Source organism: Phyllostomus discolor, chromosome 2, assembly GCF_004126475.2.
Source record: "Phyllostomus discolor isolate MPI-MPIP mPhyDis1 chromosome 2, mPhyDis1.pri.v3, whole genome shotgun sequence".
Taxonomy (NCBI): Eukaryota; Metazoa; Chordata; class Mammalia; order Chiroptera; family Phyllostomidae; genus Phyllostomus; species Phyllostomus discolor.
The window spans coordinates 166479028-166543739 of NC_040904.2; the positions used below are offsets into that span (position 1 = coordinate 166479028).

General features: G+C 53.6%; 2 protein-coding genes and 2 pseudogenes across 3 annotated transcripts; 1 reads left to right on the forward strand and 3 right to left on the reverse strand.

The window, feature by feature from the left end:
- Positions 1-6124: 6124 nt before the first annotated feature.
- Positions 6125-10226, reverse strand: LOC114512606 (aquaporin-5). Its single transcript, XM_028531530.2, has 4 exons — positions 9260-10226; positions 8052-8216; positions 7576-7659; positions 6125-6823 (listed from the first exon to the last, which is right to left on the reverse strand). Exons 1-4 carry the CDS (start codon positions 10004-10006, stop codon positions 6650-6652), a joined length of 1170 nt encoding a protein of 389 aa, XP_028387331.2. The 5' UTR covers positions 10007-10226; the 3' UTR covers positions 6125-6649.
- Positions 10227-16735: 6509 nt separating this feature from the next.
- On the reverse strand, positions 16736-22448 carry AQP2 (aquaporin 2). 2 transcript variants are annotated; one of them, XM_028532581.2, is made up of 4 exons: positions 21887-22424; positions 18659-18823; positions 18215-18295; positions 16736-17529 (listed from the first exon to the last, which is right to left on the reverse strand). In XM_028532581.2, the coding sequence occupies exons 1-4, from the start codon at positions 22373-22375 to the stop codon at positions 17320-17322; spliced, it is 945 nt and encodes a 314-aa protein (XP_028388382.1). In that variant the 5' UTR covers positions 22376-22424; the 3' UTR covers positions 16736-17319. The 2 variants fall into 2 exon arrangements, with proteins under 2 accessions (XP_028388382.1, XP_035874945.1); XM_036019052.1 differs by lacking the exon at positions 16736-17529 and adding an exon at positions 17874-18103 and having other exon boundaries at positions 18172-18295; positions 21887-22448.
- Positions 22449-43305: 20857 nt separating this feature from the next.
- On the reverse strand, positions 43306-43406 carry LOC114514198 (annotated as a pseudogene).
- Positions 43407-46121: 2715 nt separating this feature from the next.
- On the forward strand, positions 46122-47865 carry LOC114513041 (annotated as a pseudogene).
- The last annotated feature ends 16847 nt before the right edge of the window (positions 47866-64712 follow it).

Consider the following 64712-nt stretch of genomic DNA (forward strand, 5'->3'; position numbering starts at 1 on the left):
GGAAGGAGGGTGTATTCTGCGGCTAACCAGGACACGCGGCAGTGGGGCCTCTGCCGTGCACCCGCTTCTGTCTCTGCTCCCCTCACCCTCTCCTTGGCCTCAGCCCCTCTCCCCTGCACTCTCTGCTCTCCTCCTCAGGGACCAGAACAATTCCTCATGCCTCTCACACAGGGTAGCTGAGCCCTTTTTGTAGTATTGCTGCCCTAGGCTCAGCCCTTTCCCCCCAGCAGCGTATCAAGGTATTTACACAAGCAAAGGAATTCTCCCCCTAAGAAGAATCCACTGAGCTGTTAAAGTAACACAGTCTTCACCTCTTAACCACATCTGGGTGCCGGCACCTCACCCCTGGCCCTATCTGCCTGCCTAGTGGAGGTCCCCTGGTTGTCCTCAGGCCCCTTAAGTGCAACCTTGTCTCCAAACGAGATCTTCCTCTCCCACCCCCCACCCCCCAAACACACTCCTGTTTCCGCCTGCTCAGTTGGAGGCACCTGGGAAGCATCTTTGACCCTTCTCCCCGCTCCTGCCCCCTCCACTAAAGGCATCAAGTCCTGCTGATTTTCAGTCATAAATATTTCTTGACTGCGCTCTCTTCCTGCCACCCCTGCTGCCCTGCAGCCTTTAACCATTCTCTCTCTCTGCTCCCTTGCTCTGTTCCAATCAATTATCCACACTGCAGCCCCAGTGATCTTTCTAAAATGCAAATCTGATCCTGCTGCTTCTCTGCTAAAATCCCTTCAAAGCCTCTGTCCCCTCTGTGAGCTCCGTGCGGCCTCCAAGGCCCTCTGGGGTCCTGCTCCTCCTACCTCACCTCTCCCCACTCCTTCCTTGCCTTGCTCTTTTACCCTGTGGCCTCACCAAACGGCCGTGGTTCTGGAACACTCCAAGCTGGTCTCTCCTTGGAGGATGCTCTCTTCTTCCCCTTGGAGAGAGCCCTTCCCACTTCCTTTGCTTGGGTAACTCCCTAACCCACCCCTAAGTCTCAGCTTCCATATCCTCTCCTCCTTTCCTGGGTGAGGCCCTCCGTGTGCCCGCCTGCCCCGCACACCTGGGCATTTTCGACCCCTGCAGTCATCACAGGGCATTGGCACGGTGCCAGTGTGTCTCCCCAGTGACACGGCGAGCCCCTGAGAGGGCAGGAGACACGTTTTGCTCATCCCTACATGTAGTGTCTTGCACAGAGATTAGTCATAGTAGGTGCTTGGTAAGTAATTGTCAAATGAAAGAGTGAATAACAGTTTCTTGAGCTCCTGGAGGCAGGTGATTTTCATATCTGCTTCCGTTCAGCTGGCTATTCTTAAGGCCTTATACCCCCTCACCCGGGACTGGGCCCTCTGGAATCTTCCACTGAAACGCCCCAGCTCTGAACGCAGGCTCTGCCTCCCACCCAGCCTCCCCCATCTCAGCCGGAGTAAAATCCCTCCCGCATTCCCTTTCTGCTCTCCCGGACATCCTGGCTTCACCCTCCCTTCTCCAGCCAGATGCCCTGGCATCGCACCTCCATGCCCCACCGTCCTGGCTCCCTTTTCTCTGTAAGCACCCGCCACACCTGCCTCTCTCCATTCTCATTCTCCTCACGCCCCTCTGCCTGCCATCTGCGCTGCTGGAGGCACTTGCCAGCTACGACAAGTCCATGGTCCGTGGCCTCAGCAGGGGTCGCAGTTCTTCAGCAATCCTCGCGCCCTCCCCAGGCGGCTGTCTCCCTGTTCTTCCGGGGCCTACTTCCAACCCTCCCCACTCTCTTCAAGTACCCCACTCTCTCTGGCTTTCTTCCAGCTTGCCTCCGGTCCCACCCAGAAAGCCAAGCTAGCAGGCAATACTTCTTCCCACCCTTCCTCCCCAGCCACAAACTCACTGGAGCCACCCAGGCCCTCCCCAGCTTCTCTGCACCCCCGAAGCAGAAGCAGCCCTTCTCCTGTGTACAGTCAGGGCCCCTCCAGGTGCTGTTGGCCATGCCCGGTCTCGTCTGTGGTCTGCCCTTCTCCCTCTCCTGGCTTCTTTACAACATGCCTGGTAATCTCAGAATAGTGGAGAGACCATGAATTTGGAGTGCCTTTCGTCTTTGTCTCTCTTTTCAGACTTTGTTCAAATCCAATTCCTCCATGAAGCCTGCCCTGATTTTCCTTTCCTGCAGAACCAGGGCAAGCTGCATGGAGAAGTTGGGCTTGAGCAAAGCCAGTGGCTACTTCTGGCTTCAGCTTCCTCCCACCTGCACTGTTCCGGTGCAGACTCCTGTGCTTTCCTGGCTTAGAGGATTCTTTCAATAAACACTCAAGGAATGAAGGCATAGCCAGTGTGGGTGACATTCCCCCCTGCCCCGGTGGGTTCTCTGCCTAGGGGCTGTTCCAAGGAACCACAAGGGCATCTCTCTTCTCCTCTCCCCTTGGACAGGGCCGCAGAGGAACGGAGACAGGCACTTACCAGTCCCCGCAGTTTACCTAGTCTCCGTTTCTTTGTCTGTACACCAGGCACCAAACAATAGGAAAGCCTATCTGTTGAGACCTTTGATAAGACAATACAAGTGGAAGCATTGGAACATTGCCGTGTACACTGTACCAGCACTTAAATTCTGTGACTTCAGTTCCCTCCTTATAAAATGGAGATTAAAATTCCCACCTCTCCATATGTCGTTAGGAGTAAAGGTGCTAATACCTAGGAGAGTGTCTCTGAGTCAGAAAATGTCGGTCATTAGAATTGCCACTCGAGTTCCCTCTCCAATGAGACAGCTATGAGGACCCGGTTGGGGTGGGAAGGGTCCAGGACAAGTGGCACCTGTGGCCCCTACTCTGGACGCTGGAGGCCAAGAGCATCAGGTGTGGCGGCCCTTGTTTCCAGCCAGCCTGGAGCAGGGACTCCTGGGGCCCTGCCTGGCCAAGGACGAGGTTCCCCCCTGCCCACACCACCCAGAGGCCAGCCAGGCACTAGCCAGGGCTTGCTCCAGCTCCAGCCAGCACCTTGCCAGGCCCAGTCATCACGCTTGTGCATCACGCTTTGAGGTCACTCATGTTCACAAGACTTTTGTAAAAGCCCTACACCTGGCTGCCTACAGCAGCCTGTCAGGCGGCTGTGGGCTCTTAACCTCCCAGAGGCCTGTCTCTGGGCTCCCCAGGCTGCTGAGGTGGGCGCCTCCGTGGGAAGGTGTGTACGTTTGTACGCATGCGTACGTACTCGCTTGCATGCACAAGGAGCAAAGTGAACTCTAACTGGGGACTGGGGGCTTGGGGGGGTGGAGCAAGAACGAGAAAGGTAAGAGAGACATTAAAAACATGACAGGAAGGGAAGAATTCAAGGTAGCTTCCCTCGAATTATCTAATCAATTTCCACAAACTGTGACAGATAAGCAGTGTGACCTCATCCAAATCCGATAGGGAAGGAACTGAGTCAGGGAGGGGCTGAGCGAGCTGACCCTCCAGCAACCCCTCCTGGCCATCTATCTAGACAGCCTGCCTTCTGTCCATTCTCTGTCTTACTCCCAGCCCTCCCGCATCTCTCTACCCTGTCACCATGTCCACCTTCCTATGGGGTGAAAACTGGCAGCCCCTGGGCAGAGGGGCAGTGAGTGGGAGGAGGATGAAGCCTCCTAGAGGAGATTCAAGGCTCTCCTTCCTGGGTCCCATCTCAAGGTGGAGCAGAGGGCCAGAGTGGTGCCTGGGCACGTGTGCTTGGATGTGACACACACGTACCTCTCCGAGAACACAAGGAACACAGGTCCAGAGCAGTCCTGTGAGAGAGAATGGGGGAGGGTTGACGTGGCTGCCACACGCGCGGAGTGAGCCGCCCATGCCGAGAAGACGCAGCCTCTCGCTGCAACGGAAAGGTCAGTGTGGCTGCGCGGGGCTAGCGTGCGTGCTCCTGTGTGTGCGGGTCTTGGTGAGCCCGGACCCAGCCGCGCCCAGAGGGTCAGCCACCACGGAGCACAGCGCCCTCTGATGGCCACACCGCCGCAACGTGTCCGTCCAAAGCCCTAGTTGGACCCTTGCCCTCTCGGCGGGCCAGGAACTCCCTCGAACTGGGTGCCCACCCACCCCTAATGGTCTATCCTCCACAGGCCCACCTGTCAGAGAAAGGAATGCAAGTTGCTGGGCTGAGGGGAGAGGCCAGCCTCTTAGTCATGGCTGTGCCTGCACCTGAGTCTTGTGGAGACTTAGCGGGAAAGGGATCTCTCTTCGGCATCCTGTCTCGGATAGTGGGGTGGGGGTGAACTGCGAGTAGTTGCTTTCTGCCGGCCCAGAGGACCCAGGCCTGAGAGATTCCCCGTGTTCTCTACACCATGCCCCATCGGGCTGGAGCCCAGACCCAGGATTCTCGCAGAGAACGCAGCTGTTTGCATTCGGTGGACGAGGTCTCCCCCTGCTGGTCAGAGATGGCACTTGCGGTCCGGACCCGGTGGGGGCCGGAGCTGTAGGGTGGGGGACGGCTCCTTCACCGAGGCTCTCACGCGTATACTGCCTTTTGGTGTCAACTGCACGCTGATGGAGGCAGGCGGGGCAGTGCAGGGCAGAGAGATGGCAGCACCCCTTCACAGATACTAGACTCAAGTGCGGAGGAGGGCTGCGGACTCTGCCGCCCTCACCGCCCGCCCCTGGGACTGATCCTTGCCAGCAGATGGTATACACTCTCCCACCTCGTCTCCATCTCCGGCCCGCCTCCCCGGCCCGCCCCCCCCGCCCCCCCCCGCCCCCCCCCCCCCCCCCCCCCCGCCTTCCCCGGCTTCTCCTTTTCTGGGGCAAAGCTTAAGACTTCAGGGAGGTTCCCACACAAGAGAAAAGCTGGAGCTCAGGTTCAAGAGCTCTCAGGAACACAGAGGCCCCGAACTAGGGTGTCGCCAAAGACCCAGGTGTGCACAGGCTGTTTCTTCTTCTTTTTTTAAAAAATCTTTTAAAGATTTTATTTACTTATTTTCACAAAGAGGGGAAGGGAGATAGAAAAAGAAGGAAACATTGATCAGTTGACTCTCGCACGCCCCCTCCTGGGGGACCTGCCCCACAACCCAGGCATGTGCCCTGACTGGGAATCCAACCCACCACCTTTCAGACTGAGGGCGCTCCATTGCCTGAGCCACACCAGCCAGGGAGCTGGTTTCTTTTCACACGTGTTTATTGAGCACTCACTCTGAAGTGCCCAGCCCTGTTTGCACAAGGGTTTTATTTCAACCCATTGTCTCATTTCATCCTCACAACCGCCCACGAGTACAAGTATCCCCATTTTGCAGATGCGGTAATTAGAACTCAGGGAGCTTATGTTACCTGAAGTCATACATCAAGACTTGGGCCCCAAGCCAGACCCCTTAACTATGACACAGGGCTGTGTGCTGAGCTTTTCATCTGCATTCCACCCTCTTCCTCACAGAGAGCAGGAATCTCTCTCCCTCAGCTCATCTGATCTGCACAACACCCCTGTGAGGGAAGCAGTTTTCATCCTCACTTGATAGTTTATGAGATGGAGGCTTGGCGAGTTAAGGAGGTTTCCTAAAGAGTGTCAGTGGCCAGGGGACAAGAGCCAGTGAGGGCAGAGTCACGGGCCCAGAGAGGAAGACAGTGGGGACACTGGCCTGCAAGGCAGAGAAGAAACCAAAGTCCTGGACCACATGCAGCTTCCGGGGGTGGGGGTGGGTGGGGACAGGAGGCTGCCGCTGTTGCTGAGCACAGCTCCCAACATGGCCCCTTTGTGGAACACTGAGGTGTACAGAGGGGAGTCCAGGCTGTGCCTTCCCCCCGATGACAGACCTGGCTGATCAACCCCTTGGCATCTCAAGGGGCTGCAGGCAGCTCGCCTCTCCACCCTGTCTGGCACACCCTCCTCAAGTGACAGAGACTCGACATAGCTGAGGTGGGAGGGGTGTGCGGGCGGGAAACTGAGTGAATAGGATGCCTCTTTCTCTGCTCCCACTGCCTCCTGCTGACCTCTGAGTTCTCTTTCTATATTTGTTCTCCTCCCTCTCTCTCCCCACCCCCTATCTTGCTCTTCCCATCCCCATATCTGACTCTAGGCCTCCCCTGGCCTCAGCTTCCCTGTCTTCCACAGAGGACTGAGGAGCCCATGGGGCAGGGTGTGGGGTGATGAAGAGGAGAGGTGATGAGCCAGAGTGTCCCAAGGACAGGCTTCTGGAGAGAGATGAGGCAGAACATGAACATCAGTGGTTTATTGGGAAGCCCCCATTGCAAACACCAGCAGCCCTAGCCCATGCGTGTTTAAGCAGAAATAAATAAGGCAGCACTTAATGAACCAGTCTGTCTCCCTCCTAAGGAGCTCTGGGGAGGGTCAGCCTCTGCCATCCTAGGGGCTAGGATCCCTCTAGCTCTTGAGGAGGGGCTGGGGACAGCGGGGGTTGAAGAATGCAGACCACCCCTTTCTGGCCTGCCCATGGGGCAGCCTGTGAACTTGGTGCTGAGTTCAAAATTGCTGAGGTCTGACCTCATGGCAGAAGCCTGCCCTGTCCCAGAGAGACCCCCTTCCCGTCAGGCCCCAGCCCCTGGCCCCTGCCCCAAAGTCCCATCACAAGCTCCTGTTCCCATTTCTAACTGCAGCCTGGGGAGCCAGTACCTCCTCCCTAGCCCAGAGGACCCAGCTGTGGGGAAAGGAAGCTTTGCCATCATGCTTTTTATTCCCCTGTCATTCAGGGGCTGAGGGACTGGTCCCCGTCTGACGCTGGTCAGTGGGCAGTCAGCTCTATGGTCTTCTTCCGCTCCTCCCAGTCCTCCTCGGGCTCGTACGTGCCCTTGACGACGGCCACACGCTCACTCAGACTCAGGCAGTTGGGGAAGAGCAGGTAGAAGTAGAGGATGGCAGCCACGGCAGCCCCCACAATGGGCCCCACCCAGAATACCTGGTGGAGACAGGACAGCATCAGGGGGCTGAGCCCCTTCAGAGGACTGACTCATGGACCCCCAGAGGAGATGGACATACGACTTCCGGATCTCCAGAAGGAAAGACTTCCTCCCACCTCAGGGACAGATATACTGACACCCCACTCCCCAGTGACAGGGACATGGACCACAGATCCCCAGATTCTTAAAGGAAACAGATCCCCAGAGGCCAGGGCCCCTCCCACTCCACCCTCAAGAGAGACAAAGGGACCTTCAGAGCGAACGGACATATAGGTCCTCAGAGAGACGAACAGAACTCCTCTCCCTTCCGTGAGGGGATAGAGACGAACTCTGGAGGGAGACCATGAACTCCCAAAGGAAGTTTCAGACAGACCCACAGGAAGGAAGACTATCCCACCCTTCAACAGGGGGCGGGTAAATAAAACATTAGACATACAGACTCAGAGGGACAGAAAAAGTCCTCAGAGATCAGGCTAGAGGTAGCGCAGGCTAGAGGTAGCGACACCTCCTTTACCTAGAGGGACAGACACAATGCTGCCCCCCAGCCCCCAACCAGGGACTCCTTGTCCCCAGGGGCTCAGGCCAGTGTTCTGGCTGCATCCTGTTCCCTACTGCGTCCCCTTCTCTCTCCAGCCACTGCCCCCCGGGCCCACCCCCAAGCTCTGGGCCCACAACACCCAGGAAGCCCAGGGAGCCAAGGCTGAGCGTCCAGGTCCTCATTGCCAGGGGTCCAAGGGAGGCCCAGACTCACCCAGTGCGCAGAGCTGAACCGCTTCATGACCACTGCGGGGCCGAAGGAGCGGGCGGGGTTCATGGAGCAGCCAGTGAAGTAGATCTGGACGGAGAGAGGGAGATGGTGAGGAAGCAAAGTGCACGCCCTTCCCACAGGGCCCCTAACTCTCCCAGGGTCGCCCACCAGTTCAGGGGCTCAGTCAGATCTCCAACTCAAGGCCTCCAGTTCCTAGGCTGGTGACCTCTCCCTCCGTGCGTTCCTGTGCACCGCTCCCCTCTTCTCTGAGCTTGGGCTTGGTTTCCTGCCCCCCGCCCCAAGTCCCACTTATTCCCATCTTTCTCCAGGCTAGAGAAGGTTTGGGGGGGCTCTCAAGTCCAGGACAGAGTACAGCGGCCCCACTCCAGGCCCAAACTGGTCGGGAGAGGTGCTACAGGCTCCTATTGTTTGCCCTGAGGAGCTCTCTATAGCCCCAGCCACATGGCAGCTCTGCTCACCCCCACAAGGTGGCCCAGAGTGACGGACAGGCCAATGGACAGGGCCGGGGAGCCCACGGGGCTGGTGCGGCGGGCGTCGGTAGAGGAGAAGATGCAGAGCGCCAGCTGGAAGGTCAGAATCATCTCCACCACTACAGCCTGGCCTGGCGTCGTGTTGTTGCTGAGCTGTAAGGGGACAGTGGTTTAGGACCCCAGCCTCCTTCTGGCTCTGTGGCCAGGGGCTTGGGGAGGTGGGTTTAGGGCCTCCGAGGACACCTGCAGCCCAGTGCAGGTCAGGTCAGGGAGGTCATCTGCTGAAGAGACTACGCACGTCACAGCGTGTGCAAAGCTTGGGGCGCAGGCCTGTGGCCAAAGGGTGGTGTGAGGGTAGCCTTTCCTGGACATGGTCCTGTCAACAGTTCTGCCCAGTCTCCACCCCCCACAAGCTGGCATTTACCCTCCCTCCTGCGGGCAGCTGCCCAGTTTGTCTATTGCACCCCCAGCCCACCTCCCGCCCGTGCCTGACCCGCTGCCAGTGCCAACCTCAAACCCGTCTCTCCAGTGCAGCTGACTCACGGCTTGACAATGGCCGAGAAAATCCTCCTCTGTGTTTGATTAATGAACCCAGTTTGCATGGGACATGGGGAACGAACCTGGAGCTGGGGAAGGGGGAGGAGGCAGCGGGAGGCCAGGAGCAGGAACAAAATTAGGAGTTCGCATGCATGGTCTCTAAATGGGGTCCCTTGATACCTGCTGTGGTGGGTGATGGCCACCCCCATGTCATAGCTGAGAAAACTGAGTTCCACAGAGGCCAGGGTCAGCAGGAGCTAAGATTACAACCTATTTCTCTCTAATGGTTCCAGGGCCTTCCACTGAGGGACAGACAGGAGCCAGGAGGGGCCCACGAGGAAGGCAGAACTCAGCAGTGAGACAAGAGAAAAGGCAGAAGTTTCCAACAAGAAAGGAGGGGCAGTAGGCACCGGGAGAGAGGCCAGAAAGGGGCAGCAGGAAGGGAGCAGGCAGAGGAGGTGGGCATGAACCAGGGAGGCTGAGCAGGGACACCCGGCAGCCAGGGCATTCATCTTATTGGCCTTGGGAGGCTGTCACCTTCCCTGCAAGGGTGTGTACTGACCCACTCAGTGGCACCTATTCTTGAAATGGAGTGTGAGGGCCTGGTCCCGAGCCCACCCCAGGGTCTCTGCCGCACCCCCATCCCCGCGGGCACTCACCGAGTTCACCGCCAGGTTGCCCCGGGCACTGATCGGTGCCAGCCCATAGAGGATGCCTGCCCCAGCAATGGCGCCCACCAGCTGGGCCACCACGTAGAAGACAGCCCGGAGCAGGGAGATCTGGTTGCCCACTAAGAGCGCCAGTGTGATGGCAGGGTTGATGTGGCCGCCGCTCACGGGCCCCAGGGCCTGGGCCAGGGTGCCTATGGCCAGACCAAAGGCCAGCGAGATCTGAAGGACAGTGGGCAGCGCCGACGGCCACTGGAGGGCTGAGCCGAGGCCGAAGAAGACGAAGATGAGGGTGGCCAGGAACTCGGTGAACACGGCCTTGACGAAGGCCACGGAGCACACCTCCTTCTTCATGGCGGCGGTGGGGGCCGAGCGGCGGCGGGGGGCGCCCGTCGGGGCGGCGGCGGCGGCGGCGCTGCTGCGGGCGGGGGGCTGGCTCCCTGGGGCGGCGCGCTCTGCGGGGACCTCAGGGCGGCTAGCGGCCTGGCACGGGCCCCGCAGGGGTGCGCTATATAGAGGGCGGGCGCCCCTAAGCGGGGCCAGCGCGGGGGGGCAGTGGGCGGCTCCCGCGCTCTGGAGCCAGCACTTCGCGCAGGAAGGGAACTTTGCGGCCGTCCGGGGCTCCACACTGCCCCGGGCCCCCCGAGTTCTCCCGCAGGGGCGGCGTGCGACCTGTCCCGGCCACATGACCCAGGCGGCGGTGCACACCGGCCCCCCAGCGGCTGGGGACGCGTGCATGCTGCGCTCCAGGCGGCTCCCACGCTCTACGCCGCGCGGTTCGTCCCAGGCTCCCAGGGAGACTTTGCTTGGGCCGGGCCCGGCCGGGGTCTCCCGTCCTACCGACCTCTGGCCGGCTCCCTCCGCCGGGCTTTTATCTCCGGCCGTGGTCTTCTCCTTTTCTCCTCTCCGGGCCCTGGGTCCAGCCCCTCCTTTTCCTCCTGTGACCCAGGCATCCTTATCCAGCCTCACCTCCGGCGGGTTTGGAGTGATGCGATCCCCGAGGACAGCGCCACTCAGCTCCCTGCCGCCCAGCCGCGGCGGGGGCGGGCTGGGCGGTCCGGCCGGCCGTTGCGGACCTCTCCCCGCCCGGGCCAGGCGAGCCCCTGGGGTTGGAGTGGGGGCGTTGGGAAAAGCGGACGCCGTATCAGCCTGCCCTGCGCCTGGTTGTCCTGGACCCCCCAGCAGCGGCCAGACAGTCCTGGGGACCTCAGCGCGTCCCCAGAGGGGGTGGGGGCCGGGAGTTCACTTTGTACTTGGGACCGGAGAGGGCATGGCCAGATTCGGTTTTGTTTCAGGTCAGGGAAGAGGCTCTGGGACTGAGGGGTCCGAGCGGGGTACGGGGGGGGGGGGGGGGGGGGGGGCAGGGCGCTGCTGACCGCCCTACGCCAGGTCTTGGCCTCTCCCACCTCCCTTTTCCGAAGCCCCCCTGCTCTAGACCTCAGGCTCTCCCTTTCCCGCGCCTTCTGCTCTCACCCCTTCTCTCGGTCTCTCCAGACCCTGTCCTCCAGACTCTCTGCCTGCCTTTCTCTTCCTCTCGCAGTGTCTCTGCCTCTCCTCCGGCTTCTTCTCCTTCAGTCTGTTTCTCCAGGCCCCGTCTCTCTCCTTCGGGTGTTTCCTCTTCTCTCCCACCCCTCACCCCCATCCCCATCTTTCTCTTTCTCTTTCCTTCAGGCTCTCCCTCTCCTTTCCATTTCTGTTTTTCCTTCCCTTTACAGTCCTAGCCTTAGTCTCTCCGTCCCCGCCTCTCTATCCTATTTATCTTTCCTCTGCCACTTAATTTCTGTGACTTCTTTGTTCGTTTGTTTCTGACCATCTCTACCTCAGTTCCATGTCTGTTTCTCTCACACGTGGTCCTTTTCAGGGCCTCCCGAGTCAGATACCCCCACCTCTGGGCTGGGGTTGGCACTTTCCTCCAGCTCCCTGCCTCCCCCCTCCTGTCCTTGCCCCTTTTCTCTGAGCTCCCAGCTGCTCTCTACCATTTCCCCCACCCCTCCCGCTTCTTATTTCCAGGTTAAGCGTGTGGGGAATGAGGCTGGAGGACCCTCCAGGGCTTGGAGGAGGGGCAGGGAATGACCCTCAGGATCTCAGGAGAGGAGCTGCACTGAAGATCCCCCCACCCCCACCCTACCACTGTGTGTCCTCAGGAGGCACTTAGCACAGAGTAAGGCTGAGGAAAGTTTCCTCACGTTGTAACCATAATTAAAAAACCCCCCTGAAGGCCCTGTGTGGAGCTAAGGCAGAGGCTGCGGCAGGGGGAACAAACAGGTGCTCCTCCCTCAGTCTGTCAGGGGGTGAGGGGAGGGGCCGCGGAGGACAGCCAAGGACCGAGAGGAGTGGGCTGTGGGCTCCGTGGCAGCTAAGAGGCCAAAGAAAACAGGGACCAAAGAAACCCTGGCATTGTTCTTCCTCCATTCAGTGTTTCCTGTGGAGCAGCTCCTCCCCCACGTCCCTCCACTTGAGGCAGGAGGTCTGCCTGGCCTTTCTGCCCTGGGTCCTGGGGCCCTGCTCCTGGCAGAGCGTGGCGTGGACTTGCCCCCTTCCCTTCCCTTCTCCTCTCCCAGGGCACTGTCTTCGAGAACCCACAGGTCTCCAGCCCCATTGTCTTGGAGTGGGGAGGACTCTGCAGTGCTCGCGGGAGGTCGGGCCGCCAGGGAAGCTGCTACTTGGGGATTTGGACCCAACCCTTTACGTCTAACCCAGGTCTTTGGCCTCCACGGTGTGATTCCATTCTGAGCTACCTGTGAGGAACCCAGACTCAGAGGTCCACAGTCACACAGTGACCTGGACAGGGAGACACGAAGTCACCAAGAACAGGCCTGGTGTGGCTGAAGGAGACCCAGTGTGCCAGGATCGCTCAGATGGGGCAGTTGGTTCCATTTCCTGGGCATGTGCTTGAAATCCCTTCATCTCTTCCAGCTCCCTCCCAGTGCTGCTCTGTCCCCAGGTTGTCACAAGGAGCTACAGGAGCTCGTGTCCTGGAACTGCCTTTTCTCTGAGCTCTTGGGCCTGGCCCTGCCAGCTCCAGGGCAATGCTTCCCTGGGACCTTTCTGGGCTGGGAGATGGGTCTCCCCATTGGTGGCAGGAAGTCAGAATCTCTCAGGGAGGGCTCCTTCCCTCCTTTTCTGACACAGGGACCTCTGTATTCCCTGGGAGGGCGGGGGTAGAAGTGGTAGGGTAATTGGCAGGAGGTGGTGTTCCCGGGGGTTCCACAAATCCCCACTGTCGGGAAATAGTCATTCATTCATTCCACAAAGAGTTATTGAGCACTTATTATGCACCAGGCACTGTTCCAGGCACTGGGATATAGCTATGAGCTAGCAGACAACATCTTTGCTTGTGGAGCTAATATTCTAGTAAAAGGAGACAGATGACAAATAGCGGACATAGGTAGATTATATAGGACAATAGAATCTGGTAAGTGCTATGGGAAAATAGGAAATGTGCGGGGATAGGATGGAGTTCCTTTGAAATTTTAAAAGGGTGTCAGTATAGATCTTACTGAGAAGGTGACACCTGAGCGAAGACCTGAAAGAGGAGAGGGAGAGAACCATGCACACATCCGAGGAAAGAACATTCCAGGCAGAGGAGCTACCGGTGTTGCTGGAGTGGTGGGGGGGCAAGGAGATGAGGACAGAGGCGGTGGAGGCGGGCAGCCCTGTGCACCACCAAAAGGCGCGGCAGGCTCCACTTGAGAGATCAAGGAAGCCACTGGGCTGAGGACTGGCGTGGTCTGACAAGGTTTTTAACACGGCCCCTCCGCTGTGGCGGTGAGAAGAGACTGGAGGGGCGGGAATGGAAGCGGGGAGGCCGGTAGGGCCCTATGCAGGGAGAGATAGAGGATGGTGGCCTGGACCTGAGGGGAGGGTGATTGGATTCTGGGACCCCCTCGAAGGTGGGACCAACAGGATTCTCTGATGGAGTTCACAGGGCATGTGAGAACAAGGAATCAAGGACAACAAGCTTTTTGGCCTGAGCAGCTGGAGAAAAGGAGTTGCTATCAGTTGAGACGAAGGGACTGTGGGAAGGGCAGGTGTGAAGAGAAGAGCAGGCTGTCGGGTGTGGACACGTGGAGCATTAGGCGTTGTCCCAGATGCTGGAGGCCCCTACCCTGACTTCCCAGCACAGTGCTGCGGCCAGCACAAGGGGCCCGAAGGGGGCTATGCTTTGCTCTCTCTGCAGACCGCACAGGCTACCCACGTCTTGGTGCCCTCTTCATGGGTCACAAAGCCCAGGATGCCCATCTGGCCAGACTGGCAGTGGGAATTTGCCACCCATTAGTTGAGCATTGAAATCCCCTCTGCACCATTCCTAACAGCAGCTGTGGGGAGCTCAGGACATGCCAGTCTGTCTTCTGGCACTTTGGACTGTGCTGATCATTTTTAAATTGTGGAAGAAACAGCCCTTAATTGGCAAATGATCATTTATTGAGCTTACTATATGCAGAGCACTGTGGTAAACAACACAGATGAGGGAAGACAGGCAGGAGACCGCCATCCCAGACCTGGAAGAAGCCCTGCCCGCAAAGGGCTCACAGTCTAGCTGAGGGGCACTGTGTATATACAGAATCAGCTTAAAAGACACAAAACACCATCAAAGCAACATCTGTAGTTGCAAAGTCTTTATCTGGCACAAAGTGGGACTGTGGGAATGGGTGCTGCTGGGACCTGGTGGTCAGCTCCCTCGTCCCCTCAGCTCAGAACCTTCTCTGTCCCCAGCTTGGGGTCCTATCCACCTGCCTCTGTGCTGCCCAGCCTCTGTCTGGTTTGGGGTGTATCTGACTTCCATCCTCCTCTAGCCTGGGTGTTCTCCAAGGGCAGAAACCATCCCCACATTCTGGTCATTTTGTCTTCCTGCCTTGCCACAGCCATCTCCGAGGCCTCGTGTCCTCCACAAGTCAGGGGCTGGGCTGAGCAGGCTCAGCTGCGGGCTGTGGTTCTGCCGGGGGCTTCCTAGAGGGGCCTAGGACTTGCCTCCGACCAGACCTGGTCTCGTCTGACTCCTGAGTGGAAAGATCATGGGGTTTTGAATAAAAAAAAGGTCTCTGTTAAAGTCTTGTGTACCCTACATAGAGCCATGTGGCTTTAGACCGGTTTCTCAGCTCCAGTTTACTGATTTACACAGTGGGGAGAGCAGTGCAGTCGTGTGCCCCCTAACCACGGCCCTGCGTCCTGAGAACGGCGTCATTGGGCACTTGCGTCCTCGTGCAAACATCGTCGAGTGCACTTACACAGACCCAGATGGTACAAACCCAGTAACTGTGTGTGTGAAATACATTTGCACGACTGGCAAGCACAGCAGGTTTGCTTTCCCAGCACCACCACAGACACGGGAGTAATGCCTGTGCTGTGGTGTCATGAGGTTCCGATGTTACCACAGCTATGATTGTCACTAGATGATGGGGATTTTGAGCTTCATTATAGTATTACAGGACCTGGGACCGCCATCGTATATGTGGTGGGTTGTTAACTTTAAAGTTGTTATGTGGCACGTGACTGTATTGGCTCTGCCTGCCTCGAAGAGTTGGGATAAGGGGCCGTTGTCCTTCCCTGCCTGAGCTTTTAGGAGGGTTAAGTGAGCTGATGTATGTAAAGCACCTAGACAGAGGCTGGGACGCAAGAGATGCTCAATAGATGTCAGTTCTCTCCACCCCCATCATTTGAATCCTGCTTTGACCTCTGACCTTAGGGACCCCAATCTGGGCAATCAGGGCTAAATGTGGGGATCTCATGCTTAGTTCTGGGGGGGATGAAATCCATAAAGTGGAACAGACACAGAAATTCTTGGCAACTTCTAAAGGGATCTGGTGGGGTGAGGTGAGGTGCGGTAGGGTTGAGGTGCCTCAGACACATCCGGGCTTGGCTCGCAGCTCCATGCCATGCTGTCTTTGAACTTCTACAGCAAGGACACTCAGCTACCAGGGGTACTGTCTTGGAGGTTACTTCAGTCTCTAACTTGACCTGTCCCCCAGTAGTGAGGCCAGGTGGCTGCCACCAGATTTCCGGGGATTTGGGAGAATCATCTCCACAGCACGTCCGACCCAGGGCAGCCTTTTTTCTGACCCCAAAGGGAGACAAAAAAAGACAAAGTCAGAGGTGGGCACAATAACAGAAATGTTCCTCATACTCAGTCCATCTCTGAAGGGAGAAGAGGGTAGGAAGGGGCTGGAGACTCCAGTGCACAGTGGGTACTCGGTGCAGATAGAGAGAAAAGCTTTGAAAGCACACAGGCAGCAGAGAGCGTGCAGACGGGTCTCAAGGTGTGAGCTGTAGCTTAGCTATGCAGCAGGCTGCAGAGGGAGGAGAGAATGGATGGTCTGGGTGGTGAGAGAAAAGAAAGGAGAGAACAGCCAGGGTGCACTCAGGTAAGAGAGGTTAAGAGACTGGACCAGGAAGGGGCCAGACCCAAGCCCATGTCCTTCTGTCTGCACCTTGGGGTTCCAGGTGCAGGGCTCTCCTTTGCTCTGACTACCACCTAAAGGAGGTAAAGAGGCAGAGGGTAGACCGCTTCTTCATTCTAGCCCCAGGAAGCAGAAATAATGAAATGATTTCAACACTGAGTGATAATGGTATGAGGAATTACAGTTCACATAGCATCTTTACATGCACCATCTCACTTAATCTGTTAATCTCATTTGACAACCAATGCACTGGCCTGGAAATTTAGAAGCCCAGGCTCTATGCACAGACCTGCCTCTGCCTGGACAAGTCATTTCCCTTCTCTGGTCGTGAGAGTGCTGGGCTGCTCTCACCACAGCAACTGTCCTGAGATGGGGGCTGAGGAGGAGGGAGGGAGGAGAGGAGAGGCTCCTGGGGTGGAAGAGCTGCTGCTGGGGGAGAGGGGCCTGCGGTGGGATGGGTGACAGGGGTGGGGGTGGGGGGTGTTGCCTAGTGCTGCGGTTGCGGTCGAGTGCATGCCGAAGTGCCTTGCCCAGCCAGCCATAGGTGTGTGCTGGGTGAGAGGGCTCACTTGCGAAACCAAGTGTCTCCTTTCAAGAAGTGTCTAGTTGCAAATCTCCCCCTCTCCCAAGACAAAAGCCACCAGCCCACAAAGAACTTTTGTTTTTTATGTCACACTGGAAGGCTAATCTCTAGGTCTGGAGCCCCCGCCTTCCGAGATGGGGGTCCCCTGCACACATGTTGGGCACACACTCATGTGTGCACAAATGCACACTCACTTCCTCCTTCGGAGAGGTCCTCTCTCAGGGCAGAAAGGAGGCCCTTGGCCACCCAATTTTTCCTGTCTTCCAAAGGCCACTTCTGCAGGAGCCAGTCTGTAGTTGATAGCTCTCTGCCTCCAGCCCTGGGTGCTGACAAGTCTGCCAGCCCAGTGCCACAGCATGGGGGAATTTTCCGGGAGGTGCAGAGTAGGGGGAGCAGGTCCTCATGTCAGCCTGCCCAAAGTGGCCTCTAGACCCTGCCCTTTCAGAGGGAGCACACACTCCTGAGGATGGTCACCGGCAAGGACTCATCCACCGCAGAGGAAGTGGATTTATTGCAGTGGGGAAGGGGTCAAAGGGAAAGTGAGAGGTCACTAGCCAGTGCACACTTGCACCACCACAGGCACACCTGTTCACACTCAGAAGCATGTACAACACTGCGGTTGGGGACAGAGAGGCATGTGGGAATGAACACACATTTGCACACTTGTAAAACCTGTTCCCAGACCCCCAAGGCCGGTCTGTATACTCCCCCCGCCACCTCCACCCACTTCTGGGGACAGGCTCTCCAGAATCTTCCTCTGCCGCCCATCCGCCCTCCTCCCCTAGCTCTGCCCCCAGGTCCCCAGCTCCCTGCGAGGAGCCAGAGGGTCGACTGCTCTCCAGCCTGCAGCTTCTGGACAAGGGTCTGCCAGGCTCACCGCAACCCTGGCGGGGCCTGCACATCCTGGAAGCAGCTACTCTGCACGGGGCCACTTCGCACGCGGAGAGAGGAAGGCCGAGTGGGCCCTGCTGCCTCTGGTCAAGCCGGCAGGGGGTGACGGGTGTCCCTGGAGCCGGGGCCGCAGCTCCCTTGGGCCCGAGGCCGAGCCGTCGGGGCTGGGCTGGGGGCGCCTAGGCCTTGCTGCCCCGGGGGAGGCTCTGCGGCGAGTGCAGCTCCACCGACTGCCGCCGCCGCACCTCGCGCTCCTCCCAGTCGGTGTCGGGCTCCAGCCCTTTCAGCACGGCCAGGCGCTCCGACAGGCTCTTGGAGGACGGGAACAGCACGAAGTTGTAGAGCAGGGAGCCCAAGATGGCGCCGACCAGGGGTCCGATCCAGAAGACCTGCGGGGAGCGGGAGGGCGGCTGGCGGGCGCGCGGGGGAGGGGGATGGGGCGAGGGGGGCCCGGGGTGGGGGAGGGGTGCCGGCTCCCCTCGAGCGTCCGGCCCCGGGGCCCGCCCCACCTCGTGTGGGGACGGGGCCTCACACGCTTGTCAAGCGCCCGTCACGGAGCTCGAAGGGACAACGCGGGCTGCCGCGGAGGACTCGCGAGCTGGGGCTTGAGTGCGTTTTCGAGACGGGCGGCCCGGGTGAACTGAGCATCTAAGCTGCTCACACGTCTCCGCCTGTTTCCCTCCAGCACAGTAATGCCGACCACCTGGCGTGGCTGTGAGAACTGAATGAGCTAGTATTTGCAAAGCACTTAGAATAAGGCCCGCTGCACTAAGCACCGGGTAAGTGCTAAATTAAAATATGTGTTAGCTAGCATAAATATTACCGTTTGTCGAGTTCTAAGACACTGAAAGGTCTGTTTTACACTAGTAACCTCACTTAATCCTTCCCAAAAGCCTGTGATGCCAGAACTGCCATTGTCCTCGCTTACAGATGTGGAAACTGAGTTAGCATCAGGGACCCAGGGAGAAGAGTGCGGAGGGCTGGAGGAGCCCCAGGCCCACTTTGTCCCAGGAAGCCCTAGCTGGGCTGGGTTTCTGGGGGAGGGGAGGAGAAGCAGGGAGGTTTTGGCCTTACCCAGTGATCATCAAATTTGCCGGTGACAATAGCGGGAGCCAGGGAGCGCGCAGGGTTCATGGAGCAGCCCGTGTAGTAGATCTGCAGCGGGAGTCGGGGTGGGGGTCAGAGGGAGGTGAGGACACACAGGGAGGCCTTGCAAGCCTCACCAGTGCTTGACCTCAACCTAAAGGGAGCCCACGCGCTGACAGTGAAGTTCATGTGATATTTACAAGGCTTCAGATTCCTTTGAGGCTGGTGTGGAATCTGTCCCTTTGGGGTATGTGACAGTCAAACCCTCTGGAGTGAGTCTGTCCCTCGTAGGAATCTGTATCTGTCTTTCTGGGGGTCTTTGTGCCTGTCATTTGGGGGGATTCTGTGCATCTGTCTCCAGGGTGGTCCATGGGTCTGTTTCTCTGGGGGAGTGTGTGTCCAGGGAGGCTGGAACCAGTGGCCATGACTTACCCCCAGGAGGTGGCCCAGGGCCACAGAGAGGCCGATGGATAGGGCAGGGCTGCCCAGGTTGTCTCCACGGCGCTCGTCTGTGGAGGCAAAGATGCAGAGCACCAGCTGCAGGGTCAGGAAGAGCTCCACGGTCACGGCCTGGCCGGCGGTCGCATTGTTGTGAAGCTGGGGACAGAGAGGGGTGGTGGGGAAACAGTGAACGTGCTCCCAGCATGGCTCGACTTCGTGCCCACCTACAGCCAAGACCCTGGAGAGGCTCTGGGCCGGCTGGGAGCCAGAACGCCTGGGCTCAGCAGCCACCTTGGTCCAAATTACTGACAGTTTCCTCCTGGGCCAGTGGCCCAAAGGCAGAGGGATGGACTCCAAGACTCCCTGTGGTTCCCCAACTAGAGGTGGGAAAACTGACTCCATGACTCATTAGATTTGGGGGCTGGGGTTGTGTACCTACAGTGTGAGCAAAAAAGGATGCTGAGTCCAGAATTTCTGTCTTCTGAAGAGCAAGAAGGGAAAAGGTTTTGAATATAGCAGGAAGCTTTAGGCCAGGTAACAGGAAGGCCTTCCTCTCTCCCTAGGCCATAAGATACTGGCATAACAAGAAGCTTATTGTCTTCTTTCTTGTGGTCAAAGAAGTCCCAGGAATAGGGTCTAGGGACTTGGGTCTGGGATGCTCCTAGTGTGTCCCCTCCCCCCACAAGTCTAGCATATGACTCTTTGCTCTAACCTTGCTTCTTCCCTACTGTGTTTCAGGTCTCAGTTTTGCCCTGTGGATTTGCTCCCTGCACATCCCGTGGAGGTTGAGGTGGGGTTGCTGCGGTGCTGGAGCCCTACACTGCGATGCCTCCATACCCATGTGGGGTGCCCGAGGTCCCAGCAGACTCTGCTTTGGGTAACGAGAGAACTTGGGGCTAAGCAAAGAGGTAATTTCATAACTGGGCCACACCCAGCACTGGGTTTCTCTCTGGGTTTTGTCATCCTGTGCCCTACACCTTGCCCTCTGGGGCTGGGCACTGAACCGGGTGGAGCTGTGACAGCTCTCACCTCCCACGCTCCTTCTTTAGGCCCCGAACCCCCACCCCTGGGTCCTAGCCATGGAGCTGTCACTCTTGGGTCTCCCTGGGGTCTAACTTCAATCCCCTGTGATCCAAAGTCAGAGCCTCTAGTGGGGGACTGTGGAAAGAGCTTTGGAGGCAGCTACTTTGGAGGCCTCCGACTGACTGTGGGCCCCCATTTACTTCAGCCTCAGTTTGCCCTCCTGTAAAATGGGGTAACAAAACTCTGGAGGACTGTGTGGGGCCTGGAGATGACAAAGGCAGAGCCCCGGCCCCATTCCTGCTGGTGAATGGCAGAGACAGCGTGGTCGTGGGTTCAGTGTTGGCCAGGTCTGGGTCCGTCTCCAGGTGCGGACACTTACTGGCTCTGTGGCTTGAATCAGTTGAATGCTGAGCCTAAATTTACTGCCCATGGTGGGGGGCCGCAGAGCTTACCATATGGCATTTTACCACGGGCGAGGTGATATCCAGCATGGAGCAGGTGCACATCAATGGTGACTTTCCGGCCACCAGGCTGGCCTTTCTAGGGACCTCAGAGGACACCTGAGACAACCTTAAAGTCACTGGGCACCCTCGAGCCTCAGGGTAGTTCAGCCCCTCTGCTGCCCCTTTCTAGCCAGGCAGAGCTCTCCTCAGTTACTCAGTACAGGAAATGATGAGCAATAACTTGAGGGTACCTTCTGTGCTGAGGGCTCCAGTCAACTGTGAAATGATGGCGGAACAGGACTGAGTGTGCCCATGTCCCCCTAGCAATCCCATGGCCCTGCTCGTAGAGGACATTCCCCAGTCACATTCTGAGACTTTCTTGACTGTGCTGTCAGGAAGTTCCTCTTCCCGTCTAATTCAGCCTCTCCTTGCTGCCAACTGAACTAATTTTGTTCTCAATGGAAATGGTCACACTCCTCAGTCTGTCCCCTGTCGTGGTCACTCTAGCCTTTTCTCAGCCCCAAGTCCCCAGCCTCATCACATTTTCCATTTGGAAGAAGAGAGAAGTTCCCCAGTTGGGACACCTCTGCCCCTCAGGTGAGAAAGGGCTACCCATGCAGAGGAGGGGTGGCCGTGGAGACTACAGGACTCTTCAGAGACCTCAGAGCACTTATCTCGTGGCCCAGGAACAGAGCTGGCCAAGAAACGCAGGAAACTGCGGCATGGAAGAGGCACCGGCTGTCTGGGCTTGGGCCGGGGTCTGGAGCGAGAGCTCTGCTGAGGGCACGCAGACCGCCCCTCCTCACCCACGCCGCCCATGCCCAGGCCTTGCACAGACCCGAGACAAGGGAGGGTGGGGGCATGTAGCGGCGAGGGGGTGCACCGCATCACCCTCGGCTCCCACAGCACCCAAGGTACCGCATTAGCCATTGTTCATGAGATGAGTGGTTCGCCCGTGGGCTCCGGTGTCTGGAGGGACAGTGCCCCTTCAGCTTCCCCCCGGGGCCTGGTGCTCTCTCTGGTGTGGACGCGCTGTAGAACTTTGGGCCTGCGCTTCCCTTCTCTGGGCCTCACCTTCCTTGTTTACAGAAGAAACTTGGATGACGGCTCAGGTTGGAAATCCTGGGCTTTATGGTGGAGCCTGGGTTTGAAGCCTGGCTCTGGCACTCCCCCTCTCTGAGCCTCGATTTCCATATTCTTAAGAAAGGGTATCCCCATCCCTGCCTCGCAGGGCTGCTGCGAGGTGGTGTCAGTGCGAGGCTCGTGAGGAACCCTACCGTGAGGCCTGCACACGGTGGATGCTGAAGAAAAGTTGGGTCCTTCTTCCCTCTAGAAGACCCTCGGGACTCACACTCTGAGCTTCCCTCCGGCGCGGAAAGCGGGTGTACTTTGCGACCCTGTTGTCTGCCGACTTCTATCTAGCCCAGTCCTCACTGAAATGCAGGCATTAAGTCCCACAGAAACCGTAACGCTGGTGGTCCCCCACAAGACTCAGGGCGGGAGGTGCCAGCAGACCCCGGTGTCTGCTTCAGCCCTGGTACTGCTGTTCCTTCCGCCCTGCATCTCCTTCCGCCCTGCGTCTCCTTCAGCAGCCCCGTTCCTAGTCCCGGCACCTCTTCCCCTCCAGCCCCCCCCCCCCCCCCCCCCGCCCCGTATGCAAGCCCTCACCCAAATCTGTTCCCTCCCATCTCATCCTTTACAAGGGAGTCCCCAGGATCTGCCCTGTGGAAGAGTCGAAGCTCTGGCTACTCACTGCGTTGATAGCCAGGTCCCCTCGGATGTCTACCGGTGTGATCTCATGGAGCAAAGCAGCTCCTGCCACGGCCCCCAGCAGCTGGGCAGCTACATAGAAGGCAGCTCGGAGAAAGGAGACGTGGCAGCCCACCAGGCAGGCCACAGTCACAGCGGGGTTGATGTGGGCCCCGCTGACGTGACCCAGAGCCTGCACCAGGGTGCCGATAGCCAAGCCGAAGGCCAAGGCGATCTGCAGCACAGAGGGCAGGGCCTGCGGCCAGTTGAGGGCTGAGCCCAAGCCAAAGAAGACGAAGAGGAGCGTCGCCAGGAACTCTGCAAACACGGCCCTGGAGAAGGCTATAGACCGGAGCTCCCACATGCTGCGGAGCCTTTCGTGGGCTGGCCCAGCTGTCTCAGGGGCAGGAGGCTTGCAGCCCTCTCCCTGTCTCCCTCCCTCTCTCTCTCTGTCTCTCTCTCTGGGACTCTGGGGAGTCTGGGCCACGGGCATTTACAGGGCCCTTCCATCCTGCATTTGGACACGTGGGGCAGAGGTGGAGTTTAGACCAGCACCTTCTCTCCCCTGTGGCTTCCCCCTGCCCCCACTCCCCACCCCTGCCCACCACATGCCTATCACCCCATCTTGGCCTTCACAGCTGACTAATGTTCCCCATTAATAAGCTCCAGATAAGGACTGACGTCCCCTGGTTTTCCGTGTTTGTTCCCTCACCCCGGGGTTGTTGCCCCAGGGCCTCCCCAGCCCCCACAGGCTCCGTGAGTGGGGATTCTGTAGGAGGCTGTGCCAAAGCCCCTCTCTCTGCCTCAGACTGTTGGCCAAGGCAGGGATAACGCTTCATCCAAAACTGACCAGGAGAGAGGATGTCAGCGCTACCTCTTCTAGTGACGGAGAAGTTTTCCTTGCCGTCTGACCTCCAATTATTTCTTCTTGATGGGGATGGAAAACAACTGGTTGGCTTGTGACGTGAACCTTCCAAGGCCTAAAGCCTCCGCGTCTCTTCTGTGCTTGCTTTCTTGCAGTCGATCACCCATAAGTCGTTAAGCTTCACCTCCTCCCTAGAACCCCAGCCCAACGGCAGCTGCCCTGGCCCGGAGGTGGGGGGGGTTCCCCTGGCACTGAGACCCTGGCCCTACCCCATGGGGCCAACCTGGGGTCGAGGCCTGCGAGCTTCCGTTCCAGCATCACCCCCGGTAATCGCTGTGAGCACCTTCCTGTCCGTCTCTGCAGAGAGGTGATAATAAAGCTACCTTATCGGACTGGGGTTTGGATTAAATAAAATAATGTGCACAAGGTTCTCAAAGCAGTGTCTGGCCCACTGTAAGTTATCGATTAATATCTGCTATTATTAATAGTCTTATTTATACTGAGGAGAGAGACGGCGTCTCCTCACACTCACACGTTAGGGTTCCAGAAGCTGTGACAGACCCCGGCACCCCCTGGAGGCCTGGGAGCTCTGGGCCTGACACCCTGCTCTCCCTCCATCCCCCAGCCTTGCCCCCTTTCCCCGGGAAGCAAAGGCAGGGTCAGGCTCAGAATGGAGTCGGGCCACTAGCTTCTGGACCCTGCTCTATCTCCTGAGCTGCATGTCCCCAGGCAAGTTACGGTCCCAGGAGTGGGAATCCGGGCAGATGGATGGCAGACTGTAGGGCAGAGCCCCTTCTGTTGTCTCACAGGGGGACATCGAGGCCGGGGGTGGGGTGGGTGAGTGACTCATCTGAGGTGGTCCAGCAGGTTAGTGGCGGAGCCGGGACTGGAACCGGATCTGGAGAGCAGTCTACCACGCCCTACACTGCCAAGTCACATACTGAGCCTCAGTTTCTTTGTTTGGAAAATGGGAGTAATGATGCCCACCCCACAAAGTTGTTTTGAGGATGGAGCAAGATAATGGATGGGAAATATTTTGCAATTGAGAATGCATCATCCAAGTATATACTGGGACTAGTGAATCCTGTTTGTGAGGAGGCAGGGAAGGAGAAGGAGGAGGGTAAGGAAGAAAATGACCCAAACACAATGGAAGCTCAGAAAAATCAGGAATTCTTCTGGGGCTTGTTCTCTGATGTATTTCCAGCGCTTAGAACAGTGCCAGACACACAGGTAGACACTCAACTGTATCCTGAATGCAGACGCCCCTCCCTCCACCCTGCCTCCTGGGCCCAAGCCTGGGAGGAGGAGAGGGTGCCAATCACGACCGGGTCCTTACCCTTTGCCTTTGAGCCAAGGGAGAAAGAAGGTGGTCCTGTCGAAACCACAGGGTTCAAGCTCTTCTTCTGCCTGGAGTAGTGGAGTTCCCAAGGGGAGGGCTATGTGTTTTACTTTATTTTTTTTTACTTTGTTGATTTGAGAGGGAGAGAGAAACATTCATCTGTTGTTCCACTTATTTATGCACTCATGGCTGTTTCCTGTACGTGCCCTGACTGGAGATCAAACCCATGATGACCTTGGCGTATCGGGATGATGCTCTAACACATTTTGTCTCCAGTGACCACTAAGTGGTGTCTTGATGAGGTCCATGGTGCCATCCACTGCATGATGCTGCTAATGAGAGTATGACCAAAGTGCTTCCTTGCAGGTGGATGAAGTGAAGGTTGCATGATAGCATGACTGTACTTAATACCATTGAACTGTGCACTTAAAATGGTTAGGATGGCGCTTTATAACAAATAAAAATAATTTTTAAAAAGCGAGTAAAGGAAAATGACCTGAAAATGTTTTTTAACCAATGTGTATTTTGTACTTATTGAAAGAAGTCTTTTTGATTTATTTAGATATTAGTATTTTTAAGTCAAAATCTCTCTTGTGCATGCATGAAAAAGGAAATTATAGGAAAAGAGATTGGCTAATGTACAGTTGACCCCGAAGAATGGGGGTTTGCCTGCAGGGGTCCACTTATATGTGGATTTTTTTCAATGATTGCTGTAAATGTATTTTCTCTTTTTTATGATTTTCTTAATAACGTTTTCTTTATTTTATCGTAAGAATACAGTATGTAATACATACAACATACGGACTATGTGTTAATGGACTGTTTATGCTATTGGTAAGGCTTCCGGCCAGTATTAGGCCATTTGCAGTTAAATTTTGGGGGAGTGAAAGGTTACACGTGGGTTTTCAATGGCACAGGGGGCTGGCACCCCCATCCTCATGTGGCTCAGGGGTCAACTGCAGCCCTAAAATTTCTTCACGCTCAGAGGCCAACTGCCCCGAGTCCCGTTTTGACTCGGTCCCCAGGGTTTCCCACACAGTGCCACCCTCGGGGCAGGCGGGAGCGCAGTTATGCACTGTTTCTTACGGGGTTCTCCACTGTCGTCTCCAGAATTTTTGGCCAGTCAGAATTAGAACCCCAGGAGTCTGGATGCAAGAGGACTCTGGATTGTGAAAATGAGTCCCTATATTACCTCCTGAAATAATCAAGATGGGAAAGGAATGAGAAAGAATGCCAAAGGACTCTGAATAATAACACAAAAAATAAGGATTTGGGTGATGTTTGCTGGGGGCTGGGAGGGGGGGGCTGAGCCCTGGAAGAGCAGAGGCAGGAAGAGAACTGGGCCGGGGGTGGGTGGGGGGAGGCTGCACGAGGGGGCACAGTGGGGGAACTCGGGACTGTGCTGTCTGGCAGCTGCGGCGAAGTGTGTTTCCTGCTCGGAGCTGAGCTGCAGATGCCCTCCATTCTCCCCGCAAGGTCACTAAAAGTGGGTCGCACACCACAGCCTGGAGGTGGGAACCCTGGGGAATGAGGGAGAAGGGACAGGGCAGATCCATAGTCACTCGGTGAACCGAGTGAAAGGAGCAGACTCAGGCAGCAGCTGGTGGGAGGGGTGGGGGGCCTGGGGCTCGGGCCCCTCGGGGAACCTGGGAAGTATCTCAGGGTGTTGGACCCATGCAGCCCCTGGGGACTTTGGAAGAGGAGCGGTCTTAGCTCCATTCTATACAGGAGGAAACTGAGGCACAGAGAGGTTACGAAGGTCTCCCAAGACCACAGAGCTGGTGAGTAGCAGAGACAAACTATGAATACAGGTCTGCCTGACCCAGAAGTCTCCCCCCAGTGGCTGGCTGACTTCGTCCTGTAAACCCCAGCTCAAAGGACAAGCCAATTGGACAGTCAAGGCCCAGGTGGAGGCAGAGAAGGCTGAAGTCCAGGCTCTGGCAGGCAGAGACAGCTTCCAGTAGTCTCCCTCGCAGGCCTGCGGCGGGGCCCAGGGGCGAAGAAGATGGGAGTGCACCTACCCTCCCGCAGCTCCCCGCTGTCCACAGGACGGGGTGGGCCTTGGGCTGGGGTGTCCTCCTCCCACCCGCTTGCTCTTTGGGCCGAGATAGGTGCTGTTCCCTCCACTCGGTGGGTGTGTCACAGCCATTTTCTCATGACTAATTCTGCCTCAAACTCCAGGCCAGTGACTTTCAAACCTTTTTGATCAAGACCTGCAGGAAGAAATACATTTAATATCCTAATCCATAACATTATCTGGTTAGAAAGATAGATAGAGATAGAACTAAAACAAACATTTCTCAAATCAGTATTTCCTAAGTGTGATGTTTTAAATTCCTCTATTCTGTTTCACTAAACACATCATTCCGGTCACAACTACTAAACTGGTTTCATGACTCATTAATGGGTCGCTACTCACAGTTTGAAAAAGACCACTTTCTATTCTGGCTTAAAAATTGCTCTCTCATGGGAGAGGGTTTCCTGTCACCTCAATGTCACTCCCTCCCAGGAACACTGACAATGGCGGGCCGTGCTTTTCGTATCACTAAGAGGCTGGTAATTGTCTCTTCAGAGTCTTGCTCCTCCTCTGGACTGTGAATGGAGGGCAGGGACCATATCTGGGTTTGCTCACCATTGCACACCCCATGCCCCGTGCCTAGCACAGGGCCTGGCACGTTATAGGTGCTCACCAAGTGTTTCCAAGTGAATAAATGAGCAAAGCCAACAGCCTGGTCCCCCCAAGCCTACTACACCCTGCCCTGCAACCTCCAGGTTCCAGCCACATGACATCATTCCTCAGGGACCTGATTTGGAAGAGAAGTCAATCTCAGAGCTTGGGCAGAGAGAGGGAGTGTGCATGTGTGCACTGGTGGGTGAGGAGGGGTCAAGAACAAGTTTGTCTTCATTTGAAAAGGATTAGGTGTGAGAATTGGGGTGGGGGCAGGGACACCTTTCTCATAACCCTGCTTTGTGAATAGTGAGTTCCCTGTTGCTTGGAAGAGTTCCAAAAAGGCTGCACAGGCACCGGGGGAGCTGGGGAAGGAGTTTGGGCCCAAGACAGAGGGTGTGACAAGCTGACTGATGGGTTCCCCAGTAATTCTGCTGCATGGACAAACCCAGGCTGCAGATTAACAAAGCCTCCTTACAGGAGGGCAACTGGGAGCCACTGTGGAATCTAGAAAAAAGGGAGACCGGATGCAAGAGGCCGTACTTCTCTTCCCAGGCCCCAGCTTCCTCCCACATCCCAGCCAGAGGAGGCTGACCAGGCTGGAGGCCCTGAGGAGCTAAGGGTGACTTGGTGGCCCCGTGGCTCCCTGGGCTTCCACCTGCCCTGGAAGCCCAGCTGGAGGGCAGAGAGGAAAGTATCTGCCAGCTGGCCCAGGAGAGCCGGTATCTCCACCCTGCGGGAGACAGAGGAGCTGTGCATGCCAGGGCCAGATCAACCTGGGGTCATACCCGAGGAGGGGAGGTAACAGGCTACAAGGGCTGTGGGCAGCGCCCCACCACCTCGCTTGCAAAGGTCACCCAAACCTGTCTGACTCCCTGCTCGGAACAGCTGCCGCTGAGCTGCTGGGGCTCCCCAGGGCCTGCCTCCAGCATCCTGGGCTCTAGCAGCTGGGTGGCCTGCAGGACTCTTTTCGGAGTCTGCACAGGGTCCCTCTCTTCCCCCTACACCACCACGCTCACCTTCCTCCCACCTGGGAGCCCCCACCTGTCCCTCCCTCCTGCCCCTCCCAGTCTGCCGCCCCTGTGGGCCGCATGCCCCTCCTTGCATGCCTGTCATGTGAGGCACCGAGCTAGGCTCCCTTCATTTCTCCACCGGTCATCGAGACTCTGGTGAAGTGGGTACAAAACAACCCCACTTTATGGATTAGGGGAAGTGGGGCTAGAGGACATGAAGCTGGCCACCACCTCCTCTGCCCCCTACGCCACAGCATCCTGCTTCATCTCCATGGCAACACAGGTCATGCTGTCCTGGATGATTTGCTTAAGCTCTGAGGACAGGAACTGGGTTGAATTCAACTTGGTAGTCCCAAAACTTAACACATGGTTGGCATGGAGTAGTTGCTCAGAAAAATGTTCATGGAATGAGCTGTTTGCCCAAGGTCTAACAGCTAAGTACCTAAACCATAATTCAAACTCAGATCTTCCTGGATCTCAACCCAGCCCCACACCTTTCACACTTCTCCGGAAGGTTTCCTTGATTTACTCAGAATCATGGATGTTTGAATGTGTTCCTATTCCCCGAAAGCACATCCTAGACCAGGGTCTCAGCTTGGTTCTGATCCCCTCCATCCTGCTGGCTCTGTCTGCAGAGCCCAGGAGGAGCTCTGTGGCATGTGAGACACGCAGGCCAGGGACCAAGGGCCCAGGAAGCAAAGGCCTCGGTCAAATCAATGGTGTCTTCCTGACCGTGGGCCTGGCCACCTGCTTCCTGACCCCTGCTCTCTGACCATGATTCTGCCTGGGGGCTGGGCCTGCCAGATTCTCATGAGAGCTGGCCCAGGCCTTGGTATTCCCTAGGGTGGGTCCAGGTGGGTCACCTGATCCTCTGCTCATTTTGCTGCAATTCAATATCAGCCTCCAATTTGCACGCTCTGCTGCCACCCGTCCCTCCCTCCGGCCTCTCCTGGGGGAAGGGAAAACAGATACTCTCCACAGCACTTCTGAGGGCCCTGGGAATCCCTCGGGCTGACTTCACACCCAGGCCTCGGTATGGAGGGACTGCTGTGCCCACCGAGGGAGGTGGGCCCGGATGCCCAGAGGGCTGGGGCAGGTCTTGATGCCACCTCTTTGGCTGCCTGGCTGTGTGTGGAGTCCAAAGTCACTCGGGCTCCCCAGGCTTCCGGGTGAGCAAATGCAAAAGGGCCCGTGCATGGCAAGTGGTCAAAAACCTGAGTCTAGGCTTCCTCAAGGGCTGAGGGCCCATGTCAGGGAAACCCTTGCCTTCTCTAACCACCTGCCCTCTGGCTGCAGTGGTGGCCCATTCTCTCTGCTTCTACTTGCTGAATGTCTGTTTCCTCGGGATTTCAAGGCACTTGAAACAGTTCATTGTATTTTTTTATTCATGCAACAAATAGTTATTGAGAACCAGCTGTGTGCCAAGTACTGTTTTAGGCTTTGGATATGTCAGGGGACAAACTGACAAAACACTCTGGCCTGGCAGGACTGACAGCGTGGGCCAGTTTACTAGATGCCCCTTCTCAGCCTGTTCTCCTCCAGTCCAAACAACCTCAGCGACAAGAGCTGGAAGAGCCCCAGGTGGTGCGGCTCCGTGGGTTGAGCCCAGGCCGACGAACCGAAGGGCTGTCGGTTCAGTTCCTCGTCAGGGCATGTGCCTGGGTTGTGGGCCGGGTCCCAGGTGGAGGGCGTGTGAAAAGCAAACACACATTGATGATTTTTCTTCCTCTCTCCCTCCCTTCCTATCTAAAAATAAATAAATAAATAAAGTCCTTTAATAAAAAAGAAGAGATGAAAGAAACTGCAACTTTTAGAAAATAGTGTTTACTCACAGATGTCATCCTTACCCTGTCTTATCACCACAGCCTGAGTTAAAGTTACGTCCCACGAGAGGAACGAGAAGTGCGTGCTGTTCTTCACAAAGTTGGACACAGAGTTGCCGCACGACTTTGCAGCCCTCCCCCTGGGTGTGCATCCAAAGGGCTGACACCAGTGTTCACACTGAACCTTGTGCACACACGCTCACAGCAGCGCCGTGCACAGCAGGCGGAAGGCGGAGACGAGCCAAGGGCCCCACAACCTGGTGAATAAAAGGCCGTTCTCGCACACAGTGGGATGTGGCTCAGCTACAAAAAGGGAGCGAGGGACTCGTGTATGCTGTGTAACACGGATGCATCTGGAAAACATGCTGAGTGAAAGAAGCCAGTCGCAAAAGGCCACAAGCTGTGTGATCCCATTTGTATGAAATATGCAGAGTAGGCGACTCCATAGAGACCGAAAGTAGACGTGGTTGCCAGGGGCTGAGGAAAGAGAGGCATGGGGAGGGGCTGCTTAATGGGCACAGGGTTTCCTGTTGGGGTGATGGAATGTTCTGGAATGAGACAGTGGTAGAGGTTGTGCAACATTGTGAATTTATTGAATGTGACTGAATGAAAATGCTTCAAGATGGTTGAAATGGTGAATTTTGTGCTATCTTTTTACAAGATAACACAGTGCGGTCCTACCCACACTGGACTTCCTGCCCCGTGCATTTCCGTCGCTCCCCTGGGGCCTTTGCACATGCTGGTCCTTCTTCTCCTACCTAACACATCTTTAGTCTTTGGGTCTCACCTTAACTATCACTTTCTCAGAGGGACCCAGCCTCCCCACTGCATGCTGAAGTGCCCTGTGCCCTTCCAGTGCAGCACTGGTCTCGGTCCCGGTTAGAACATTTACATGAAGAATGTCTCCTCTGCTAAACTACAAGCTCCTGGAGAGAAAGGGGAACCTGCCTATATTTTGATCCCTGATGTATCCCTGAAGTCTACCTCAGTGCCTGACATAGACCCTCAATAAATATTTATTGAGTGCATAGATTAACAAATGAATAAATGTCCCTAAGGGAATTCCAATAGAGTCACTACTCCGCCACTCTGTCTCAGAAGGTTTTCCTCTTGCTGTCACTGCCGCCATCAAACCTTCGTAGCTGCCACGACTCCTTGTCATAAGCGCTACTGACGGGTCAGCATGGAGCCAACAGAAGCCGGAGGTGGCCCCATGAGGAGGGACAGCCACACTCCCGGGCAGCTCAGGGGGCGAGACAGAGTTGGACAAGAGGGGTGAAGTTCAGGTCAGTCACCAGGCATTGGGATGAGGGGAGCCACCGCCAAGTGGACGATGGCCTGCCCTGGGATTGGGAACGTGCGTCAGGTCAGCGCAGCACAGGAGGCGCTTTCCAAGGGACGCTGGTGAAACAAGTGGCTGGAAGAACAACACGCCAAGAATGTGCAGGTAGATGCCTAGCATGTACCAAGCATAATGATGGATTCTGGGGATATTAAAGTGAAGACTTGCAGGGTGTGGTGGGTGGTGAGATGTGGAAATGGTGGGGTACGGAATGGGGGGTACGTAACGACTGTGTGGGGTTGGGCGCAGCTGCTCTTTACCGAGATGGGGAGCACTGGAGGAGGAGCAGTTGTGGGAGAGATGATGGGACGAGATCTGACGTTCTCGTGCTGAGGTGCTTCTGGCTGGGGAAGAGCAGGTTCTGGGGAGCTGCAGCAGCTGGAGGCAGTGGGTGGGAGGTGAGGTGGGATGGGGGGCAGGAGGGGTTCGGTTCGATGATTATGGGAGGAGATGGCGAGGTACGTGTTGGAGGCAGGGGCTGGAGAGGGGGGAGCAAGCGCTGTTCCACGCCCCAGGAAGAGGCAGGAGCCGGCCCCCATCAGGTTTCAGAAGGAAGAAGGGAGGGGTACGGATGAGGTGGCAATGTGAAGGTGGGTAGCAGGACCTTGAGGGAATGCCCATCTCGTGGCTCCTGTCTTCTTCGTGAATAAGGAGCAAGATCAGCTGCTCAGAGAGACTGGGAGGGGTGGGGGCTGAGGGCCCTGGGGAGGATTTGGAGGAGCCGCAGTGGGGCACAGAAAGGGGGCCATGGGAGCGGTGCAAAGAGCCTGTTGAGGAAAGAGGCCAGGACGTGCAGTGGCGTGCTGCTGTCTGAGGGTGCAGCAGCCCGGGAGCGGGAACCAGGAGGGCAGCGGGCTCCATCAGCCCAGGAGTGCTGGGCCGGCACCGGGGCAACAGGGTGGGGGCAGGCCGACAGGGAAGGAAGACTGTGAAGGCCAGAGGGTCTTAAGGTGTGGGGAGACGGGGGCTGGAGGTCTACGTGAGAGAGACTCGGGGGTAAGCAGGTGGGAATGAAGGACCAGAAGCATGGGGGACGTGTCCGTGGAGCAGAGTGTTTAATTTAAGCTTTGAGGAGAGCAGGTGTTTTAGCAAAGACAAGCTGCAGGGTGCGGCTGTGGGAGGGAGACTAAAATGGAGACGGGAAGGCCTTTGGAACAGAGAATGTTACTAAAGAGAACAGACGTGGACTCTCACCAGCAGGAGGAGAGCCGGGTTTCCAGGGCGGTGAGGGAGAGGAGAGGAGGCTTAAGGACGATGCTGAAGGCTTGTCAGAGGGCGCTGAAAAAACTGGGGCGACAACAAAGGAGGTGGAAGCAGACGACGAAAAGTGGGGGAAAGCTGGATGGCCACGTGAACTCACAGCTCAGATGGCGAGGTCCACACACGCGGTTTCCCACGCAACCCCTCTGCAGGCCTCTCGGGGGGCCGAGTGGGGGTGGCCATACTGGGGATGGATGTGTCTCTGAGGAAGCCAGTCCCACGGACGCCCTTCATTCAGACTTCAGCATCTTCGCTGAGAACCCCAGAGCAGCCAACTGACCCACTCCCTGACCCCAGGGACCCCTCTCTCCGTCTAGTCCCCAGAGTAACCACAGCTCACCAGGCAACTCCCATAGACTGAGACACCCCCCACTCCCACCCACAGGAAGGACTCTTGACCCCTAATCTCTCCAGCCACCCTTCTTGCCACACAGGCCACACTGGGGGTTACTTGCACTTCCCTGAACTGTCTGTTCTCTCCTGCCTCCAGGCTGTGCACAGGCGGCTCCTTCCTGAAAGGCCTCTCCACCCTGTTGGCTGGCTCCTGGCCCTGACCTGCTCTTCCTCTGGGAAGCCTTCCCTGATGACCTAAGACTGCCCTTCCTGGGAGTTCCTAGAGTACTCAGGACTTTCCAGGTCACAGAGCTGACACAGCATTGTCCTGTCTTTGCTCTGGCCTGCCTTGCCTGCGTGGATGGCATAAGAGCCGGGTTTGGGGTCTCTAACACCTGGCTTAGGGCCTGGCCCAGCATTGAGCTCACTAAGAACATGTTGAACAACAGAGCTGGTTGGACGAGTTGGGCTGGGGCGAGCTGGGGGTGGTCTAATTAGTTCAGAGGTAGAGTGTCTTGTTCCTTTTCCAATGACCTTTCTGGACCGTTGTTCTGGGGGAGAGAGACAAAGTGTCCAGGATGGATCAGAATTATCTGGCAGGCTTCCACAACGCAGCTGCCCCGCTCCCCGGAGGCCACACTGTCGGAGTTAGGCAGCGTGAGGTTGGGGAAGGGATGACACATTCACTATGAGGTGCTAACAACCAACCTGGAGCTCAAATCAAGGTCTGCTGGACTTTGAAACCAATGTACTTGACCTCCACACTGTGCTGCCTTCACCACTACCATCACTGCCACCCCTACCTTGATCTGAACCATTAGCCACCATCTCAGGTGTCTCCACCATCACCTTCTCACCAGGCCCCTCATCCCCTGGCCCCCTCGGCCACGCCCTCAGCACAGCGCCTCTCCGGGGAGCGGGTCCTACTGAAACCCCACCCCCCCTCCACCCCCCGCAGCAGTCTCACCACACTACGAGGCTGATGCTTTTGCAACCACTACCCAAGGGCAGGCTGAGCCCTGGCCGGGGTCCTTGTCCTTGAGATTCATCCTTGTCCCAGAATTCAATGTCCTTAATCATTGCTGTGCCTTAGAAATGTGTGTGTGCGCACGAGTGCTTCTGAGAGGGCCCACGACTTTCTTCAGTTCTCACGGGATCTTTGAGCCTCTGCGGATGCGCCCACTTCGTCCCCTGGAGAGCTCTTCATACCTCAAAAACGCCATTTAGACACGGCTGACTCTAGGCACTTTCCGAGCCCCTCACCCTGGCCTTTCTCGAGCTCTACAGTTTTCCACATCCGCCTGCTCCACTCCAGGGTCCGCCCTCTGAGGGTGGGGCTAACGACAGTCCCCCTTGGTTTCTAGAGCTGCTCCAGCCGCAGCGCATGCCCGGATGGCGCTTCCTGTAACCCGACCATCTGTCTTACCTGCTACGCTGTTCCAGAGATTAATTCTCTTTCAAGACGCTTACCCAGATGAACTAGTGACAAGCACTTTTTTACCCCAGGGTGATGCCTCAGGCCTTACCGCTGAATTCCCTCTGTACCTCATCGCACAAAGGCCCAGGAGCTTGCCGTGAAGGCAGTGGGAATGGGTTGAGGGCTGGATCGGTGGGCCGCTCCGCACAGGCAATCCAGCTCTCTGCCGCGGGCGGGCTCACACGTCCAGCCAAAGCTTCTAGGTGTCTTTACATCGAGTCCCAAGTTCTCGGCAGACTCAGCTCATTGCATCCTGCACCCACCCCTCATCTAGTTGCATCCTTCTTCACTCCCCAACTCATCATCCTAGAGACTTTCCGGTTACTTCATCCTTCTTGAATGGGTGCCCTGCACGCCCTCATGCTGCCCAGAATACCACACGGAGACTGTCCCAGATGCAACGCCCCTGCCCCCAGAACACCTCGTTCCGTAGAGCTCTGCCTACACTCCCACGTCCATGCGTGAGTCCCCTTTGCCAAGAAGCTCACTCGAACCAAATTCATCCCCACCCGCCCCAAGCTTCCTCCCTCCCTGCCCCCAGCTGGAGACCAATCCGGACTCATTTTGCGTGCGGTTCTGCTCCCCACCAGCGAGCACAGTTCCTGTCCTCAAGCAGACATCATCCCATCCTCACGTGGGTCATAGACAGAAACGGGGACAGGGCTGACCATAGAGAGCTCGTGTGGGTGCACAGAGGGAAGTGAGGAGCTCAGTCTGAGTTCTGAGCAGCCAGCACTGGAGCAGGAGGTGGGCCACATTCCTGAAGAGAACACTGGAGCTCTCTCCTGGAAGGTGGGAGCTGCCTGGAGTGTCAAAGGACAATTATCACAGAGCTCAAGGAATCCAAGCGCCATCAGCAGCTTCCACATAGTCTCCTGGAGTAACAGGAGACAGCCCTGGGCCTCTAGGACTTGTCGGGCAATGGGCCAGGCAGGGGTCCCTTGCCCCGGGGTAAAGAGCACAGAGTGGGTTTGGGGACTGAGGTCAGGTTGAGAGGAGATGGGGTCCATATTCCAGAACTCTACAGTCACTTCCAGGGGGAACTGGGCAACCCCCAGACCCTTGGCATATCCGTGATTGGCTGCCTGGTGGCGGTTGCTGGGCCCCAGCTGCATGAAGGCTGGAATGGGCGCTCTCAAGCTGTTTGTTTTGTTTCATCAGGAGCACCAGGCTCTGAACATTTCCCTCACTCGAGGCTGAGATTGAGTAACTCAGCCATAAAGAACCTCGGCTTTTTCTTGGAATTCTATCAACTCAGGGTGGCACGGCTTGCTATCTGCTGCAGATCTGAGTCGGCTTCATTCATCTTCCGTTAACAAGAAATGGGGAAACAAATTAATCATTACTTACCTGCACTCCGCCGGGTCGGCGACATTTTTCACAGCATGACCTCCATGGCAGTGGTAGGGGTGGGGGCAGATAAGAGAGGATGTCTGTGCTGGTGAAAAGATGGGAAACAATTAACCACTCCAGCCCCACAGAGGGTGCACCCGAGGTCCCAAGAGGCAATGAGATTTTCCTAGGTCGCCCAGCAAACTGTGACTAGTTACCACATTTGAATGTAAGTGTCTGATTGCTACACCAGAGTGCTTTCCAGCAGGCCGCCTGCCCTCTGCATCTCCCCAGAGACTGCAGAGACCCTCCTACACATGATTTACCCCGTCTTACATTTGTGGGTCCCTACCCCTCACGAGAGCCAGACGCCCTCTCAAGTCTTTGACCAATGTGTTTGTTCAAGAGTAAATGCCAAGAGAGTCCATAATGTATGATTCTATTTTTATAAAGTACAAAACCAGATAAAATTGATCTGTGCTGTCACAAGCCAGGACAGCACTCATCCTAGAGGGAGGTGACTGGGAAGGGACGAGCAGAGTGTGAGGGTGTGGGTCACATTCTGTCTCTCGGTCAGAGTTCTGGCTGCACAGGTGTATTCAGTCGGTGAAGGTGCCTCAGGCTGTACGTACCGATGACACATGCATCTTAATGTATGTTTGTAATTTTCCAGTTAAAAGATTTTAAGGGTAAGTGATCAATACATAATTATCATAGATTGATGAAAGAAAGCACATTGGAACTGTTTCTAGGAAATGCTTTAAATATTGGGCAAGGCTACACCCTGCTCAGTGGTCCACAGTGCTGTGCAGGCTCCCCCTGCCCCCACCACTTGGCTGGTCAGCCAAAGGCCCAGAAGGGGCGGGAGCTTCATTAGGACCAATGGCCTCCGACCCAGTTCACACCATCCTCCTGGGATTAGTGCCACCATTTGCAGGAATGCCCAGCCTCCTGGCAAAGATAGAGCCAGAGAGCTTGTGCTGATGGGAAGAAAGGCAAGGAATGGCAGACATAAAGTGCCCTTTTCAGAAAGGGACAGCTAGAACCCAGATCCTGGTGGGACTTGGAGCTGTGGGCTGACTCAGGCAGACGCAATGACATTATCAGTTTCTTTTTTTTTTAAGATTTTATTTATTTATTTTTAGAGAGAGAGGAAGGGAGGGAGAAAGAGAGGGGGAGAAACATCAGTGTGTGGTTGCCTCTCACACGCTCGAAACAGGGGACCTGACCTGCCACCCAGGGATGTGCCTTGACTGAGACTCGAACAGGTGACGCTCTGGTTTGCAGGCCAGCACTTAATCCACTGAGCCATGCCAGCCAGGACAGCTTTCAGATAGCTTCTGACTGGCCCTTGTGGGAGAAGGATGCATCTGAGTGTATGAGTGCGCACTGGTACAAGTGTGTGCCCAGGAACAAGCCTTTTCTCTTGCTGGTCCATCTGCCTGGAACATCCTGCCTACCCTGCCTGGAACCCTCCAGCCTTGGTCTGTTCCTGGCAACATCCTAGGCAGGCTTCCAGGTTCAGTTCAAAAGTCTCGTGTGGCCCAGTACTGCCCTGTCTCCCAGGCAGAATTACTCCTGCCCTCCTGCTCTGGGCCCACTGTGTGAACTTGCACTTGGCCCTTGGCTCAGACGGGTGATGTGTGTGCTGTCTCCAAGCCTGGACTGAGGGCAGAAACCCAAACCCCAGCTCTCCCTGGTTTGTTTAAGGCACAAATATGTGCACGGAGCTCTGGGATTAGGGTTAATCCCTCTAAACAATGAAAATCATTAGCAGATTAATTAAGAGCCTGTTTGGAGTGCAAATTCAAAGGCTAATAATCTTTTTGCTTAAGCAAGGTCTGATACTTTGATAAGACCTGTCTGTATTGTGTTACAGTATTGATTGAGGCCGGGCCCTGGCTGTGGAATGCCTGAGTATGCAACTCACACATAATTCCTCCGGTAATTCGGGCACATTTTTTTTCTCTTACCGACAAGCATTATAATGACTCTAATAAACTAAGGAAACCTCAGGTAAAACAACACATGACTACGCTTGTCGGTAGTAGTAGAGCCATAAATTTCATGAATGCATTTTTAAGGCTTCTTTTTGGTGGATGTTTGCCCAGGTTCTGATCAGAATATGAACCACATGAGTGGCTCAATAGCATTCACTTATTGATCCACTCATTCATTCACTCATTCATTCATTCGGCATATACTCAGCCCCATCATAGTCCTAGGCTGTGTGCCAGGAGCTCTAGAAAACACTTTCAAGTAAATAAGACATGATCCTCATCCGTCTAAGAGCTTGTCTTCCGATGAGACTGGTGATCCCAGCACGTTCCTGGGAATACAAGATACTGTCAGAGCAGGGCTGACGAGATGGCCAGAGGAAGGCGGGTCCTGAACAGAGAGTCTGAGAAGGCTCCCTGGAGGAGGTAGCATTTGGGTTGTCGTGATTTGGATATGGAGGATTCTGCACACAGTAAGATGTATTGTTTCCTTCTATAAAAGCAGTTCATGCTTCTGAATGGCCAAAACAAATCTTGAAAAAGAACAAAGTTGGAAGAGTCGCACTTCCTGATTTACACTCACTGCAAAGCTGCCACCCACCCCGCGTCCAGCATCAAGCCACACCTGTGGTGTGGACGCAGGACAGATATAACAGCTCAATGGGATAGACTTGAGAGTCTAGGAATAAACCCTCATATTTACGAGTAATTGGTTTTCAGCAAAGGTGCCAGACAAACCGTTGAGGAAATAATCATCTCATCAACAAGTGATGCTGGGAAACCTGTATATCTACATGCAGCAGCATGCATTTGAACCCCTACACTAAAATTAAGTCTGAATTATCAAAGACCTAAATGGACAGGGTAAAAGCGTAAAAGTCTCAGAAGAAAATAGGTCTCAGATGTTCAACATCATTAGCCATTAGAAAAATGCAGATTGAAACCACAATGGGATACCACTTCATACCCCCTAGGATGGCTGGCTACAATAAAAAACACAGGCAACAAGTGATGACAGGGATGTGAAGAAATTGAAACCCTCATATGTGGCAACGTCACTCTCACATGTGACAATGTGAAATGGTGCAGCCACTCCACACTGTAGAAAACAGTGTAGTGATTCCTCAAAAAAGTAAACATGGAATTACCACACGACCCAGCAATTCCACTCCTGCTCCATTCCTCACCCACAAGAATCGAAAGTGGGGGCTCAGACAGACACCTGCATGCTAATGTTCATAGCAACATTGTTCACAGTAGCCGACAGGTGGAGGCAGTCCCAGTGTCCAGCAGCAGACAAATAGATAAACATCGTGTGGCCCATCTACACAATGAAATACTCATTATTCGGCCTTAAAAAGCAAGGAAATTCAGGCACACGCTACAACATAGATAAACCTTGAAGACTTTATGCTGCGTGAGATAAGGCCACCTATTTTACTATCCCATTGGCATGAAATATCCTGAGAGGCAAATCCACAGAAACAGTCAGTGAGCCCGTGGTTGCCAGGGGCCAGGCAGAGGGGGAATGGGAGTGCCTGCCCATGCAGGGGTTTCTTTTGGGGGTGATGAAAATGTTCTAGACTCTGATAGGAGTGAGGGTGGCTCAACCTTGGAGGGTACAAAAATCTACTGAAGTTTACCGTCTGTTATATGGATTATATCTTAATAAGAAAGATAATTCACGCTTATCCTAGCACGTTCGGAAACAAATCTTTAAAAAGAAGAAAAGCTCCACCACACTCTCACCTGGAGCATGTCACGGGGGGGGGGCCCCACTGACGACGATGGGAGCGGGAGGAGTGTGCGTGGCCCGTGTCCGGTGGCTGCTGCCCCAGCGAGGGCTCCCGTGAGAGTGTGGGCAAGAAGTAGGCTCCGGGAGTGGCCACCATCCCACCAAACACTGAGAATGTGTCTGACTGACTCATCGTGAACTCGTATACATTCCCCTTGTCCATGAACGGCGCACCAGTGGGGAACGTGGCGTGTCCACAACAGGGAGAAATGGGAACACGTGAGTGTCCAATGACAGGGTCTCCGCTGTTGGGCAACAGGGAGAGGATGTCACGTGGAAAGATGTTCAAGATACATCAAGTGGAAAAAAGAGCTTGATTTTGTAAAAAAAAAAAAACAAAACAGTTATTCATAGCCTCTATCCTTTTTAAAAATACTCATCCGAGGACATGTTTTTTATTGATTTTTTTTGAGAGAGAGAGAGAGAGAAACGTTGACGAGAGAAAAACATAGATCGATCGCCTCCTGTGCATGCCCCGACTGGGAATCAAACCCACAACCCATTGGTGTACGGGCGACACTTCAGCCATCGGAGCCACTGGCCAGGGTCCCCACCTTTGTAGACAAATGGAAATGGAGATGTTAAATCTTACTGATGGTTATCTGCTCATGGAGTTAGTTTGATTTTCTCTGTTTTGTGTTTTCCATCTAGAATATTTTTCTATGATGAACATGTATTACTTGCATAATTAAAAGAATAAAGATAAATGTTCATTTAAATGAAATGTTACAGAGAAAATCCTGCCAGTTTTCTGGTTATTTGTGGGAGAATCTAGCGGATCCAGGGTTGGCAGAAGGCGATGTCAGTGCGTCCACTAATAATTCAAAAGCTTTTCTACGTTCAGCAGCAGGGCAGAGCCAGGAGCTCAGAGGACGAGGGCAAGAACACAGTTCTCAGTACTTAGTGCCTGATGAGGCTGGTAGTTCCATCCTGCCACGGTGCAGAAGGTACAACTTTAACTCGCCAGGAGAAAGACGCCGTGTCCACTTTTATGTGTTCGTTCCTTCATTCACTCCCCTGTTGGGTGAGCCCCTGCTGCGTGTTAGGCACAGAGCTGGGTTCTGGAGGCCACGTGCACGTGACACAGTCCTCGCCCTCAGCAAGCGAGAAGTCGACAAAGCTCCCTGCCCTCTTCTGACACTGCCTGCCTAGTACACAGTTAGCACTCATTGCTAAGTGCTCCACGTACACTCTCCCATTTGCTCTTCTCCATAACCCTAGGGGGTACTAACTGGCGTTGTGGCTCCTCTTACTAGACAATGAAACTGAGTCCTTGCCTAAGTGTCTCAGTTTGGAAGTGGTGGAGCGTCTCCCCCAGGACAAAAGCCCCCTGAGCTCGCACAGTGCCTGTAACAGCCTCAGGCAGCACAGTTGGCAGACCTGTGCTTATCTCCAGGACATTCAGTGAGCCAGCACCACGCTGGGCCCTGGGGACACAGTGGTGACTAAGGCAGGGCCAGCCCTCAAGAAATACACAGAACCAAGGTGGGGAGTATAGATGGGTGTCATCCGCATTCCACAAAAGAGAAACCTGAAACTCTGAGAGGGTGGGAGGCACTTCTGAGTTTTATAAGCGGCAAAGCACGGGAAAGGCACAGGACAGTGCGTGACCATAGTAAAACTCAGTGCCCTTAGCTGCTGTTATTGCTTCTGAGGTCGCACAGCTAGTCTGCGGCCAGGCTGGGGGCTCAGGCCTGGGTGTCCTGGCCCTGGTCCAGTTCCTTCGAGAGAAGTGCCTGAGCAGAGAAGACATCACCGTGTAGAGGGGATCCAGGTGGTGTGGTATAAGGGTCACACAATTTGGGAGGAGCTCTTTGAGGAAAAGAAATATATGGCCACGTGAACAAAATGGTAGGGTCCCTTCTAAGTTCAAAAAAGGCCCATGCAAGTGAGGGACATTAAGCTCCATGGCAAATCCACCTCTGTGACCACCTGTGGGTGCTGCCCGAGTGGTGGGCTGGGCTGGCTGGCCACTGAGGTCTCTTCTAAGGCTAAGACCATGTGATTCTGCATCCTACAGTCTACACAGGAGCACTGCCTTCGGCCCCAAGAGAAGCAGGAGGGGTCCTGCTCTGCCCCAGTGCTTTAGAGGGCTCAGCATGTCACACACACACACACAAAATAAATGTATTAGGGGCACCTCTTACACTGAGGATAGAGCATGGCCTGGAACCTGAGCATCCACTGCAGGGAGTAGCGCCGTTCAGACCTTTGGGAAATTCTTCTCCATCTCACTCACTCCGTGTTCTTGAAACAAAAAGCTGCTGAATCTCAGCGCTGGGAAGGTGTGGGCGTTGTGCGCTGGGCACGGGAGACCGGCACTGCTTCTGCAGAGGAGTGCGGGCAGGATTTGAGAGAGCAAGTGCTCACAAAAGACTAACGACCTCATCCAGTCCTTCCTCTCAGGCAGCAGGGAGGTAACAGACTCCCACCTAACAAAGTCTCGCTCCCCAGAAACGCCAAGTGTCCTGTTCTTTCTTGTCTTCGTGTTCCAGTTTGTCTCTAGATGCACTTAGAAATTAGCGCAGTGGTCACGAAGTCCCCTGTGGTAGCTGCGGAATGTTTTGTGAGGCTGATTCTTATAATGTTCATGTCTGTGTATATTTATAGGTGTAGACAGGACGTGTAGGAGACACGATGCCAGTTAGTTGTTCACACTCCTCCACAGCGCCGGTTCTCAGAGTGTAGTGTGAGGGCCCCCAAGGGCCTCTGAGCCCTTCCAGAGGGTCCGTGAGGTCAAAACCACTTTCATCATAATACTCGGACACCAGCTGCCCTTTTCCCACCAATGTCCTCACGATGTGTGATGTCACCACTGCTCTGAGAGCTAGCAGAATGTGTGTTTGTGTGGTTTTTAAAGTTATCAATTTTAAATTTTTTAAATTATTTTATTGTTGTTCAATTACAGTTGTCTGCACCCCCCCCAGCCAAACCCACCTCCCTCCCTTGCTTCCACCCTCCCCCTTGGTTTTGTCCATGTGCCCTTTATAGCAGTTCCTGAAAACCCTTCCCCCATTGCCCCCTCCCCTCCCCCAATTTTAATTTCTAATATGAGAAATATTGATAGTTATGATTTACATAAACAAAAGCTCTTTGGGATTTTCAGTGATTTTTAAGAGTGCAAGGAGTTCTGACATAAAAGTGTGTGAGAACTGTTGTTCTATCGATCACAGATTGCTTTAAGAAATTTTCACCATATGAAGGGTAGCAGTTTATATAATAAACTAACATTTTGTGGGTTTTTTGTGACAACGATCATATATCATATGCTACCTAATTATTTTGTTTGTACATGATGCAGAAAATTTGTGGTTTAATTCTGAGTCCAAGTATTGCTTTGAGAATTAGACTGATAATTTCCAGCCTCTGTAAAGTTTCTCCAAATTAAAGTTAATAAAAAACAAAGAACTACAATGACTGAAACAAGTTTATCTAATTGGGCATGATTGTCAACAGAACACAAATTATGTGACAATCTTTGTTTAATTTTTTTTATTTTAATCATTGCTAAAGTACAGTTTTCTCCCTTTTACTCCCATTCCAGCCCACCCACCCAACCCTCCCCACTTCCTTCCCATTACCACCCTCCCCCTAGTTTTTGTCCATGTGTCCTTTAAATTTGTTCCTGTAAACCCTTTCCATTCTCCCCTGAAATTCCCTCTTCTCTCCCCTCTGGTCACTGTCAGCCTGTCCTCTATTTCAGTGTCTTTGGTTATATTTTGCTTGTTTCTTTGTTTTGTTCTTTAGGTTTCTGTTAAAGGTGAGATCATGTGGTATTTGTCTTTCACTGCCTGGCTTGTTTCACTTAGCATAATGCTTTCCAGTTGCACCCATGCTCTTGCAAAGGGTAGGAGCTCCTTCTTTCTTTCTGCTGCATAGAATTCCATTGTGTAAATGTACCATAGTTTTTGGATCCATTCATTTACTGATGGGCACCTAGGTTGCTTCCAGCACCTAGCTATTGTAAATTGTGCTGCTATGAACACTGGAGTGCAAAGGTTCTTTTGTATTGGTGTTTTAGGGTTCTTAGGATATAGTCCTAGCAGTGAAATTGCTGGGTCAAAAGGTAGATCCATTTTTAGTTTTCTGAAGAAGTTCCATACTGCTTTCCATAGTGGTTATACCAGTCTGTAGTCCCACCAACAGTGCACTAGGGTCCCCTTTTCTCCACAACCTCTCAATAATATGGAACGCTTCACGAATTTGCGTGTCATCCTTGCGCAGGGGCCATGCTAATCTTTTCTGTATCGTTCCAATTTTTTTTGAAAGAAATATTTTTTAAACATTGCTCTTGTTCTTTTTTTAAAATATTTTATTTATTTATTTTTAGAGAGGGAAGGGAGGGAGAAAGAGAGAGAGAGAGAAAAAAAAAATCAGTGTGTGGTTGCTGGGGGCCGTGGCCCGCAACCCAGGCATGTGACCTGACTGAGAATTGAACCTGCGACACTTTGGTTCACAGCCTGCACTCAATCCACTGAGCTACACCAGCCAGGGCATATCATTCCAATTTTAGTATATGTGCTGCCAAAGCGAGCACGACAATCTTGATCGTAATCATGAATCTGGTGGCTCTCTTACGACCAAAACAACATTTTATTGAATAAACGTGCAATCATTCAGGAACTATGTATGTATTTATGCTCCACCAGACGCAGCCAGTCCAGCAGCAGCACGCAGGCCAAGCGCAACAGCGATGGGGTTCAGTCCCGTGATGTTTTGTACCTTTCAGCTCTATAATAACTACAGCTTTACACGTTACATTTTTTATTGTTATGACAACGTATTACCCATGTAAGCTGATAGAACATATTTTATGTAACACTTTGACACGTTGTTACCTTGACCGATAACATTTTAATACTTAGACATTTGGTATGGGAACCTTGCCTGGGTCCCACAGAAGAGAAGGACGGGGCCTCGTGCTTGGGACCGGGTCTTCATTTCTCACCGAAGTGGGCAACAGTTCCCGGCATGTTCAGGGCTCACATCTGACATGGTTTGCTCTGGCTGGTGGCTTTGCTACGGAGGGAAAGAGGAAGGTGCGGGTGGGATCCGAGTGTCAGCGTGAACCATGGCAGTGTCTCGAGCGGTGTGTGGAGTCACCGTCCCTACACAGGGAAACCCTTGGAGCATGCTGTGTGGAAGGCAGACCCTTCACTTAGCGAAGACCAAGTGGGACCACTCCTCCCGCCCCCAGCACCTGATGGGGGCTGGAACGATGAACATGAATCCTGGCTGAGAACGAAGGGGCAAAGCGCCCCACCCTGGGCAGCATCACCCTTGAGGAAGGCTGGGTGTTGGGCTGTGACTAGCTCGAGGGAACTTCAGGCCCGACGTTCCCTGTGGCTTAGCAGTTTCTCAACACCGGTTGCCCATCAGCCCGGGAATCGGGGTCCGAAGGCCTTGCTCAGACCTCCTCTCTTCTTCTAGACATCTCTACAGAGGCTGCTCCTGAAAAGAACCAGGTGGGCAGAGGGTGCTGGGGTGGCAGCCAATGGAAATCCGGCTCAGTGTCCCCGCAAGGCAGAGGAAGTCCCACCCCCTTTACCTAATCTGTCTGGACCTCCCTGTCTATTCTCACTGGTTTGCCTTCCGGTACAGAAGGAAGGACGGGAATGTGGAGAAAGTGTGACCCTGTCCATTTCTGTTGTCCCCTCTGCCCAACCAGGGGTATGAGGGCATATTCGTTGAGGGTTCCAAGGACAGAGACACCCATGCCCTCCTCCTCCTCCTCATCACTACCACCAGTTACCCCCAGTGAGCAGCCACACAGGGTGCCGCACAGGGTTCAGAAGGTGATGCCATTTCCTCTCCCATCCCCTGGGCCCAGGCATCTCAGGGCCAGGAGACTCCAGAAGACATGGGAGCCTGCACCAGGCCAGGGGACCAAGGCAGAGGGTGGAGATTAAGACAGGGTGGGGGTGAGAGGCGGACTCATCAGTCTGGGCCTGACAGTCCAGGAGTGATGGGGTGTTTGGGTGTGGCCAGGGGCTGAGGCCACTCCTGGTCACTCATTCAGTTCTCATGGATACCTACCATCCCCCAGACCTTGTTCCGTGCAAAAGCTGTCCCTTTGCTCCCAGTGCTTACAATGTTTTCAGCCAATATATTCATTGAGCACCTACTGCATACCTGGCTCAGAGGGGCCGCCAAGGTCTCAAAGATAAACAGAGTTTTCCGGAGCTCACAATAGAGTGTGAGTGGCCTGTGTGCAGGGGTAGGTGCTGATTAACAGATTATTGGAGTAAGTCTCTTAACCTCTAGAGGACTTGAATTTTCTCATTTATAAAATAAGGGGGGTTGACTGTTTATTTTTACTTACATCCCACCTGCTTCCAAAAGGTTTTGAGATAGCTTCCAATTAAATACAGATTTACAATAATTTTGTTAAAATAGAATTAGAAAATTAAAAAGTAAGTGGGTGCTAGCCGAGTAGTTCAGTTGGTTAGAGTGTCATCTCCGTGTGCCTAAGTCAGGGCACACACAAGGAGCAGCCAGTGAGTGCATGGGTAGATGGAACAACAATCATTGTTTCTCAAAAGAGAGAGAGAGAAAAAGGAAGTGGAAGGATAGAAACCAATGAAAGGGAGAGAGAAAAAGAGAGCTGAAATGAAATCAGACTGAAGTAAGGAGTCAGATGTCAACCACCCTTGTTATGTTGTTGCTGTAGTGGAACACTAAATACGGCTCTGAGCTTCCTGGCAGCCAAGGCAACAAGAAAAGCAGGGGGGTCATATAATTACCATTATCTGGTAAACTAAAACATATCAGGTCTTCAGGAGAGAGAAACTTTTTCCTGGTAGTAAATACTTTCACTGGAGTTTCCAGCCCTTTCTCTAACCTAAAGAGAATTTGCTGTGTGGGTCCTTCCTTATATAAGTAACATAGATTACCATAGTAGATAACACCTTTAGTGGTAGTTTTTTCCCAGGAAAAAAAACAATGCAGGGTTTTTCATGTGGCCATTTCTTCTACCAAGGAGAAATGGTGAACCGATGTCGAGTGTAACCCTGAAGTGGAACTGGCCGGAAGGCATTTCTGCACGGGGGCAGCTAAGCTAATGTGATTCAAGTGTACAGTGTTCTGGTGACATGAACTTATCCCAAAACAGAACTCAGAATGTGCAGAGGGTCAGTTTCAGGTAGGGTGTTTCCCCACACATCACCAGTTCGGGTACCGGCTTCATTGTTTGCCAAGCAGAGAGGTGAGAAAGGATGTGTAGATTCCAGTTTTATTTTGTAGTTCTTTAATTGTGAGTGAAATCAAGAATCTTTCTAGATGTTTATTGGCTTTACTTTAAATAAATATGTCTGTATGCTAATTGGTTTACTTATACTTCTTTTTTCTGTAGGCTACTTGTTTATATTCTTTGACTGTTTTTCAAACTGCTTCCTTGTCCTCAGCTATGACAATTACAGCACCTGTCTCATAGGGTTACTTACTGTGAGGTTTAAATGAAACAGGTAAAGAATGTATAGGAAATGGAGAAGCCAAAGAACTTATCTGTACAACCCGTGGACATGAACTAAGGTGGGGGAATGCTGGTGGGAGGGAGGGTGCAGGGTGGAGGGGAATAAAGGGGAGAGAAAAATGGGGCAACTATAATAGCATAATTAATAAAGTATACTTAAATGAAATAATCTAAGTACTTAAAATAAAGTCTAGCATATAGTAAATGATTGTAAAGTATTAGCTATTATGATGATCAAACTGTATTTAAGTTTGTTTGTGTGAGTTTCCTTGTAAATTAAAGAAACACCCTTTGTCATATGTTTTTTCCATTATTGGAGTAACATTATTATGGTAATTTTTCCATAGAAGTATTTTTTTTAAATTATGTAATCAAATACATCAATATTTTCCTGTATGACTCCAAGGTTTTCCACCCTGATTATAAAGGCTTCCCACTCCAAAATTATAGATCAATTCACCTATTCTTTCTTACGGAACTTCTATGGTTTTACGTGACACTTAATCTTTGATCCACACTCACCCAGCCTCCGCCCACCCACTACCCAGCCCCCAGGGCGGCCTTGGTGGTGGAGACCTCCATCCGGCACCAGCTGGGCCCCCACAAGGGGTTTCTGGTGCAGACAGTGGAACAAGCCAGCGTGGAGGGTATTCCAGGAAGAGCACATAGTATCACCTTCAGTTTTCTGTGGAAGCACTTTACTTTCCAATGGGCAAGATACTGCACCAGAAGTCCACTGCACATTTGAAGAAAAAATTGCAAAGAACCCACAAGAAGGAGATAATACATTGTGTCAAAGACTCAAGTTCGTGAAGGAACCGCTAGAATCACAAAATATTCCACACGTTTTGGAAACGTATCTCAGCAAGGAAACCAGTTCAGCATTCAGCCTGAGTTGATGCAGTTATATAACATGGTACGCTTCTGCTGCAAACATGGTATAAAATGGTAAAAATTCCAAGTGTCAAGCAAGTGCAAAGAGATGATGACTTCAGTGCATTAGACCACACTCTACCGCATGACTGTGCACCTCGGGAGATCATTCCTTGGCAAATACAAGTGCTGCGGCATTCACAGTGTGGTGCTACAGTGAGACGTGAGGGCCATCTGGCAATAGCGAAGACCCCGACACTGGGCGAGGTGTCAGCATGCTTACTGACGGGGTGCATGCCAGTGTTCTCCGGCATCTAGCTTAAGGAGCTACACAAATCCCAAGGTGTCACTTTGTCTAAATGTGTTGATTTCAGTAGAGAGCTGCACAGCTTCAATAATAGTGTCATGATTCAAAAATGTCTCTAAAAAGTAATACTACTACGTACAGCCCATGATAAAAGGCTTCAATTAAAAACAATCTTCAATCCAAAGAGAAGTAGTTTTGGCCCATCTCTGTTATCCCCCTAGCAATAATTCAGGCCCCCAGCACCATCTATTGAACATCCTCTTTTCCCTGTTGATTTCAGTGGAAATGCTCAAGCCTTTCCCTGGAGTTCCCAGCCCTTTCCCTCACCTACGGCTCTTTGTGGTCCCAGTATGTCAGGACAGATGCCAGCACTTTGCAAGAGAGGCATGGACGTGAGTATGGTGAGCCCTGAACCTGGATAAGAGAGACCTGGGTTCTAAGCCTCCATACCATCCCCTTGATGGGCAATCTTAATACGTCATTTTTTCTTTCTGGGCCCCCATTCCTCTCTGTAAAATGAGGAGATAAAACTAGATGGTCTCTGAGGTCCCTTCCAGCTTTAATACTGTTTGATTCCAGAGATTCCAGAGCGAGCTTGCACAAGAGCGAGTGAGCCGGAACTGGTGTTGGCCAGTCCCTTCAGTGCCCGCCCTGCCCCCTCACCATCCACACTCCCACCTCCCCTCCCCAAGGTCTGAAAGCCTACGAACCAACAGCTTGCCCTCTCTGGTGACCCTGGCTCTGGCAGGGGAAGGCAAGGCCCAAGAGAAGCTGCTGATTGAGGGTCAGTGGGCTGACAGCACGGGCTGCTGAGAAAGTCAGCCCGGGGCCAGAACCGATAGAGTGTGACCTACACCCGAAGGCCTACACCCACCCCAAGAGAGGAAGGCCCCTAGAGGACTGGAAAGCCCTAGTTTGCAACTAGGAAGGACTGTGAGCTCGCACATGCACACTCACACATGCACACTCACACACACCCATGTGCACGTGCATCATCCCACAACACATACACGTACAGGAGGCAAAATTACTTGTTCTTGATGTGAGAAAGACCTGGGGTCAAATCCCTGCTCCACCACTTAACTGATATGACCTTGAGCAAGAAACAACCTTCAGAGCCTCCTAGACAATGAACTTCACAGGACTTTTGTGACAACTCAGTGGGGCTAGCACAGCACCTAGGAGACGGTGGGAAACCACTTTGTGGTATCTCGTGTCCACTCCTGCTCCCTCCCTCAGCATCCTGGATGCTTGGTCCTCTGAGCAGGCCGTTCCATGGTGCAATGGGAAGAGAGCTGGCCTTTGCAGTCTGACCAATCATGTGGCTTTGTTAGATGACATCCTGAGAGCACCCTGCATGGCAAATACAACAAATACAGGCCTAAGACAACGGCGCAGCAACAGTCCCGCCGGCCCCGTGGGAGTCTTGCACGACCCACCCTCATGCACAAATCCCTTTTTGACAGACTTTGCAGAGCCATTTCCTGGCCCCACATCCCTGCCACCCCAGCTCATCGATAAAATCATCAATAAGGTTTCCAGACAAATCCAGGATACAGTAAAGTTTGGAATTTTAGACGAACAACAAATAATATTTTTACAAGTATGTCCTGAAAGGTGGCAGAATATGTCACCCTAAAAATGCCACTTTTGAGCTAAAGGCACTTGAAAACCTGCAGGTGCAAGAAGGGCATTCTAATCTCCACTTTCTTCCCTGAAAACAGGAGACAGAAACTGCGTGAAAGATGCTTTCCCTGTGCCAGGAGAAAAGATACATCTTTCCAAGGTTAGTTAAAGCCAGGAGACTTCTGTACATGGACCTTGTTAAAATAACTGTTATCTTCCTTTAGCCTCCCCGTGTAGTTCGGTTACTTTTCCACAGCTGCCTCTCTTTGTTCAACTCAATATAGAAGCACACAGATTTTGCCATTTCCTTGGGTTTTTGTTTCCTTGTGAGTTTCCTTTTAAGTTTCTCCTAAAACTTATGTAAATCTGTCTCTTTTTCTCCTGTTAGTTTGTTTTATGCCAGTTTAATTCTCAGACCCAACCAAAAGCCCTAAGAGGGTGGGGATAAAAATTTGCCTCCCCTACAATCTCAAACATTGTGTAGGACATATAAAAAATGTTTATCTGAAACTCAGATTTCACGGGTGTCCTGGGTTTTTATTTGCTAAAGTTGGCAACCCTAGCCGTTGATCAGTCATCATGGTAATAGTAACAGCTTACATTTGTAGAACACTGTAATGACCATTGCCTCAGCGGCACACTGCCCTTTGCAGACAAGACGCATCCACTGCTGCTGTGATCCTTCCTTCAAGATATGACTTGGTGGCACCACAGTGGGGGGATGGGCAAGCGCTGCTGGGGTGGGGTCAGCAGCTGCCGACAGGAGAGTCAGCTTGGAAGTGGGCGGAGGCTGGCCCTGGGAAGCCCTCAATCCACAACATTATTATTGCAAGGAAACGGAAGTGCATTCACTTAAAAATGTGTATTGATCCCAGCACTCTTCAAGGTCAGAAAGGACAAATTAACTGACTTGCCCAAAGTCCCCAACGGGTGGCCAGTGGCCAGCTGAAACTCATTACATGAGTGTTGTAGAACACTCATTACAGTGTTCTACAAAACTGCACCCCTGGGGGTCACACCCCTCTCTCCCCTCTCCCCAGGCCAGCCTCTGGAGAAGCCCAAACACTGCGCCGTGCCTGTGTTAGAACGTTCTGCGTGTGTGTCTGTCTCCTGCTCTGTCCGACTCCGCTCCTCACACCTCACCCCCGCTGGGATCATCCCCAGAAGGCAGGGACACTCTCGTTCACTTCAGGAGTCCCAGCCCGAAGCTCCGAGGGGGTGCTTAGGAATGTGGATTCCAGGGACACTTATTCATGAGGGTCCCCTCTCCTGGGTGCCGTACTCTCAGCCCCCGCTTCTCTGGCCACGTGCTCTTCAGCTGCTCTGCTCCCCTCCCTCCAGGCCACCATGATCTGGGGCCCCTGGAAGGCGCAAGAAAGGAAGGGCCAATACCTGCGTGAAACTAGGAGAAACCGAAGACACTTCGGATTAAGGAAGTAAAATACAAAATGCACACCCATGCAAATAACACAGTTTTGGCATCAGCAGATCTGGCATTTACTGTGATGGGGGTGGTCCTTAAAACCAAAGTTTAGTGGGGGAGGAGTCAGGGCAGGGGTGACTCAGGATGGAGGACCTTAGACCATGCTGAATGTGTGTTAGCACGGGGAAGCAGCAATCCGTGGCTGCCCCCTTCCATCGCCCTGTCCTTGACTACTGCCCGCTCAGCTCAGGTCACACTGGCCACCTCACATGCACTTTCACGCCAGGGCCTTTGCTCTAGCTGGTGACTGCTGGGAGCACCCCCCACGCCAGACACCCACTCAGCCACCCTCACCTCCTTCACGTCTCCTGCTCCGTGAGGCCGGCCTTTGCCCACACTACCGAGTGCTCTAATTTCTCCCCACACTGGCACTCCTCATTGCCCTTGCCTGATGCCACTTTTCTCTTTCCTAAAACTTCACTTATTTATCTTGTTTTGTTCATTGGTACACTTCTAAACCTACAGAATAGTGCCTGGCATAGTGGGTTGTCAAGGAACACGTGTCATAGAGAACTCATGGAACTAGATTTGGAAGAAAATTTGATGATCTAGTTGCTTCTAACCAGGCATGCCATCAGAGTTTCCCGCACAGCTCGGTGAGATACCCCAGCCAGAGTCCCTTCCCTGGACCTCCTGAATCTGCTTGAAAAGAGCCCCAAGGTTCCTGATATATAAAACCCCTCCTCTGGTGCGGCCCCTCCATTAGCCGCCTAGACCAAGGCCCCCAGAAGGGTCCACCTCACTCAAGGTCGGAGCGTGGGGACGGTGCCCGAGACAGCAGTCCTGCAGTTCTCTTCCTCTGGGGCCCTTTCTGGCTCTTCGGAAGATCTGGGGCACCTCCTCTAGCAGCCCCCTCCGTCCAGAATAGCAATTATCAGACAGAGTGCCTGGTGCTATTGTTCTGTCTAGTTTTCTCCTAACCCAATTAACCTAGAACACAATTGGGGTCAATGAATGTTTATGTTATTACTTATTATTATATTTGTGGTGAGCAGAGATGGCTGAGACCTTGGCCCAGGTGATTTTTTGCTCATTTACAGTTGACCTACAACATTATATTAATTTCAGGTATATAACACAGTGGTTTGACATTTATGTACCTTATGAAGTGATCACCCCGTAAGGTGGGCACTCATCCAACATCAGGCAGAGCAGGCCTGGTTGGTCCTCACCTCACGCTCTCCAGCAGGGCTGAGCAGGAACGAGGCTGGAGAAGACAGGAGCTGAAGCAGGCCTCTGCTTCCTCTTCATTTCCTATGCCCTGAGCTTTGGAGCAATGTCCTGTGGGGGCTAGGGCACTGGGTTCAGGGCCAGCCGTTAATTGCTTTGGGGCCTGAGCACCTCTCATAACCATTCTGAGTCTGTTTGCGAATCTGTAAAATGAGCTGGCTCCCAGGGTTCACTTGAGGCTTCCACCTGATAATGTGCCTCTGGGAGCTCTGGGGAAACCACAGATCACCATGCAAACCGAGGTCTATCGCTGTCATTGCCCCCCTTGATGAGCCCTTCCTGTGGCCCCTCAATGCCCCAAGGACATGGTTCCAGCACCTTGGCCCCAGCACCGCCTTCCCCCACTTCATCGGCTGCCGCTCCTCCCTACACACCCTTCACTCTGGCCGCACACTTAGTCACCAGCCTGAACAGGACATACCCTTTTACGCCTCTGCACCTTTGCACAAACTGTTCCTTCTGCCGGGAATGGCCTCCTCCCTTTGCTGTCTGGACAACTCCAGCACCCCCTGTCTCCGCCGCACCCTGCTTCCTGGTCTTTCTGTGCCCAGTGCTCAGTGGGGCAGCTGGGCCAGACTCCTGGCTCTGCCACCGACTGGCTGAGTGACCTCAGGTAAAGTTGCTTCACCTCCCTTACCTCAGTTTGCTCACTTGCAAAACGGAGGTGATGACAAGGCCAGGCTCTTCGGGGTGCTGTGTGGGTGAGCTGAGATGACACAGGGCCCGGCTCCTGCCTGGCACATGGCAGGTACTCAGGAGATGACAGCTGTCATTGCTGCTCTTGGTGTCCTTGTCCCCATCTCCTCCTCCGAGCTGGACCCAGGACCTCTGCCCTCCCCCTCAGCCAGGCAGGTCCTGGTCTGACCTCTAAGACCACCCAAGGCTTCCCAGGCCAGCTGACTTTGGGGAAGCAGAGGGAATCTCCTGTCCTTACTGGCTGAAGAAGTAAGTAGGATGAGAACCATGATGGCAGTGGGAACAGAACTCACCAACATTGGCTGCATTCTTAGGCAAGAAGTCTGCATCTCAGCAGCTGAGGGGCAGGAAGCCTGGGGAGGAAGACAGCACAGCTGCAACTGGAGTTTCTCTGCCCACTCGCCGTACACAAGGCCTGACTGTGCTCCGTGTCTGAGGGGGAGTGCCGAGAGCCGAGAACAGCACTGCTCACCCTCTGACCTCTGCCCTGACCTTCCCATCTGTTAGGGCCTGCCCTTTCCCTGGTTAGCTTTGTGCCCAAGTCCGTGCTCCCTTGCTCAGTGTTACTTCTACAACCTCGGAGAGGGAGAGGTCTCACTAATGCACCAACCGCAGGCCCTACCCTGTGAGAGTAGGGTCCTGACTAAAAGCGAGGAATTTGGAGTCAGGCCAAGTGCCTGGCATGATGCCTGGTATACAGCAGGCATACAATGAATGGTCACCACCATAACAAATATTCACAATAACCACTCTATGAGAGCAAGCTTTGGAATCAGACTGACCTGGGTTCAAGTCACTGCTCACCACTTTCTCGGTGTGTGACCTTGGCACACGAAAGAACTCTCTGCTTTGGCTTCCTCCTCATCGATCCAATGGGGATGATAATAGCTCCCACCTCGCTGAGCTGATATGAGGACTGTATGTCATCATGTCATTAAAGCACTTAGCACAATGCTTGAAAGATGGCAAACACTCGATAAGTGTTAGTTATTACTAGCTGTATCCCTGTGTGGGGGATGAGGCAGTACAAGGAAGGAGAGGTTAAGTAACTCAACCGGGTCGTGGAGCTTGTAACTGGTGTAGCCAGGATTCCGCCCCGGGCCGTTGGAGTCTGGGGTCAGAGTCCTCTCGGCTTTTCCACGGCACCCCGTTTCCTAAATTTAAATCAGAAACACGATTTTGAAAATATCCTAACTATAGTAGCACTGAGTTGTGAAACTCAAATATATTTAAATCCATGAATTTATGATTTTATAAGAATCATTGATTGCTTCTGGAGATGCTAAGGAAATAAATAACTATTTTGAAAACTGTGAATAAAGGGGAAAGAATCAAGCATGGATTGACTTTTTAAAAATGTAGTTTATAAAAGTTAACTCAGGTTAGCCAAAGAGTTGAGGGAGGGAGGTTTCTCTTAGTAAAAGTATTTCAGCTATTTTTAAATTTTTCAACTACAGTTGAAATTCAATATTATTTTACATTAGTTTCAGGTATGCAACACAGTGGTTAGATAATTATATATAAGTTAAAAGGTGATCCTCCCAATAATTCTAGTAACTATCTGGCCCCATACATAGTTAAAACTATTTCAGCTATTAAGTGCAGAAGGAAATGATAGAATGTCTCTACTTTGCAGCCCCTAATGAAATAATGTACCCAGGGGCTGATCATTCATAGCTGCTTTTATTATGTGTCTCTCTTTAAAAAAAGTATTTATTTATTTTTAGACAGAGGGGAAGGGAAGGAGAGGGAGAGAAACACCATTGTGTGGTTGCTTCTTGTATGTCCTGCACCAAGGACCTTGCCTGCAACCCAGGCATGTGCCCTGACTGGGAATCAAACCAGCAACCCTTTGGTTCACAGGCTGGTGTTCAATTCACTGAGCCACACCAGCCAGGGCTATTGCATATCTTTTGATGGATGAACACACCAGCTTCTGGGAGGGAGCTTCCCAAATACTCTACCTGAATTACACCAAGCCTCTGGATACAAGGACACAACCAAACTTCACAGTGTAGGAAACTCTACAGGACAAATGGCCTCCCCTGCCCCCCAACAGATATGTAGTAAGGCAGGGCGGGGGCAGGAGTTGAGGAAGAAAAGGGAGTATTGTACCTTCAGCTTAAAAAAAAAAAAACCTGACCTGGCTGGCGTAGCTCAGTGGATTGAGCGTGGGCTGGGAACCAAAGTGTCCCAGGTTCGATTCCCAGCCACGGTACATTCCTGGGTTGCAGGCCATAACCCCCAGCAACCGCACATTGATGTTTCTCTCTCTCTCTCTCTCTCTCTCCCTCCCTTCCCTCCCTAGAAGTAGATAGATAAAATCTTAAAACAAAAAAACTTGAGAGGCAGACATCAATAATTTATAATACTTAGACTTTCTTTGAATCCTGGTTTTAAAAAACATTTTAGAAATGAGACAACCCGAGAATTTAAACAATGGTTGGCTATCTGATGATATTAATATATTAATTGTTCCATTTTTAGGTGCACTAATGGTAGTGTGGCTATTTTTTAAGTTCCTTTCTCGTAGAGTCACGCACTGAAATGTCCACAGGTGGAATGACATGACGCCTGAGATTCGCCCACAGGAGCCCGGGGCAGGCCCGCCCGCACACCGCTCCCAGTGGGACAGGAGTGCGTGGTCGTTGGCGCGGGGCGACCAGCACACGGGAGTTCCGGGTGTGATTCTCCCCACTTTTGTTTGTTTGAGGTTTTCCATAATAAACACTAAAAAGAAAAACGGACTGACAGAAAGCCCCTTTGTCTCTGTGACCTGTATCCCCAGCAGTGAGGGAGGGAGCCAGGCTACGTCCGACACTGCGTGTTTACCGCACGTGCCCGCAGCGTCGGTTTGCTTTCAGTCACTGACTCGCAGGGAGCCTGTCTGGTGCCCACCTGAGAAATGAGGAGATTGAGGTCTAAAGAGGTTAGTAATGTGTCCAGGATCCAGCCCCAGAGCCCTGCTGGGGCCTAAGCTCTACAAAGGCTGCTTCTCAGCTCGCAGCACCAACCCTCCCTCCACCTCAGCTCCTCCGGGATCCTTTCCGTATTCACGGGCCCTCCCTGGTCCTGCGGCATCCCTGCCTTGCCCACGGCGGCGCGGCGGCTGGGCGAAGAGGCTTGCCGAGGGTGGGGACTGTGGGAACCTGCCAGTGGGACCCCACCTTGAGACTGAGGTGTGTGAGAAGGGTGCTCCTGAGAGTCACTGACCCGTGCATTAGGCATGGGTGGGGCCCTGGTTTGAAGTGGGGGCACAGCTGTGCCAGGCCGGAGTAGCTGAACATGTCCTCTGTCTGGGCTGCACTAGCTGCCTTTACCACCCCGGTCAGAGTGCGGCGAGGCCTGCCGAGCTCTCTCCCAGGTGTGCGTGTGCGTGTGAGGAAGGAGCTGCGGACACTAGCAGGCTGCCTGCAGCGTGGAAAGAATCCACTCCTTGAGAGGGGCAGAGAGGCAGGAGGCAGATACAGTGAGCCCCGGGTGCCCTCACTGCCTGCTCCCAGTTGTCTTCTGGCTACGAAGAAGAACGTATGAGTTTGTCCTCCCTGCCTGCTCTCTGGAGGTTATAATATAAAGGAGTTAAGATTGAAATCTCCAAACACTCTGAGTGCTGTAGCCACCCAGGCGGGCCTGACATCACCTCAGCACAGTTCTCTGCTGTCCCGGTGCTCTCCCCCTCCTGTCCTTCCCCTGGTCCATTAATTCAGTGCATGTTTCCATGCACTTACTCTGTGGCAGGCATTGAGGATATAAAGATGAACAAAACAAGGTCTTATTTATTTCAGGGAGCATACAGTCTGCGAGGAGGGCAGACAGGATCAGAGAAGTGGGAGGGCGAAGGAGAAGTTGCCGGTCCCTCATTCCCCTCTCCCCAGGCCCCGTGTCAAGCACCCGTCCCCAGCCCAGTCTGGTTGTGGCAAGTCCCTTCCATCTCAGTCTCCGCCGTTACGTCTGCCCGTGGGTTTGCCCTCAGGCGAACAGCGGGGAGGGAAAGCTTCAGTGCACGTCAGCATGGTTCCATAGAGAGAAATACATGATGAGACACAAATCACGTAGTACGTGGTTTGAGTTGTTTTAATAACCACATGAAAAAGGCAAAAAGAACACGTAGAAATAATGTTAATAATATATTTTACTTAACCCATTATACCCCAAATACTATCGCTTCACATGTAATCAATAGAAAACATTATGAATGAGACACTTTACGTTCATAGTTCGCACAGTCCTAGGACCCCAGGGTGCATTTCGCACCGACGACATGTCCCAGTGTGGACCGCACACAGTGTCAGGCACTCAGGGCCCGTGTGGCTGCCATACTGGGTAGCACGGACTCACACGCCCTGAGATCTGGTCCGCTTTACTTAGTTTTGGAGCTGGAGACTCAACTACAATATCCAGGAAACAAGCTCCATCTCTTTGAGAGACTTTGTTGGGAAGAAGGGTGGCTCGAACCTCCTGTTCCTGCCCAGAACACAGCCCAGGGTGTTGGGCAGGAAAATGGGCTGAGGCTGGGCCAAGGGCGTGGTCCATTAACCAGTTAGACTGCTGGGGGCCTGGGCATCTCAAGGTGCAGCCCACCTGTGAGCTGCAAAGACCCCAGTGTGGGCACAGGAAGAGCCCAGAGATGCCACGTGCTCACTCTTCCTGCATGCCTTCCCACTCCCTCCAACTGCATCTGCCAAAACGCTGTGTTTGAAATCCTTAAGCTACAAAATTAAGTGAGAGAAGACAGCAGGGGAACGAAGAGAAGAGACCAGAAGAGAGCGCACCTGTATTTTAACCACGTGGTTTTCTCTGGTTTCTAGCACTAGGTAACTATTTTATTCTTTCTCCTTTCCTTTAAAAATATTTTTTATTATGAACATGTATTAATTACTTAAATAACTGGAAAAAGTAATTAATATATGTTTTTAAAAAATGCTGCCTGGTCTTCAAAGACCAGTTAAAATGCCAGTTCCTCTGAGGGCTTTCTGGGCCACCCTCTGCATCACTTTCCTCTGTGACAGTTCTCACGCCAACCGGGCCTGCACTGCGTTTACCTGTGGGCCTGTCTTCTCTTCTCTCCAGAATCTCGAGGGGGGTCTGCATCCTGGTGTCACCTGCTGCCTAGGGGCCCTACACATTGTGGGATGGGAGACTGAGGCCAGTCAGAGCTCCAAGTCTCCAACTAGGCAAGTGGGACTACATCAACCTAAAAATGCTTTTGCACAGCAAAGAGAAAAATTAATAGAGTGAGAAGGCAATGTATAGAATGGACAAATTTTTAAAATATACATCTGATAAGAGATTAATATCCAAAAAATATGAAGACCTCCTACAACTCAATAGCAAATAAAACCACCCACAATGATCTGATTAAAAAACAGGCAAAGGATTGGAATCGATGTTTCTCCAAAAAAAAAGATATACAAATAGCCAACAGGTAGAGGCATACAAATACGCATTACATATTTGATTCCAGACCATCACAATAAAGCAAGATATAATCTTCTTACTGGCAGAAAGCTGTGCCTTCAGTCTGTAAAAAATGCAACATCCGTGAAGCTCAGCAGAGCAAAGTGCAATAAAACAAGGCCCGCCTGCTTACGAAAGTGTGCTCGGTGTCGCTAGTCACCAGGGAAATGCAAATCGAAACTGCCGAGAGATACCACAGCACATCTGCTGGATGGGTAACATTTAAAACACTAGCAAACACTGTTGAGGATGTGAAGAGCCTGGAGCCCTGGCCCACGGCGGGGAGCAGTGTGGAATGGTGCACCATCCTGGGAAACAGCAGGGCAGCGACAGGCACTCGGATAATTAAAACTAGAGCTTCCTTATGATCCAGCAATCCTACTTCTGGGTACTTACCCAAAAGAATTCAAACCAGGATCTCAAAAAATATTTAGACCTCCATGTTCATTAAAGCATTGTTCGCAACAGCCAAGATGTGGAAACGGCCTAAATGTCCATCGGTGGATGACGGGCAAGGAAAATGCAGGGCACACATGCAGTGGAAGAGTGTTCAGCCTCACAGAAGAAGGGAATCCCGCCCCACGTGACAACCTGCATGGACTTTGAGGACGTTATGTTAAGTGAAAGAAGCCAGTCACAGAAGGAGAAATGCTGCATGATTCTACCTTTATGAGGTGTCTAAAACAGTCAGACTCGGAGAGGCAGAGTGTCAAACTCTGCCGGGAGCTGGGGGGGTGGGGAAATGGACAGTTGCTACTTAGTGGGTATAAAGTCCGTTAAGCAGGATGGATGAGTTCTAGAGACTGCTGTGCAGCACTGTGCCTGTGGTTAACAATTCTGTGTTGGGCACTTAAACATTTAAGAGAATAGGTCTCATGTTAAATGTTCTTACCACAACAAAACACTTTTTCAAAAAAGCATTGGAAGTTCCCCACAGGCGCAGACCAGGTAAACTTGCCCTCAATTCCAGCTTCACCCCCTGCTGTAGAGGTGCAGCTGGTTCCCCTTGTTTTCTCTTTGGGGCTCCCTCCAGCCCTTCAGGGACCCCCGGTGTGGCAGAGCCCTGGGCACAGTCTGCAGCCTGGGTGTGAGTGTGCGGGGTACAGGGGCCCGTGGGTGGGTGCTAGACCTTGTTTGGGAACTGGGGCCCTGGGACAGCATGTGCTCTGGCCTCAGTCAGAGAAAATCTAAAGATCTGTCTCATGCCCGTGACTGTCCGGGCAAGAGTTTTAGAAAAACTCTTCCAGGAAAAGGTTTTTCTAAAAAAAAAAATGAGCTGATCAAACACTTGCAACAGGACTGAGACATCCCCAGACCTCACTGTTACAAGTGTCGCAGGGAACAGACTCCACGGCCTTGGCTGCACACATGCCACTGAAATATTTACGAGGTTCCTGGCCCATGAAACAGAACTTTCTGCTCCGGAAGAAGGAAAGGGGCATGGCGCGTGTGAAAGCACCTACGACGTACCACCTCCTCAGGGAGTCTTTCCTCATCACTGATGCCTCACTGCTCGGGGAAGGAGCCGACATCACCCCACTGCACTGGTTCGAAAACTGAGTGTCTGGGGCAGGGCTGCGCACCGCCAGCTGTGGGAGATGTTGGACAAGTCACTTAACCTCTCTAAGCCTCAGTTTCCTCCTCGGTACAGGGAAGATCCTAAGAGGAGGACCCACCTCCATTGTCAGGACTAAGTGGAACAATCCGTGTAGCGCACTCAGCTCAGTGCCCGGTGCGTAAGTGCTCAGTAAAGGTTGGCCTTCACCGTTACTGCCCAGGCAGGCCACCTGCTCCCTGCTGTCCAGGTCTCTTTCCCCACCACCCCCTCCTAGGTCAGGAACCATCGTTTCATGTTATTTCTCTGGGGATGGCTTGCCTCTGCCAACGACCTCCTGGAGGCCAAATGCTTTACCCAAGGACTAAATTTCTAATGGTGAAATCTTGAGCCTGGTGTGGTGTTGGCCAAGGGTACAGGGCTGGGAAGGGAGGCCCTCAAACCCCAGTTCTTGGGCAGCTGTCCCCCGTGCCCGTGAATACAGTTGCCTTGCCTGGATCACCTCCAGCCTCACCCTGGGCTCGGCCATCTCGGCATAAGCACGAAATTGATGCCTAGTGCTTTCCTGCCTTTATTCCTGGACCATTCGGGTTCCTGAAGGGCTTCCCCCAATCCCTGTCACACCACCCCTGTCTGTTGACTCCCACTCTTCTTCCAGACGCAGTTCAAAGGCTACCCCCCCTCGGATCCTTTCAGATCCTCCAACCAGATAGGACCACTCCTTTTACTGACCCTGCCAAAATCATCAATTAATCAAATTCATGAATAACTATCAGTCATGTATGGCTTTGTCTGAGGGGTACTGGGGACCAAAGAGCTACATCTCTGCTACACCGGACATTCTAGAATCTTATGGTTCTTTGTAGCCTGCAATACAAGTCGGTGCTGGTTACAAGCTTCTGAATGATGATGATGATGGTGTCCCTTCAACCCACCAGTGGGAGCATTAAACTGTCAGCTCCTTGACGACGTGGATGGGTGCTCTGCATCTTTTTCTCCGAGTGCTCAGCACAGTGCCGGCACGTAGCAAGTTCTCTGTAAGTGGCTCTGAACGGTGTTCACAGCAACAGCTCTTGTCATCAGGCCCACATGCAGTCTCCGCATCCATCTGTGAGCCCATTGGGTCCCCTCGGCCACCCTCCGAGGGGGCTGCTGGAAAGGAGGCCCCACAGGGCGGGGAGCTGCGTCCTCTGTGTTCGCTGCTGTGCACACGCACACATCTGTGCTGGAGATGCCGCAGGCTCTCCCGACATGTTGGTTGAATGAGTGAATCGATGAATATCCATTTTACAGATAAGGAAACGAAGCTCAGAGTGGTTTGCTGACTCGCCTAAGGTCGCTCATCTAGTAAATGGCAAGATCACCTCTGTGCACCCAGGTAAACCTGGTTCCAAAACCTGTGATCTTCACCACTGAGCTCTGCCAGGTGGAAGAGATGAGGTAGGGGTGGCGGGATCCAGACACACAGTCCTACCTTTACAGAGCTTTCCATCTGGTTGAGAAGCAGAAGTGCATTCACGCACACTGCAACAGGTGATGGTAACAGGAGCTGTGACTGTTTCAGGAATCAGGGAGGGCAGGCCCCCACACCAAGCCCTGGGGGAAGGAAATGACTTCTGAAGGGTCAGGATACCTTGGAAGGCAGCAGAGCAAGTGGGGCTTGGCATGAGGAGGCTAGAAATCGATGTTGCACTTTGCTTCCCCGCCCCAGCTCCTAGCAAGAGCCCAGGAACGGTGGCCTGGGAGTGGGGGAAGGGTGGGGACAGCAGTGTGGTTCCACACCGAAAGCAATCCTGCAGCCGGGAAGAAGGGTGTTGATGCTTGCCAAATACTTCACACCTCTGTGCTTTGGAGACCATATCTGGGCAGGCAGTGTGTCATAACGTGAGGGAGGGGGTAAGGAAGCAGGGATGGGAAACCCGAATGGAGGGGTTGTGCAACCAGGCTATTGCTGGCCAGTACAGGATGCCGGGTTCTTTGCTGTAGGGCTGCTGGGGGAGAGGGGGAGGTAGGAAAGGCCTGTATGGCCAGCAGTGAGAGACATCGGGAGCCAGGGACCTGCCTGGCAATGACAGGCTTTGAAATCTGTGGAGGCAGCCATGGCTGAGGCACAGGGACACTCAGCATGGCACGTTGGGGTGACTGAGCTCAGCTGGGCCACCACGCATTGCAGAAACCTGCCTACTGTGAGCCACCTGGGCTCTAACGCCTGCCTCTGCCTCTACCCGATCTGGCCTCAAACGCACAGGTTCTTTCTCCCCACAGGGGAGGCGGGAGGAAGGGGTTTCAGGGGGTGGGACAGAGGCAGTGCAGACTGGGTGTGCAGGTCCGTGGCAGGGGGAGTAAGGGACAGGAGCCTGGGTAACTGATTCTGCCCACTTGGTGTACCGAGACCCTCCCCACGCCTCCCCCGCACTCCGTCTAAGTGTCTCTTACACACTCGTGGGCTGACGGGCCCTGAGCTGGGGCCACATCCACACTTCTCACCTTGGCCTGGCGTCAAACATGTCCTGTGACTCTGGGTAAGTCATCATCTTCGGTTTTTCACTTCTGTGGGTGTAAAATGAGAAGCGTTTCCTCTGTCCACGCCTTTAGCCCCATCCTCTCCCCGGCTATTGCCCCAAATACAGCTGGCTGGTAACCAGAGCGGAACGGTGGAGCGGGATGGGCCGCCACGGTGTGGGCCTGAAAGGAGGAGAGAGGAAACGCTGTGACCCACAGCCTCCCCACCTCCCAGACGCAGCCCTCAAAACCCTGACTTACCGTCACTGAATCCCTCCACGCTTGCCACAGCCCGGTGGAGGTGTCGAAGGGAAACTCTGGAAGGGAGGAAAGAACGTCCTTCTGTCTGCCCCAACCCCAGCTGCCCTGGGTCTGCCTTCCCTGCTCTGCTCTCCTTGGCCTCCCTCTCCAGGGATGTCCCCCGCTTACCTGTGGTTCAGCTACTGTCCATATACTATTGACCAAGGCGTCCCAATCCCCCAAATTCAGTCCAGCTCCCCCAGCCACACCACTCACCGCCATGAGGCCCAGGGCTGGGCTGCAGGTGGGGTGGGAAGAGGACTTCCCCTAAAACGCATGCGTGGTGCCAGCACTGTGTGAGACCCTGCTGGGACCTCGCTCCGCTCCTGGACGGCCTCGAACTGAGTGCCTGTAGGACTTCTCCAAAGGCACCACACACTCGACCCGGGCCCACGAACGTGTCAGCTCTTTCCTCCCTTTTAATAACGGCACCATTCTCCCAGGGGCTCAGCCCCCAAACCTCTGTCTCTCCTCACCTCTCCTCTCCCTTAATCCCATGTCCAGCCTCTTCCTAAGTCCCATCAGTCCTGCCCCACACTGTCTGCCTCTCTCCATCTTTTCTGCCCTGGATCATCTGTCTGGTTTTTAAACTACTAAACACATACAGAACACTTGTTGTGCCTGGCCCTGTCTAAGTGCTTTACCAGTATGAACTCACAGCCTTCATGTTACAGATGAGGAAACTGAGGCACAGAGAGGTGAAGCATCTGGCCCAAGGCCAGGATTGGGGTCCAGGCAGCCTGCTGCACGGTGTGGGCTGTGAGCCTCTGTCACCAGGACTATCACAAATCTCCATGCTCACCTCTGCACCTTCAACCACGTGGCCCACACGTCACTCACAGGCGGGACCTTCTTTCCTTCTTGTTTAAGAAAACACCTCGGCGGCAAAAACTACCCCTGCAGTGTGGTCTGTCTGAAGCAAGACTTTGAACGTGTTACTCCTTGCTCAGAACACCTTGAAACTCCCCCACTGCCCCACCTGGTGCGAACAGAACGAAGCCCACCCCCAGGCTAGGAATTCAAGGGCATGGCACCGACAAGCACCCCGGCAGCCCTTGCTGCTCCTCTTGGGCACCCCTCCCTCCAGCCGTCCTGCCGCACCTGCTCCCGCCCGGCACAGCACAGCACAGAATGGACCTCTCCTCCTCGGAGAAGGCCTGAGACGTCTGACTCCTCTCTGAGCCGCCAAAGCGTCTGCCACAGCGTGTCACACAGAGGTAGGTGCGACTCACGTGGCGGATGAGTAACAGTGAAGCTGAGCTGCTGACGAGGGTGAAAATGAGTTACTCTACCAGACAGCCCGTGCGGAGCCTGCGCAGCCGGCCCGGGAGCTAGCAACCCGCACGGTGCGGGGCGCTTCCGGTGCACCGCCGCCGCCTCGGTCCCGCTCTGCAGTCCCACGGAGCGGGTGCTGTCCACGAGCCTCAGTTTAAACGCGAAGAGCTGGGGCTCCGAGAGGAAAACGAACTTGCCCGGAGGCGTAGAGCTTTAAAGCAGAGAGGCTGGGATCCGAACCAAGGCTGCCGCCTCTGAAATGTGCTTCGGACCACCACGCCTCACTGCCTCCCGCGGCCGGAGGAGTGTTGGACAGGCATTCCGATATCTGGGCAATGTCCGAAGACCACGTAATGGGGGCACATCAGTGACATCAGGGTAACAGAGTCGAACGTCTGAGAAACATAGCATCGGCAATGTCAAAATGTCCGAGGAATAGAAGGATTTTGCATAATGTTCTACTTTAGCTCTTCAAATGTTTACCAAGCACCAGTTCCTATGTTAACGCATGTAGAGCAATGACAAACACTCCCCCCCCCCAAAATACCTTCTCTCATGTGGCTGATGGGAGGCGGGAAACGAAACACAAACTTTATGTCAGAGGTGACAGTTGCCATAGGAACAGATGAAGCTGGGTTACGAAAAGGGGCTGTCCTGTGAGCTGGCGGGAGTGTGTTGGGGGCGCCACTACTTGCACAGGACCAGGAAGCCTTCCCAACAAGGTGACACGAAGTAAGTGAGGGACTGAGCCACACGACCATCTACAGACACCCAGGCAGAGGCCACAGCAAGTGCAAAGGCCCTGAACTAG

Bases quoted from the DNA above. Each gene is read 5' to 3' on its own strand.
- LOC114512606 (XM_028531530.2), bottom strand. From the start codon at position 10,006: ATGCACGCGTCCCCAGCCGCTGGGGGGCCGGTGTGCACCGCCGCCTGG. The intron at 8,217-9,259 runs GTGAGTGCCCGC...GTCCCCTTACAG, and splicing joins GCAACCTGGCGGTGAACTCG to CTCAGCAACAACACGACGCC. The intron at 6,824-7,575 runs GTGAGTCTGGGC...TGTCTCCACCAG, and splicing joins GGTTCAGCTCTGCGCACTGG to GTATTCTGGGTGGGGCCCAT.
- AQP2 (XM_036019052.1), bottom strand. From the start codon at position 22,375: ATGCCCGTGGCCCAGACTCCCCAGAGTCCCAGAGAGAGAGACAGAGAG. The intron at 18,824-21,886 runs GTGAGTAGCCAG...CTCTGTCCCCAG, and splicing joins GGGACCTGGCTATCAACGCA to CTTCACAACAATGCGACCGC. The intron at 18,104-18,171 runs CCCAGCCCAGCT...CGCACTCTTCTC, and splicing joins CTCCTCCCCTCCCCCAGAAA to CCTGGGTCCCTGATGCTAAC.